The sequence below is a fragment of the Hesperophylax consimilis genome, chromosome 4, assembly GCF_061612785.1.
Source record: "Hesperophylax consimilis isolate HC1 chromosome 4, BYU_Hcon_1.0, whole genome shotgun sequence".
NCBI lineage: Eukaryota > Metazoa > Arthropoda > Insecta > Trichoptera > Limnephilidae > Hesperophylax > Hesperophylax consimilis.
Genome location: NC_142839.1, coordinates 22,670,567 through 22,721,619, shown reverse-complemented (window position 1 = coordinate 22,721,619; position 51,053 = coordinate 22,670,567). Strand labels below are relative to the sequence as shown.

The 51,053-nt window shown below is 33.3% G+C and overlaps 3 protein-coding genes across 5 annotated transcripts; all 3 read left to right on the top strand.

The window, feature by feature from the left end:
• Nucleotides 1-9,124: 9,124 nt before the first annotated feature.
• On the top strand, nt 9,125-15,062 carry LOC149424369 (alpha-tocopherol transfer protein-like). The gene is made up of 7 exons (XM_089631308.1): nt 9,125-9,292; nt 11,141-11,294; nt 11,679-11,838; nt 12,328-12,598; nt 14,176-14,286; nt 14,367-14,472; nt 14,911-15,062. The coding sequence occupies exons 2-7, from the start codon at nt 11,156-11,158 to the stop codon at nt 15,060-15,062; spliced, it is 939 nt and encodes a 312-aa protein (XP_089487434.1). The 5' UTR covers nt 9,125-9,292; nt 11,141-11,155.
• A 2,356-nt stretch (nt 15,063-17,418) lies between these two features.
• On the top strand, nt 17,419-34,625 carry LOC149424368 (alpha-tocopherol transfer protein-like). Of its 3 annotated transcripts, XM_089631306.1 has the most exons (8): nt 17,434-17,514; nt 21,523-21,606; nt 27,685-27,838; nt 28,218-28,377; nt 29,237-29,507; nt 33,325-33,435; nt 33,516-33,621; nt 34,386-34,625. In XM_089631306.1, exons 3-8 carry the CDS (start codon nt 27,700-27,702, stop codon nt 34,535-34,537), a joined length of 939 nt encoding a protein of 312 aa, XP_089487432.1. In that variant the 5' UTR covers nt 17,434-17,514; nt 21,523-21,606; nt 27,685-27,699; the 3' UTR covers nt 34,538-34,625. The 3 variants fall into 3 exon arrangements, with proteins under 3 accessions (XP_089487431.1, XP_089487432.1, XP_089487433.1); XM_089631305.1 differs by lacking the exon at nt 21,523-21,606 and having other exon boundaries at nt 17,419-17,514; XM_089631307.1 differs by lacking the exon at nt 21,523-21,606 and having other exon boundaries at nt 17,435-17,450.
• A 2,384-nt stretch (nt 34,626-37,009) lies between these two features.
• On the top strand, nt 37,010-47,959 carry LOC149424367 (retinol-binding protein pinta-like). The gene is made up of 7 exons (XM_089631304.1): nt 37,010-37,096; nt 39,777-39,932; nt 41,501-41,660; nt 43,314-43,575; nt 45,847-45,957; nt 46,652-46,757; nt 47,678-47,959. The coding sequence occupies exons 2-7, from the start codon at nt 39,791-39,793 to the stop codon at nt 47,827-47,829; spliced, it is 933 nt and encodes a 310-aa protein (XP_089487430.1). The 5' UTR covers nt 37,010-37,096; nt 39,777-39,790; the 3' UTR covers nt 47,830-47,959.
• The last annotated feature ends 3,094 nt before the right edge of the window (nt 47,960-51,053 follow it).

The window sequence follows — 51,053 nt, the reverse complement described above, 5'->3', positions numbered from 1 at the left end:
ATTGCTTCCAGCAGTATAGACGAACACACGTATCGTATTTCATGTGACTCGTGTTATAGGGCTGTGCAAATTTTTAATTAAAAATTATTATTTAAATTAAATAATTTGATTATTTAATTTGGCTATTATAGCTCTTCATGAATTGAACAAATGAAAATATAATATAATTATATAATATAATATATGTATATATATATATATATATTTTTTGTAACAGGTAAATATATGACTGTTTTAAGTGTTGACAATAATTTTTTGTCTATAACCATTATTATTATTTATGATTTGCTTAGTTAAATTAAGTTTTCTTGAAAAATTAATTAGAGGTGAAAAATATTGTTAAATTATATCTAACCCTAGTTATTCTTTGAATATATTTGTTAATTTAATTTAGAATTTGCCATTTTTGAAGAAATGAAAATTAGCTTATTAATTTTTTTTCAGTGTATAAATATGGGAAACAAATGGCATTCCAAAACTTTCCGTCAACTCAACAGAAAGAAGAAAAAGTATGATTTTTTTAATATCTTTATAACATAAATACTTTAAATATATTAAGACTACTGTTATTAATAAATACCATATCAAGACCTAATAGTCCTGTCAGTGGGGAGTTTTACCTTGCAAAAGGTTAGGTAGTTGCGATTTTGATATATGTTGTTAAGATTGGGACTCTAAAGAAAAAAAAAAGTTTTCGACCTTGGGAGGGTCGAGCTCGACCCGCCATCTTGGATTGAAGGTGCCAAAATTTGTTTTTTTCAAAATAATTGTGAAGTGGTCGTTTTTACAACCAAATTGTTCAAGGCAAACTTAAAGTCAACTAAATTACCTACATTTTTTGTAGAAAGTTTTTTTTTGTAAGTCTAATATGTAACGAGTTACAGTGGCGGAAATGTGAATATTTTTCTAAAAAATGATGAAATTCTCAACTTTGTAATTTTTTCGGGTTATTCATTACATAGTTATAATAATTTTGCTCATTTCCACACCACCATGAGGTAGAAAACACGGCGCATTTTATTGTGGTATCCCCAGTAGGTCTACTCCACAGATATACCAGCGATGGTAGATTTCGAAATTATGTTACATTACTATGAATTATGTTACAATAAATTATCTTACTTAATAACAGTCTTCGTCATCAATGTCATCATCTAACTCATTGCCTGTGATACTGAGATTCTGGGCTTCCATTGACAAAATCTCTTCTTCTTCGTCCTCGACATGGATGTGATCCTCTGGCCAATTTCGGCATGTTTGACCATTACAGCACCCACATACAATAGAACACTTCAATCCAGCTTTCCTGCAGCTACATGCAACGCTGCATCCTTTTTTACAATTGCATGAAATAAATTTTAATAAAGTCTCGGGTGCTGGTTTCTTTGTCATTCTTACTGGAACAAGCCCGTTGGTGTCACGTTTCCAGCCCCAGTTTTCTGGATTTTTTTGGATTCCATACCATTTTTGGACTTAATGGTACGTTCTAAATGCATGGTACCGTGCAGCGTCGTTCGTTGGTGGCAAAGAGGCAAGATTGAATTTGCTTTTTGCTGTCGACTTTGCGAAACGTTTGTAGCGGACTTCTTCCAAGGTATCCCTATCCATGTCACCCCCGTACAAAGCAACAAGAAAGCGTGTTCCTGCAACTGCTATGTCTTCTGGTGTTGCATCATGTTGTTTGAAGATTCCTATCATGGCATTGAGTCTTGTGTCGTTTTGCACAAGCGAACAAAATTTTGTTTTTCCTTGGTTGAAGAAGGACGATGTTGTATCGCAGCCGCTAAAGGCATGAAGAAACAGAATATTCTCAGCCGCCTCTTTGTATTTCACACTATTCGCGGAATACAGTCTTTCAAAAGTTTTGCCTCTCCCGGGTTTGCGAAGATATATACAACTTTTGGGTGGTGCTAATGCTGTCAGCAGAACTAAGAGATCAACGTCTTCACCAATAATGAAAACAGCGTCATATGATGAACACAAGGAAATCGCAGTATTGACAATCAACTCATCAGCATCTTCTTCAGCCTGCTTAACTGTAAAATCATCCTGTATAAATTGCTTTGTAAGCATCGAAATCAGACGGACTTTGTTATTTTCATTGGCTAAAAATCGTTCTTGTGAAACTTGAACTGGCATTGTTTCATCGAAAAGAACATCTGCAGACATGAGCATCCAGGCAACGTCCTGTAACCAGGACTCAATCAGTGTTGCCAAGTCAGCTGTAGACTAGGATCCCACTATAACAAATCAACGTCATCGAGCACACGGATGATGCTATATAAGTATATTGTAACGCAGAAATACGTTAAAATGATATTGTGTAATATGTTCGTACAAAATTTATCAAGAAAACTGGAGTTTTACAATTTTTTGTCAAAATTTTCTTTTTTCAACTGCTGTAACTCGTTACCTATTAGACTTACAAAAAAAAACTTTCTACAAAAAATGTAGGTAATTTAGTTGTCTTTAAGTTTGCGTTCAACAATTTGGTTGTAAAATCAACCACTTCATAATTATTTTGAAAAAACCAAATTTTGGCACCTTCAATCCAAGATGGCGGGTCGAGCTCGACCCTCCCAAGGTCGAAAACTTTTTTTTTTCTTTAGAGTCCCAATCTTAACAACATATGTGAAAATCGCTACTACCTAACCTTTTGCAAGGTGGAGCCCTTTTTTATCCCCCACTGACTGGACTATAAGACTTTACCCAGAAATTCTTGAGATTATTTTACGTTAAAAATGTAGTTTTCATTTTGCTACCCGCTGACATGTTTTCAAATAAAAAACAAAATTCTTCAACTTGAAGCCACCAGTTTCAACCGTATGCATCACGTGGTATGCGCTTAGTCTATTTAGTATATAGTGCGTACCACTTGCATCAGTTTATAACCAGTGGTAACATGTGTTTTCATTGAAAAAAAAATGTCACCGATCCAAAGTGACATCAAAATTTTTCACTCCAAATAATCTCAGTAATTGTCTTGTTGGTTATGTCTGTTAACACACTGTTTATATATTCTTAGTTTAAATTTGACTGTTTTTTGTACAGACCAATTTTTCTGAGAACTCTGGAAATGGAGGTTTTGGTGGATAACAACTTTGAAAGTTTCAGTACTGAACTAACCACGAATATAGTTGCCACGGCTGCGGCTGGTATATCTGTTTTAGCGGTAAGCAACATCAACTAGTGATTATATGGGTTTTTTTTATCTAATTGAATGTATAAGTTGTTCACATAAGATTTTTTTTTTTAGGAACAAAGTTTGGATGACATTCACGAATCTACTACAGCCGCACAATCAATGGAATCCGGCAATGGTGAAGTAAGAGATACAATGAAGCTTTTTTTTCTTAGCACGCATTATGAATTATAAATTTATATATAATTACTAACTACTTTATATTTTCAATCTAATTTAGTATCAGCTCATGGATAGTGCAGATCACGACATTCCTGCAATGGAGCCACCAGAAAAACCATTTGCCATTGATGGAAGGAGGATTGTCGATTTCCAATACATGTTTGCGGAATTGCAGAAAATTAATAATCATTGCCCACTTTTAGGATGTACTCTGTCCAATATTTATATTTATAAGGAAAATAGAAAAGGATTCCAATCAACTTTTTTTTTCCAATGTAATATGTGCCACCTCAAAATGAATATTTCATCGTATGACAAAAACATACCTCTAGATGTAAACCATGCTGCTGTGTCTGGAGTTGTAACCGTTGGGATAGGTTTCGCGAACCTGCAGCAACTTGCTGAAACCATGGAAATTCCGTCCATGACTGGAACAACATTTTGTAAAATTCAAAATAAAGTTTCTTCGTGGTATGAATCCACAGCTATCATAAAAATGAGAGAAGCAGCACAGAGAGAGGCAGAATATGCAAGAGAAATAGGAAGTGTAGATTCGAGTGGTACTCCGTTGATAACGGTTGTTGCGGATGGATGTTGGTCCAAAAGATCGTATGGAACTAACTACTCTGCCCTTTCTGGGGCTGCGGCAATCGTTGGCCAAAAATTTGGTCAAGTCCTTTTTTACAAAGTAAAAAATAAGTTTTGCGTAATATGTACCAGGGCTGACAATAAAGGCGAACCTGCCAAAGAACACACGTGTTTCAAAAACCACACCGGCAGCTCTACAAGCATGGAGTCAGACATTTTGGTAGAAGGTTTCATGTCTTCTATGAGCACACACGGCATTATATACTCCAAACTCATCGCCGATGGAGATTCCAGCACGTACAAAAAAAATTTAAAATCAAGGCCTTATAAAAACCTTACAGTGGAAAAAATTGAATGCCGCAACCATCTTTTAAGAAACTTCTGTAATAAATTACGTAAGATTACAACAGAAACATTTTATCCTCTAGCTACACGAAAAATTTTGTCAGCCAGAATTTTGCGGCTTCGCACTGCTGTGCGATGTGCCATCTCGCATAGGAAAGGAGAAATTGGAACAATGGCTGACAAAATTTTCAAATTAAATTCTGACATATTAAATGGACCCCGGCATGTGTTTGGAGATCACAAATCCTGCCACTTAGGCGGATATTTTTGCAAACGTGCTGAAAACGGTGAACCCAATTGGACACCCCTATTAGAGAAATGCAAGATGTTTGATAAAATAATGCTGCATGTAAACACTCTAGCATCACATTCTCGAAGTTTGATTTGTGATGTTGACAGCAACGTGGTTGAAAGATTTAACCAAATAATTGCAAAAATGACTGGAGGTAAGCGAATAAATTATACGTCCCGAAATTCGTACCAGAGTCGATGTGCCGCAGCAGTGGTGTCGTTTAATTCCAGGAGAATTCATTATTCCGTGCATAAAGAGGTTTTTGGAAACAGCCCAGGTACGTGGTCAAAAAGAATGGAAGCGAAGCGTGCACATATTGCAAGGAAAAAAAAATCCCCAAAAAAAAAACTTTCTTCCGGGTTTAACCATATTATCGCAGATAGCGATTATGGTCAACATTTAAACTCACCCGATATGGATGACGAGCTTTTCACGGAATCCAAAAAAATATTTTTAGAGTCTCTGAATCTCTCAGACGCCGATCGTTCGCGTATTGAAAATGAAACCGTTTTGCAATCAAAGTCAGGAGAATGGATGGAACTCCGGAGAAAGCGGCTAACAGCATCTTGGTTCGGGAAAATTTGTAAAAGACGATTAAACATCAGCTGTGGACCGTTAGTTAAAAGTATAATGTACCAAAGTCCGCTAGGGGTGCCATCAGTGCGTTTTGGTAATGACAACGAGGCCCAGGCCTTAATGCAGCTTTCCATTCAATTAGGTTTGACATTTACTAAATGCGGTTTGTTTTTAGATGAATGTCATCCTTTCCTAGGTGCCACTCCCGATAGTAAAGGAGATAATTTTATAGTCGAGATTAAATGCTGTTTTAGCGCTCGAGGTATGGAGCCGTTAGCAGCAATTAAAGAAAAAAAAATTAAGTTTTGGCATATTGACAAAGACGGTGAAGTTAAAGTAAACCAAAAACATGATTGGTATTTCCAAATTCAAGGACAACTCCACATCACCAAGTCCGATATATGTATATTTGGTGTATGGACCTCGAATAACATTCCATTAAAGGTTGAAACCATAAGAAGAGATGACTCTTTCTTTCACTTTTCAATGTTAAAACGCCTTCAAAATTTCTACTTTGATTGTTACTTGCCAGAAATCATTGACCCGAGATACGAAAGAGGCATGGATATTAGAAATCCTCCTTACATAGAGCAAGCCATAAAAAAAACGTAAGAACATCGCGTCTGTGAGGTTATTGGCTATCTGATTTTATTTTCCTTATGCTTGCTACAACCTTAACTTGCGTTTTATTGAAATTATTTTCATTGTGCTTAGATATAAATGTCTTTTACTCGTGTCTTGTACCTGAACTATGTACCATTTTGTAACATTGCGCAAAACAAATACATTTTATTCCAATTGCCCGCCATGCACATATTTTTTATATTGAAACATTCTTTAAATTATGTTGTATTATGTTCCTTATGAAAAAAACTGTTGTTTCTATTGAAATTGGAAAACCCTACAATAACTGTACACCATTTATTTCATATCTTGAGAGCTTCACTTACATTCATGCATCGTATCGTATAGTATTATTTTATTGAGTAAAGTGGGGAATTACTTAGCTATTTACATCAGTTCATCAAACACGGCTAAAGCCATTTTAAGGATCGTTTTTTTTTGTGGAAAGTACATTTCACTGTGGAAAGTACGGTAAATATACTACTGAACTGAGTTTTATGTTCATATGAAAAATGCGTGTATCTATTTGTGAAATAACACGAATTAATTCAATAAACGAAATAGCTCAAATCACTTGTACCTTAGCAATTCAGCATACACATAAATGTGAATAAAGAACATTCAATTACAAGATTTCTAGTTCTTTAAATATTTTAGCTACTGAAGTTATAAACGGAATCAACATAATTGTTGGAGACATGCTAGCTGAAAGAAATTGTTTTTATTGGTTTAAGTTCTGAAATACTACTTTATGCAATGTTTTATTGTTGTTTTTATGTTTTATTTTATATGTTTATGTAGTACAAAGTTTACTAGTACTGTAGTACAATATATGGAATATTAATATCAGATTTTTTTTAAAAAGACCCGTTAGTCAATCTGCCAAAAATTGGTTTATCGGGACGTTATAAAAATACATATATAAATATTGTAAAAAAATCGTAAATCATTTTACCGCCAAACTTTTTCACTTTTACGATCTAGGCAAAAAAAGAATAGCACAAAAGTTCTATTATTTGGAATATTCCAATATCATATACATATCCTTTAAATTAATTTTCCCACATCAGAAACACCAGATAAAGCAAACAACACTGTTTTTTTATATGCCTACTCACTGTTAAAACCAAAACTTTTAATTAAATAAATGTATTCTCAACTGTGTTTTATATTTCAATGTTGTGACAGCCTACTCACTGTAAAAACCTAAACTTTTAATTAAATAAATGTATTCTCAACTGTGTTTTAAATTTCAATGTTGTGACAGCCTACTCACTGTAAACACCTAAACATTTAATTAAATAAATGTATTCTCAACTGTGTTTTATATTTCAATGTTGTGACAGCCTACTCACTGTAAAAACCTAAACTTTTAATTAAATAAATGTATTCTCAACGGTGTTTTATATTTCAATGTTGTGACAGCCTACTCACTGTAAAAACCTAAACTTTTAATTAAATAAATGTATTCTCAACGGTGTTTTATATTTCAATGTTGTGACAGCCTACTCACTGTAAAAACCTAAACTTTTAATTAAATAAATGTATTCTTAACGGTGTTTTATATTTCAATGTTGTGACAGCCTACTCACTGTAAAAACCTAAACTTTTAATTAAATAAATGTATTCTCAACGGTGTTTTATATTTCAATGTTGTGACAGCCCTAACAGCCATAGCAGCAGTCGTAAGATTATTACTCGGTCACAAGAGAGCCGCCGTTGGCGAGTGTTTTCATCGAATTGAAATATATCCAATATTTGGGGAAAAAATATTTTTTCCTAAATTCTTACAATTTTATAGGGAATTTTAGTTTACATGTTAATTAAATCGATACCTCTCTAATAATTATATCATATGGAGAAGATGCAGATTTACATAAAACTTGGAGATCTCTTTCGACATTTATGTATTTTGAAACTAAAATAAGCATAAATAGTAGTGGTTAAACTCAGTAAAAAGCTCACAGTTTACTTATAAAATCAAATTATTTTATCGTGGATATCTGCAAGTTTTTAAAAAGCCGTTCATATAATGTTTATCAATACATTAGGGAATCTCAAGGGAAAATTCCCACATTGTAGGGAAAAACTGAAAGCCAGCTACCACATAAACGGCTAAGATAAAACACGATATTTTTAATTTGTCATCGGGAATGTTCGTTGTTGTCGATCGGGAGACCTCGGGTGTTTATGCCCGGATAGTATAAGCAAACCACTTGTTCAGTAACGTTTTGGCGGAATTGTCTACAAAATACGACGAAGGCGACACAGTTGACCAATTTTTTAACTATTTTAGTAAATTTCGACAAAATCGTTATCTCTGCTACCCTCTTAACGGTAATGTTTATAACATAACCATTCGAGTGATTTTCGGCATATTGTGCCGAGTTCGCAAAACGTCTCGAGTGATCGCACACCATAATATGCCTTTTTTGACAGAATTCGCGCCATATGCGGGAATATTTAGGATTTTATAAATCCTATAAATGTAGGATAAACGGTAAAATAAAGGTTAGTTCATTGGCTATATAGCACTAAAATCGTATTAATTGTCTCCGTATTAAAATTCAGATTTTTTTTAAATGAGGGCCAGAAATTTTCAACTTGAATCACTCAACTTATATTCTAGTTATTGACGCGAGCACTCGAGTGGTTAAGTAGACGAAGTAAGAAAGTGAAAAGTTCTAAATAGGTTGTAATAATATGATTTAAGATTTTCACGGCCAAAAGTATTTTTTTATTTGTTTTTGGGGTGTTATGCCGTGTTGCGCTAACTCTTTCTTTAGCCAACGTTTTGGACAGCATTGCAGTGTCCATCATCAGGGCAGATGTGTTATTTACAAATATTTACAGATGTGTTATTTACAAATAACACATCTGCCCTGATGATGGACACTGCAATGCTGTCCGAAACGTTGGCTAACGAAGGAGTTAGTGCAACACGGCATAACACCCCAAAAACAAATAACAAAAAAAGGTTGTAATAAAATTGTTAAACATTTATTACCAAGAGTTCGCGATCTACTTCTGTCTAAATTGTAGTCGGACATATTTAGTTCAGACGATCCTCCGCTTCCAAGCATTTAACGAGTTTCATTTTTAAGAACCAGAACACGAAATGTGTGTGGTTAAAAAAATCTTCTACTCTCCGGTGTAATTGAACGAACACTATAATATAGTAAAAAATGTTAACAGGTGAAATTGAGATGGAGGGTAATCAATTATAATTGATTATATTAAAATGGAATACTTTGTTTACACCACTGTTTATAAATTTTCATTTTAATATAATCAAAATGACGCCAAAAAGTAATTTGGCGAAAAAATCAGAAGACATTATCATTAAATTAAATTAATTTATTATCGTAAATTAAGGTAAAGAGGGGTTCACTTGAACTTGCTATCTTATAATTCAGTCAGATATCAAACGTGAGTCGCGTGGTTGACAATCTATGTAAATATTTATTATTCAAAATACGTTGTTTCATTTGACACCAGAAAAGGTAAGTCATGTTTATATTTTACATGCACAATTTTTTTCTAATTATGGTGTTTAGTTGACGTGGAAAGAACTGCATAAGTCAGTACTTCATTATCGATCTATAACCGATAGCGGAATGAGTCGTTGGCGTTCCTAGAGTATTTTTAGTTTATTATTTTGCTATCTACAGCTGCACCGGGCGTTTTTCATTAGCTTCGTCCTAAAGGTTTGAGACTCTGTGATGTACGCCAGAGATAACAATAATGCTGACTTGCATATGATTGTCTTGATAACGACGACTCTTGTCGACAGAAGTATGAGTACAGTGAAGACGATTACAGTTAAGATTGGATGATTGGATTGGACGATTTAAGATGGCTTACTAATGGTCTCTGAAAACCATATTGTTCCAATCTTACCTAAAAAACATGGAACTAATTGCTTAGGTTAGATTGGAACAATTTACACAACCTAACCTAATATTTAACTTACACCACTCAAGCAATGTGAAACGGAAAAGTGTAATAACAAAAGTAGTTATTTTCAACAAAAAATCTGTAAATAAAATTTCAAGAATACTTACACAATGCATAATAATACAATCCTCCTGAGAGTTATTATGTAAATAAGGTTTTAATTTATTTGCAATTTTCGGATTTTCCCGGCAACTTCCATTTTTATATCAAAAACCAAAAATATTTAGATTATATTTTAAAAAAAATACAGTGTGTGGCAAGCCTACGCACGACGGAAGTGAAACTTTTAGTATTCTTCTCTCTCTCTTTTCATTTCATTCTCTCTTTTTTCTGTCTATTGACATATTTATAAGTAGCATGTGATAAAAAAAATTAAAAGTTATAAAAATATGGGATTCGAACCCGGGTCCTGCATAACGAGTGTCGAACGCTCTGCCTCTAGACCGCGAGGAGAGGTATCTCGCGCGACGAGAACCACGTATACAACGTTTACTCCTCAATTGACTTGTCCCGCGTAAATTTTCGTTTTCAAACGCGGCAAATGAATAATATCACATAACGTCTCGTTAACGCTTTATATAGGGTCGAATCGAAGATATATCGGCAGTGTGAAGTCATATCTGTCGTTTTTCAAAATATTTTCGTATATTTGTCCGTTTTGGAAAAGATCTATCATGTTTTAACAGTCTCATACCCGTATGGAGTCTGAATTTGAAAATATTTCTAAATTTTGAAAAACTCACTTACGGCTGTGTTTTTTACTAAAAAAACTTGTCACGCACGTCTGCGAGGGTAATTAGTCGCGTTATCGGCCTTGATTAGTAATTTTAATCATTCAAAATAAAAATAATTAATCAAAATACCGAGCGACTCTACCGGCTCGATTTGTAAGCTATATTTCGACCAAAATATCTAAAAGTCGCAGCACGAGAGCATTTTATCACTTTTCCTCGTATTAAAAAAATCACAAAAAGAAAAAAAATATATTTAAAGCGGGGATCGAACCTCGGTTCTTCACGACGAGAGTTGGGCGCTCTGCCTCTAGACCGCGAAGCTGAGTTTGGAGAGTAACCTAAACTAGGTATATAATATTAGCTAGGCTCCTATAGCGAAATGATCACGGTTTTTCGCGACGGTCATGAGTCGGTTTTACTCCGGTCCTCGAAATTGCATGACGCGCGTAAAGAAGTTTCACTTCAAAAATTTTCTTGATCTTAATATCAATGGAAATTAAAATTATTGAATCTTCAAAATAATACCTGGAGTGACGATTAATAGAATCCTAGTGACTATTTTGCCTTATATCCCTCTACCTTTCGGTTTCAATTTACGCACGCTAAGATTTCAAACTTTTATCATATTTTGGCTTATTAGCTATTTGTTTTGCATTCTAGGAGTAAAACTACATAATGGGCATCAGGGAATTAAGTCCAGAGCTAGCGAAGGTAGCCAAGGATGAGTTGGGAGAGGAACCAGCGCGGATACCAGCAGACCTGCTGGCCATCAAGGAGTGGCTTGCAAAACAAACTCACATTGTAGCGAGAACAGGTGAGTGTTTTTCCACTATTTTACCAATCTTGCAACTATTCAATGCAAACCGTAAGCCATAATTTGGAATGTGTTTATAATTCGCAATGGAATATAAGAAAAAGGCGTCTGGGTATGGTTTTATGCATACTATTATATCTTATTGTCTACAGCTATTTTGAAAGCGCTTTTAATAAGTTTTTTGAATAAAAAATAGCTTCAATTGAATAAAAGCTAGATCCTTTTCTAAGTAATTATTTTTACAAAAATATAAGTACACATTTTCTTCACCCCCTTACCTTCTTAATTTAATTTTAGCTTCAAACTTCATTGACGACAAATCTGGCGCTGAGCCTTTACCAAAATTTAAAATATATTAAATATATAAACGTTCAATGGTTTCAGACGACCAATGGTTGGTTGCTTTTCTCCGAGGCTGCAAGTTTAGCTTGGAAAGGACGAAGGAGAAGCTGGACAACTATTACTCCATGAAGAGTTATTTCCCTGAAATAAACCTCGCATTTAACCCAATGGATGCCAAAATGCAAGCTTTGTTAAACTCAGGGTAAGAATGTTATTTATACCAAAAAACATTATCATGTTTGAGATAGTGAGTTGTTTTAGAGTTGCCAAGTTCTGACACAAAATATAAAAGATTTTTGAATAATGCTATTTGCTATCTTTGTTCAGTATCTAATTGAAAGGATCAATGTTGTCTAACAAACTAGGATGATTAATACAACTTAGCAACTTTAACTGTTTAGTAAAATAAAATTCGCACTTTATCTTGTTTCAAACTCTGTAATAATTTAGATAGAAGGAACTCATATGTTTATTTTGTAGAAAATATACTAAATATTTGCAAAATTAAAAAAGAAAAACAAAAAAACAGTTGGGTGGGCTAGATAAGTTTTCAATCTTCACAGTGCCATGGCCGCTGTTTAGATCATGATCAGCTATCGCAGATCTGGCCGAACAACCGATCCTGCATGATTGTAAAAGTTCAGATACATTTATGACGAAAGTAGGTGTTGAAAGTTTTGTCCATTTCCAGAGTCTTCTTGATTCTACCAAAGACGTGCTCACCATCAGGTCCAAGAGTACTCTTGTTACGCCCTGGTTGTATCGATAACAACGAATACACCGTCCTGGACTGCATGCTCCTCAACAACATGATCACGGACATGTTGCTGATTGATGACGACCATACCGCCGTGGCTGGTACTCGCTTGATCGTTGATATGAAGGGTTCCTCTGTATCATTTTTCTCGTATTTCACCCAGCTGAGTCCGGCGACCATGAAAAAGATGTTTACATCAGGACAGGTAACATCAGCTAATAAATAACAATTTTTTTTTGCAGTTTCGTTTGGAATTTTAGCTTTGATTATTCATAATTAAAAGTAATAATAAGAAATACACTGAAGACACTAAAACCACCATTAAGAATAGTCGTGCGTTTACTGAGAATGCTTTACATGTGTGTTCAATCTTGTTTTCTAGTATGTTTGGTTTCAATGGATCCTTGAAGCGATATAACAAGGGTCCACAACGCAACCTTAACCGGCCAAAAATATTTGTAATAAACTAAGAAACAATTTTTTTTATTGAATATGCAAATATATATAGATTTAGAAATACAGTCAGTTGAAGGCTCATTGCGAAAATGTGTATTTATTTAACGAAATTTGACCAACACAATTGAGAAATTATTTCTCTTGTCTGAATTGCGGAGTAGCTACATTAAGCTGCGTTTACACCAAAGTCTTCCATTAAGTTTTCCACAAGTTGAGACAATTTGTTGCTTTTTCTACAAAATACAGCAACTTTTTCTGTCTTCTACTTGTGGAGAGACAAATCTTCCACTAAATTTTGGTTTCCCGCGGAGTGTCGGTAAAGATCAAAGAAAGTTAATAACTAAAAGTGGAAGATTCGTTGCTGCGCGCTTTGCGCTAGCAACTTGCAGGAAACTAGTGGAGAACTGTTCCTCCTCCACGCAAATTTACAAACTTTAATAACAAACAGTGAAGTGGTGGATTTTAAGATTTTAAACAAATAATCGAGACTTGTGTACGAATCACCAGTAGCCAAAAAACGTAATGTAACTGCTAGCTTTTCTTGGACAGTTACTGCTTTCCTGTAGTTTGTGTCACGTTTCTTGATTTTATATCCGATCATTGAAATCAAATACTCAAAGTCACTACTGGTCATTCTCAGTGCAGTTTTTGACACTCCCGTCGTACCTCAGTTCACCACTCAACAGATCGACGTCATCTTCTCGGAGATAATAACTAATTCTTGACACTACTGCCTTTCGCGCCAATTCTTTGGCAACAAGTTTTTCATTTGTTGTTCTAAATTTGAGAAGAGCCACTTTTAGTTGACAACTTTGAGATTTCAACTAAAAGTTGAAAACAATGTTTTATCAACTTTTAGTTGTCAACTTTGATGTAAACGCGGCTTAATAGTTTATAAGTTGCTTAAAAAAATAATATAAATTGAAGTACATAATAATTAAGTGATCTTAATAAACACATACGATAAACTTAAATAACACAATATGATGTTAAATAATTTATAAAAAACAGAATAGACATACATTAATTTTTAAATAATCAACTTAAATAATAAATTTAACGGTAAATAACATATTATGTTGCATGGTGGTAAAACTATTTAAAAATTTAAGAAGATAATTATAAAAATAATTTTATCCAACAGGTTTGAAATCGCAATTGGATTTTCCTCTCTTATTTAATCCTATTCTATTCGAGACGAGCTTCAGCGAATACCTCCCATTCGCTCAGTACACAATTGAATTACGTTTATATAAAATAAAATCTTCAGTAATTTTTGCAATTATCGAGAAAGTAAAAAAAAACGATTAAACCTTTTGCTTTCAGGATGCTGTACCGGTAAGACAGAAGGGAGGTCACCATATTAATACTCCGCCAGGAATGGAGACCTTGTTTAATATCTTCAAATCTTTCATGAGTGAGAAAATAAAAAAAAGAGTAAGTTAACCTTCCTTCCTCAAGTCTGGCTTATTAATCAAATAAAATAATGCTATTTTCTGATTGAGGTGTTTTTTCAGATGTTTGTTCACAATCAAGACATGGAAGCCCTTTACCAATACGTTCCGAAGGACATTATGCCAGCAGAATATGGAGGGAATGGAGGTACACTTGCAGAAATCACCGGTAAAGAGCCTATTACATTTTGATTTACTAGTTCATATTGCTTCGAAAAAAAATTGTTGAAAAAAAAAAATAAACAGGAAAAACATTATTTTTACTCTTTTGCATTGAATAGGCTTGCGTAGCTGGTTGCTTTGGTATAGTTATATTATTAATTATCATGTAAACTGTCAAAAATATGTCAATTCATGGGTATTTATATATCCCCTATGCTATGTTCTAAAACCTTCTAAGACCTGATGAGTATTCAGTTGAGAACTTCGCTCAATTATCTGGTTGCCAGAGATATTCCAAAGCATCTTTGAGTATTTTGAATATCTGTAAATTAGGCTGATAATCTAATGTCATGCTTTTGAATGCCTGCAAATGGTTGTGTAGCTATTGCGTATGCTACCTGTTGTTACAATCTGTGCACTCATTCATTTTATTTTATGCCAACAGAGCAAACGAAGGAGAGGATAGAAAGGCACAGAGAATTTTTCCTTGAAAATGTCCAGTTCAAGACAGACGAGAGCAAGAGACCCGGGAAACCTCGGACCTTCGAGACCTCGGACAGTATTGAGGGATCCTTCCGACAGCTTAACGTGGATTAAGGCGAAATTTAGGTTTAAACAATCCATTATAAAAACACGATTACACCTATTCATAATTGTTTTCTTCTGTTTGTTGATGTATAGTGCATCCTGAACTATTTAATAGATTATTTGCATTTTTGGAATACATTCGTGATAGATTTTTCCCATCTTTTGTGTAATTTATCAAAATAAAAAAACAACCACAAAGCAGTTTTTTACATTAACCCCACACAGAAGGCCCTGAGGAAGATAATTTCCCTCAGGGAAATTATGTCATTGTATGTCAAGATATGTCTTCTTCGAGTATGTTGTGTGGCGGATCATTTTAAGGAAAGGAAGTCCTGGAAAGGAAAAAAAGGTATCAGGGGTGGGTAGAAATCTAGGGATTAGTGTGTCCAGGAGTGACATATAAATATATCCCACCCGCTGTGGCGCAAGGCGATGGGTCGAGAGGCCTGTTAGATAGCCAGAGAGGTCAAAGAGTCTCCCCAAACAAGCCTCTCGCGATCTGGCACTTCACGCGGCTGGTGGCCAGGCGCATCCTGAACACACCTCACTCCATGAATTCGTTCACCCCTGATAAATCAACAAACGAAGCAAACCACTTGGGGTAACTTATGGCAGAGGAGTTGGTTATCCAATAATTGGTTCTCCGGGCGGCGGTACCTAACCCGCCTCCCATATTCATTATTGTTAATATTAAATATTATAAAATGCAAAATCTCCTTTGGTTGGACATCGGTCCAATAAAAATTTCATTAATGACTAAATGGTTGATTGGCTTGGGTAGAGGCGAGACTGAAAAACTGTTAGTATTAGTATTTGGTTTCTTAGTATAGGCAATCTGCCAAGCCAAAAATTAATATCGACCTGATAAGATACTTTCAAGCTGTTACAATTTCATAAATAATTTGTTTTATACTACTCCCAAATAGGAATCGCCTACGTGGAGGTAATATAATACAATTACTGTGTAAAATATTACACATGTATTTAAAAATAACTTTAAATATATGCATTATGCAATGAACATCACGTAAATGCATTATTCCTATATACTTAATTTAACAATAATATTCAGTACCCGGAGTTGCTAACCTGCTCGCTCCCTGTGCCCTTCTGTCCTGTTCAAAGTGGATCAATGCAAAACAAATTGTAAACAATTTTTTTTGCTTGAACAAACCGTATAATAATTACAATAATTAAAGAAAAGAACTGTTTAACTAATTTTTTAAACGTATATTTAAAATACCCTAACTAGAAGCACAAACTTCGTAACAAGAGTTACAGATCGCACAATCACAACAACACAACAGATGGACTGTCTACCAAAAATGTATCTTTGAAACTTGTACAGAACTGGGCGAGCTGCGGAAATTAAATAATCACACTCACAACCCACAACTTTTGGTCGTGAACATTCGAAAGGCCGACGAAGTGAAGAAAATATACATCATCATCAAATACCAATAGTTGTAATGATGAATGAATCTCTTCTCGGAAAATTGTTTGACTGACTATTTTTCAAATTATAAGATTACTTTGCAATTTCGTAAAACAACAATTTTTGCAAGCTAGGCTACATAAGCGAATTAAAAAAATCAAAAAGCAAAAATCAACTGAATTCTAATAAAAAAAAAAATTGTGTGGAATTTTATAAAAACAAACAAAGAAAATCGTAGACTGGACATTTTTACACAGTGACGTCACCGGCTGAAAAGACGGATTTGATTATTTTATTATTAAAATCACTTCACGTTTCTAAATTTTTTTAATGACATTTTCGGAATTTTCGTAGAAAAATATCTATCCTCAAATTTTTTCCCAAGTCATTACAGAATACAAGCAATTGGCCCGAACTTTCAAAATAAATAAATGTTACATTTAGATATTTATCTTACAAGTATACACCCAATTTAATAATATGAGAAAAAAGTTATATAGAGTAAGTAAAGAAGTAACGTGCAATCCATAAATACTAAAAAGTTGTGCCTACATGTTGGACACTGCAATGCTGTCCGAAACGTTGGCTAGAGAAAGAGGTAGCGCAACACGGCATAATACTTCAAAAACAAATCACTATAATTATTTTGGCCGCGAAAATCTCAAATCATACTTAACAAGTTTCATTTTATTTTAAGACGTAGAACACCATACTTGTATGTCTGTAAAAAAATCACAAAAAACTTCTGCTGTTCGGTGTAATCGTACTCACGGTAAACAATATTCAAAAATGTTTGACCTGGCATAATTGAGATTAATTGATCTTGATAATGCAGGAAGGAATCGAAAAGACATTATCATTTAAGATAGGTCGTAAATTAAGGTAGATAGGGGATCACTTTGGACTTGCAATCTCATAATTCAGTCAGACATCAAACGTGCTTCGCGTTGTCGCGAGTCCATGTAATTATTAAGTATTAAAAATACGTAGTTATAGTTTCATTTTAGATTTTAGATTTTAGAAAAGGTAAGTGATAATTTTATCTCATATTCACAAGTTTTATCTAATTGTAGTGCTTAGCTGATATGAAAAGAACTGCACAGGTTAATATTGCTAAATCTATAACAGATAGTAGAATAAAGTCGTTATTTTCCAATATTTTTCTACGGTTTTGGCATTAAGAGGAAAACGGGCGGCGTTTTGTTCTTACAAACGTATTCCATAATTTCTTCGCTAAATTTTGACACTAGTGCAAATATTTTTTAGTATAATAATATAAATATCGACTACCAGAATATTGGTACGTTTTTTTTGTTTGTTTGATGAGTTATATCTTAGTTAGAGTTAGGACCCTCTCAAAAAATCATTAAAATTGGTAGAAGTTTTCTAAAAGCGGTTTGATTATTTGCCAGATTGAATCGTTCCTCTCATTTTCCTTTAGGACTTCACACAACGAAATATAAGTTTTTACGAAGTAAATAATTTGTAACTGATCTTTACTTAGTAAAAGTAATTGTGATTCCATTTAAATTTTAAAGAGTTGTCTTCAAATTTACTGAAATCAATTTTCTTTTGTTCGATTCCCTCTTCTGGTGACATATTTGCTGTACTTTAAAGGCATTTAACTATTTTTCCTTAGTTTTTCCCAATAAATTTTTATTCACATTCACATTTTTTAGAATAAAAATGTAAAATGTAAAAAAAAGTAAGTTAAGGGAACCCAAAAAGGCACTGTCTGTCGTGGGTAGGATAAAAAAATTGCTAATAAAATAAGAATACATTTTTTTAAACAAAATAAAATACAAAATCTAGCAAGTTGTGATGTACATTTTAAAGTTTCGGTAAACTATGAAACATAAAGTTTCAAAATATAAATTAAATTATTTATTAAAATTTTTTATTATTCTTACTATTTTTTTAAAATACAATAACAATTAGGTACATAAATAATGTAAAATGTGAAATTATGGTAATGCGGTAGTAAAAAATTTAATGTTTTAACATCTAAATCATTCTAATTCTTTCACATATATAATATTTTATTAGCCATTATTTTAATTGTTTGGTAAAAGATTAAATCTACTCTTACCAATAGAACTACAATATGTTTGCATTATTTTTTTAATTTTGTTTTAAATTATTTTGGTTTTTAAATACAGATAAAATGTCTTTTAAAAAGTATGTATTTTATTAATTAAATAAAAAATATGTCATAGATTGCATTGCGAATATTCATTATTTTTGTTTCTTTGTATAATAAATCAATCCAAAATATTATCTTTATATATAAATAGTTACCGATAAGGCCATCCAGACCTACCGCTAAAAAGTTTTTGTTTTCATCGATAAATAGTCAACATATCTGTAATTTTGTTTCTTTTGTAAATTGATCGATTGCTTGGCTTTCATTTTAATTTCCATAATTTGTGGCCATAGTTCCTTTAAATTATGATTGCAGTAACAATACTCCCGTAACTGAAAATTTATTACAAATTTTGGATGCTGTTAGCCGCTTACTCCTTTCAACTCCGTATCACCTATTTAGTATCATTTTGGCCCACCATATTCCGTTCGAGTTCTTCCTTACTCGATGACGGTAATTCTTTGAAAAATTCTTCTTTTTTTCATTTCAAACAATTCAGGCGGCATATATAATTCTAATTCCAATTGGCCATAATTTTCGTCAGGTCCTAAAACTTTTTCTTCTCTGTCGTGTTTTCGTTTTCGACAACTGTATGCATTCTCCTTCTTTGCTTTCCATGAAATGCTTCGTGTATTGCCAGGACCGTGGTTGTAATTTATTTTTTATATTCGTGTGGGTGGCTCCCGACGTGTGTGCGTGGCTCACGCCCTCTGTCTCCTGTCTGCGACAGCAACTGTTTTTAAGGCGATGACATACGTAATAATGTAAAATCATGTATTTTTGGTTTGAAAATTTTGTCGCCTAGAAATGTTTCAGATGCTTTAATTACTTACTGCGAGTAGAATACATCTTGACCTTTGAAATAATCAAGTATTTTTTAGATAAGTCTTTTTATAAACCCAGAAAAAAATAATGTATAAGGCCTATGAAAACTGCTTTAAAGTTCAAAATCTCCTACTTACGAACCCATTTTCGGTTATTATTTTATTGTATAATGTGGCAAATTAAGTTATCTACAAAATGATCAAAAATAAAATTAAATATTTATGCCTGAACATCCACAAAATAAAATAAAAGGCACTTTTTGGCCATGTTTTTTTCTTGCATAAATCAAAACAGGTGGATGGTGTTAAGCGGGAATTTAAACCTTATCGCTATCTACCTAAGAGTTGTTATTGATAGCGGCTCAATTTAAAATATTACACGACGCGGTGCATCGCCTTAAAATACCTATTGTTCAAATTTCTCGGGTTTCCTCTTAATCCGTTTCAGACAGGGCGTTTGAGTTGCCCGTTTCCCGCTCGGTTTAACCCTTCAATACCTGTCTGAAACGGCTCTTAACAGGGCTGCACCGGACATTTTACATCAGCTCCGTCGTAACCCCACGAGGCGGGCGTTCGCGGCAGCCTAGCAATGCACGCCTCGTGGCCTGAGGATGTGTCCCTGCGAGATGAAGTCCGCCAGAGATAACAATGAGTGAACATAGTGATAGTGATTTTGCAAAAAAAATAGGTAGTTTAGAAATAAATTATTAATGCTGTCATACTAATGTGCACTCTCGATAACAGAAACTCTTGTCGATAGGTTAAGTAGGAGTACATCGCTTACAGTTAAGATATTACATATATATCTTTTATATCAATACATTACATATATATCATGAAGTGCTAATAGTCTTTGAAAAACATGTTGTTACAATCTGACCTAAACAACCTGCACAACCTTACCTAGTACTTATCTTACAATCTGTTTTTCCTGGCAACTTCGTTTTTTATTTACAGAATACATAAACTAAAAACCCAAATATATAGACTGTTTTTTTCGTGATCTTAATATCTTAGTGGAAAAAATTTATAATTTATTTATATTTGTAATTCCACGCCCGGCTGGGCTTTTACGTGTTTTTTTTTATTTATTACAAATAACATCTTAATAAGCACAACAAAATCAAAACAAGATAAAAAAAAATCAAAGCTAAATTAAAAAAAAATCGAAGAAAAAATTAAAAAACAACCTCACATTCCCTTGTGTCAACTGTAATTAATAAATTTTACCTATTTTGAGTTCTTTCTATCGTGAGTGAATGACCAGCGGAACTAGGTGCCCACACTGTCTAGTTGTACTCAATTTGACTCCTAAACAATGTCAAATACAATTTTTTATAGGTTTGAATATTTTTAAATCATATTAAAAAATCCCACATTTTCCAAGCTTTATTTGATGTAATTTCAATATGATTTATAAAATTCAGTTTTGGATCAAAGTTTACGCCTAAATCATTCACCTCGGTTATAGCGGTTAGAACTACATCATTAATGAAGTAATCATAAATTATTGTATTTTTTATTCTATGAAATCTCATAATTAGACATTTGCTTATATTTAGTTGTAGATAGTTAGTTCTCTTGGCACAAAGCAAAAAGTTTTTTGACAATGTTTAACAGTCATTAATATTTCTTATTAGCTTTATTTTCATATCGTCCGCAAACATTGAATCTTCAACATCTCTTGATCCTGTTACTTAAATAACGGTTAAACCACATATATAAATACCCTGCAATTCCCAATTCATGAAGCTTTTTTAACAACAGATCATGATTAACTTTGTCGAATGCTTTGCTGAAATCAGTATAGACTGAATCAACTTGTAACTTCTTAGACATGGATTTGGACATATAGTTTTGGTAAATTAAAAGATTGGACAAAGTAGATTTTCCTGAAGTGAAAAGGTGAAATTACAGGCTTGACAAAGTGAATGATTATATTTAAAAGAAGTTTCTTAAACAATTTTCGAATAGTTAACAGAAGGCAGATCGGTCTATAATTTCTAAACTTATTTTTGTCTCCCTTTTTAAATATCGGGGTGAGAAAACTGTATTTCTATTTTTCAGGAAAGTGTCCTGTTTATAATGACTGGTTGAAAAGAAAATGTATTGGATATGCAAGAGTAGTGGGGCAATTCTTTAAGAAAACAGGTGGGATATTATCAGGACTTCCGTTCTTGCTTTGATCCAGTTGTTTTAGCTGAGTCAGTACATCATTATATTCAATTATTACATTAGTTAAACTTAAGTAATGATATCGGGAAAAACTTGGCAAGTAATCGTTGACCATTATTGAGTCATGGACACAAACACTTAGGAAGAAGTCGGCAAATAGGTGAGCTACGTTTTGGGAGTCGTTGGCTCTTTTACTTTTATTGCACATATGAAAGAGGTTATGCTAATATAATCATTTTTCATAGACTTTGTGTAATTACAATTTTTTTATGTCTCCATTAATTGAAATTTGTACCTTATGTGTGTAATTGTTGTATGTTTTTGAAATCTTTTCTTATTTTACTGAACTCAATATAATTTGGTAAGGATCTCTCTTGTTTATATTTTTTATGTAAAACTTTGTTTTAGCTATTAATTGAATTAATTCTTTGAATTCAATTAAGGGTATACACAGTCTATGATAATGGCATATATTTTGAAATAAAATGATTCTGTATAATAGACCATATAGTTTTCCTTAAAAAACGTACAATCTACCTTGCTGAGATGCTCATTAATATCATTGTAATTGGCATTTTTGATATTAAAACTAGAACTTGAGAGTTTATTACTTTTTTAACATTGTTTGGAATAATTACTGACAGCGGAGGACGGTGATTATCCATGGGAATATACTCTAATGATTTTTTTTAACTATTATGTCCTCTTTATTCGAAAAAAACAAGATCTAGGAGGCGATTATTCGAATTATGTACGTTATTAAATTGGGTGAGATTCAGAAATATTGACAAATCAATGGTTTCTCTTTCGCATAATGAAACTGATTGGGAATCAGTACAGTTGAAATCACAGTTTGGAAGTGTAACGTATGTTAACTCTACATACTCAATAATAACAATGCTTGTATTATAATATTTATTTGAAAGAAGACTATCACGGTTCTGGACTGAGAGGCTCATTCCCGCTCATACGATCTCTTATATACGTCTCGTACTCGCTGTCTCGCTCTCATGCTGTCCCCCTTACACACATACACCACACCCCCACACTTAAATCATAATTACATCTTTTTATTTTTACAAATTTATATAAGCCAAATATATTTAATTATTTCCATTATGTATTTAATTACCAATTTATATGTAATTATGTATGTTCTTGACTCTTCATTCGGTGTAGCATGGGCGTTGTCCTCGAGGGCGTAACCTCCCCTCCCATGGTGTAGGTGACCTGCAAAAATCAGAGGAATTAGGAAACTTGGTCATGTCCACGTCCGAGAGTGGACCCAGGTCCAGCAAATCATCAGACCTGTCACTCTCCCCCCACCTAACCTTCCTCTCTGAAATTTGATCATGGTGGCGTTTCCACACTTGTCCTGTAGACATAATTTTTACTAAATAAACCCTATTCCCCAATCTTTTATAAATTTCTCCTAAAATCCATTTGTTTTTATCACTTCTCAAATCCCTGGTTAAAACTTTAGATCCAACATCAAAGTACTTTTTAATTTTTTTCCTCTATAATACTTTTTTTGTTTTTGCTGACTCAATAACATCTTATCTTTAATCGTGTTATCAATCCCTTTAAAACCTTGACCTTCAACATTATCTAATATTGGAATGATTGTATTAAAAATTGATCTAATTTTCCTTCCCAAAATTAATTTACTAGGTTCAATCCCCGTAGACATAGAAGGCGTATTCCTAATATCAACCAAAAATGTTAAAAGTTTATCCTCAAAATCAGCAGGCAATTTATTATTTATCATAATTTTTTTTAAAAAATTCTTTACCGTTCTAACCCCATTTTCGGCAAGTCCGTTAGAAGCTGGATGGTTGACAGGAGATGTCAACGATTTAATATTAAAATTATGACAAAATTCCTTAAAAACTGTTGAAGTGAACGCTGTACCATTGTCACTTACTATCTGCTCCGGAATTCCGAAATTAGAAAATAATCTTTTCAAAACTTTTATTGTACAAAACGAATCTACTTTATTTACGATGTGACAGTCTATCCATTTTGTAGTTGCATCAACGATTATCAAAAAATTGTAACCACCAAAAGGTCCCATGAAATCAATATGCAATCTATTCCATATTAATCCACTGATTGGCCACGGCTGTAACTCAACTTTACATGGAGTGGGTAAACACTCCAAGCATCGAACGCACTGCTTCACAGTTGCTTCTACCTCTGAGTTCATACCTAACCAAAAAAAATAATTTCGAGCAAGATTTTTAGATTTAACAATACCTAAATGCGATTGATGTATGAAATTCAATATGATTTCCCTTAATTCCCTCGGAACCACAAATTTATTATTATAAAATAAACACGAGTCATAAGTCGATAATTTATTTCTAAAATACCAGAATTTTAACAAGTCATCCTTTAAAAACTTTTTATCCGGCCAACCATTGATTACGAACCCAGTAATGCTTGCTATGTTTACATCTTTAATCGAAAACTGCTTCATCGTTTCTTTTGAAATTGTCGTTTCCGCCTCAATTATATTTAAAAAATCCGATTCAATCTTATCAACGTTCAGACTACCAATATAATTTAAGAAATATTCGCTACCGTCGACCTCGTCGATACAATCACTTAAATTATTATTACTATTAACCGGCAATCTAGATAAGAAATCCGCTTTGTTCTCACCCGACTTGACATATTCTATATTATAGTCAAATGTTTGTAAAATCAACGCATAGCGCTGTAGCCTATTTGCCCCTAGTATTGGCACTTGTTTTTCAGTGTTCAAAATATGTACCAAAGCTTTATTATCACAAGTTAGAACGAATTTATTACCATATAAATATTGAAAGAATTTTTTTAAACCAAATATTATTGCACACGCTTCCTTATCTAGAATGGAATACCTCAATTCCGTTTTTGACAATAAACGGCTAGCGAATGCAATCGGTCTTTCCATGCCATTCTCATATACGTGACATATAATAGCAGATATACCTATATCACTCGCGTCTGTAATTAGCTTGATAGGTAATTGTGGGTCAAAATGCACCAAAATATTGTCTGACGTCAGCAGTTTCTTAACTTGCTCAAACGCAATATTGCATTCCTGAGACCATACAAATTTTATCCCTTTTTTCAACAATTGGTATAAAGGAGACAAAATACCTGACACATTCTGTATAAAAGACCTATAGTAGGAAATAACTCCCAGCAATCTTCTAAGTTCCGAAACATTTTTCGGTACACTCATTTGGGTAATAGCATATATTTTATTTTCTAAAGGCATAACTCCTTTCTGCGAAATTCTATAACCTAAATATTCTATCTCTGTTTCTAGAAAAGAACACTTATTTTCATTAATAGTTAATCCGCAATCACTTAACTTGCTAAGTACTGCTTCACAAATAGAAAATAATTCCTCTTTAGAATTCCCAAATAAAAGTAGATCATCTAAAAATACACGAACGTTCCTAAGTCCACCAACTATCGCCGTAATGACTTGCATAAAGATGGCCGGACTCGTGCTTAAGCCAAAAGGCAATACTTTATATGCAAATAAACCTATATGCGTACTAATCACACATAATTTTCTAGACTTTTCCTTCAATGAAATTTGTCCAAATGCATTTCGTAAGTCTATCTTAGCAAAATATTTTGCACCATTCAGAGATGAAATTAAATCGTCAATACGAGGTAGTGGGTATTTCAACTTCGCTAACATAGGATTCAATGTTGTTTTGAAATCAGTACAAATCCTAATTGAAGCGTCTTTCTTTTTTACAACAACAATCGGGCTTGCAATATCGCTTATTTCTACCTTTTCAATAATGTCTTCATGCAACATTCTCTGTAACTCTATCTCTACTTTCTCACGTAAACTAAAAGGTAATGGCCTCGGATTTACAAACTTTGGCCTAAAGTCCGAATTAACTTCAATGTTTGCCTCATAATTTTTAAGCCTACCCGATTTTTCTGAAAAACATGAGCATATTTCTTCTTTAAACTTTCACGAAAAACAAGATGATTATCACAATTAATCTCACTGAATTTTACAGAATTTATTCCACTTAATCCGATACCGAAAACTTGTAAAAAATCTCTACCAACTATTGTAGAATTAGCATTTTTAATTATTACGAACTGTATTTTCGCACTTTTACCTAAAAATGACACCTCTAAATTCACTTTACCTAAAACATTTAACTGCGTTCCGTCATACCCTGACAAATGAACATTATACTTTTCTAAATCGTAAGAAACAAAATATCTTAAATACACTTCATATGGTATCGCGTTTATCGCAGCTCCCGTATCTACCAACGCCGGCAATATTATGTTACCAATTAACAAATCTATATATGTGGGTTCCGGCCCCACATTATTATTAACCACGAACACCGAATTCAACCGTTTATTTTTAGTACCTACATAATTTTTATTGTATTTACACAAATTACTAGGATGACCCGATTTGTTACAATGATTACACAAAATTTTTTTCCAGCAATCTCTTTGCAAATGATTTTTTTTTCCACACAAAAAACAAGTTTTTAACGTACCATTAACCGGTGATTTACTCCGCATTGAATTTTTATTCCTGGAAGGACTATCTTTCCTGGATTTATGGAAATACTCGCTTTCCTTATGAACAACATTTAAATTCGGATTTACTTTTTTAAAAGCCACAACATGTTCCCACGTCGCCGCTAGATTAATGCAATCCGTAAAAGAAGTATTGATTGCCTCTACGAATAGCTTGTGTTTCAATTTTTCATTAAAAATCCCAATAACGAATATGTCCTTTAAACATGGTTCCAATCTCAGCTCAAAATTACAAGATAAACTTAACCCTCTCAATCTAGCCGCGTAATCTTTAACGGATTCGCTAGGAAACTGTTTACATTTATAAAATAATTCACGAGACTCAAAAATATTTTTAACTGGTTTGCAATGTGAATCAAATAATTTACATAAATCTTCAAAAGAACAAACAGAAACCTTTTTTGGAAAACATAAATCACACAATAGAGAGAAAGTTTCTTCCGTGAGGCAACTCAGCAAAAATGCTCTTTTGCGTTCTGGTGACAACAACTTATCATCATTTAAAGATCCAATCGTTCCCTGAACAATGACCAGTCTCCCGTTCTGCAACAGAACGTCCCCAAATTCTTACAAATCGCCTCCATTGGGAGAAGAACTGAAACAAGTTGAATAAAATATACGTATCTCAGCCCTTCCAGAGGTTATGCTCCGAGCCCCTGCCCTGAGCCTGTGAATCACCAACGTCTCAGCACCCTTTTCTGGCTCCGTCTCCCTTCAGCTGCGGACACGATCACCTTCCAAGGTCTTCCTTCCCGCTGTAGCGACAGAACCCCGGTCCCGGATTCCGGCCAATTCACCCTTGATGCCGATCTTGATCCTGGATCTTCTGCGTACCCCGTGTAACGGTGTACTCTCGACAAAATGTTGCAATGTCGGCTCCCACACACGTGTAAAATTGCGTTTTTACCGCGCAATTTGCCCGGCCCGATCTGCGTGCTCGCCTCGGCTGCGTGTGAATTCTCCAATTTGATAGCCTTTTATTATTCTTCTTCTTCCTTCAAAATTTAGCGATCCAACGCCCAAAAGCGCCAGACTATACTGTGATCACCAAAAATTCGAATAATCTTCTTGAATCATCTGATTCTCCGTAAACTTTTAATAATTTACGAACTACCGTGCTGCGCCACTGTAACGTATGTTAACTCTAAATACTCAATAATAACAATGCTTGTATTATAATATTTATTTGAAAGAAGACTATCACGGTTCTGAACTGAGAGGCTCATTCCCGCTCATACGATCTCTTATATACGTCTCGTACTCGCTGTCTCGCTCTCATGCTGTCCCCCTTACACACATACACCACAGGAAGGTTGTAATCTCCAACAATTCTTGAATCCTCAAAATAATTCCACGAGTGACTTTTAATTCTTAACAATTTTTTTGCCAAAGCTCTATCATTCTGTTTCAATTAACTCAATTAAAAGTTTTTAATATTTTGGCTTATCAGCGATTTGTTTCGTGTTCTAGGAGTAAAACTACATAATGGGCATCAGGGAATTAAGTCCAGAGCTAGCGAAGGTTGCTAGAGATGAACTGGGAGAAGAACCTGCGCGGATACCAGCAGACCTGCTTGCCATCAAGGAGTGGCTTGCGAAACAAAATCACATTATCGCGAGAACAGGTGCGTATTTTTCCACTATTTTACCAATCTTGCAACAAATTTCAATGCAATAGGTGAGCCATAATTTGAAATGTGTTATAATTTGCAATGCAATATAAGAAAAATGCTGCTGGGTATGGTTTTATGTATACTATTATGTCATATTGTTTATAGCTATTTTGACAGCGCTTTTAATAAGTTTTTTTTTAAATAAAAAAATAGCTTCAATTTAAGAAAAGCTAGATCCTTTTGTAAGTAATTATTTTTACATGAATATAAATACACATTTCCTTCACCCCCTTACTTTCTTCATTTCATTTTAGCTTTCAGATTCATTTCCCAAATGAGCCTTTCCCGAAATTAAAAATACATTAATAATATTTACGTTCAATGATTTCAGACGACCAATGGCTGGTTGCTTTTCTTCGAGGCTGCAAGTTTAGCTTGGAAAGAACGAAGGAGAAGCTGGACAACTATTACTCCATGAAGAGTTTTTTCCCTGAAATAAACCTCGCATTTAACCCAATGGATGCCAAAATGCAAGCTTTGTTAAACTCAGGGTAAGAATGTTATTGTACTAAAAAAATATTATTATGTTTGAGATAGTGAGTTGTTATAGAGTAGACGCAAAATTTATGAGAGTATTAAATGGCACTATTTGCCATCTTCGTTCGGTACCTATCTATTTGAAAGGATCAATATTTTCTAACTAATTCAGATACTTACTACAACTTAGATATTTTAACTATAAGCAATTTATTTTGTTCGATATACTGAAAGCACCAGAGATAGATGTTTATTTCTTTGAAATGCAATGTACATAATTAGAAAAAAAAAACATTTGGGTGAGTTGGATTGTTTAAGTTTTATACCATCCAGGGCTTCAACACTATTATTGGCAGGGTCGGCCCTGAGCCAAACGATGCATGGCGCTGGTTAACACCTCAAGAGCGCTGCGTTAGGTGTTAGGTATTATCAGCGCCTTGGCTCTTAGGATCCTTGGCGCCTTGGCAAGTCGGCGCCTTGTGCGGACTGCTCCAATTGCGTCTGCACAGGACCGGCCCTGATTATTGGTTGAGTTACCAGAAACAGTCACCATCTAGGAAATGCTCAACCATCGCGGATTTGGTGTGTGTAATTATAATTACATAGATGCCATTTATGATTTTATGGTACTTCCTGTATGATGAGTGTTGATAGTAATTTCCAGAGTCGGCTTGATTCTACCAAAGCCGTGCTCATGTTAAAAAAAAACAGTTGAGTGGGCTGGATAAGTTTTTAACCTTCACAGTTCCATAGCCATTGTCTAGTTCATGCTCAGCCGTCGCGGATTTAGCCAAATGACCGGTCATGCATGATTGTAAATTGTCAGATACCTTTATGACGAAGGTAGGTGTTGAAGATTTTGATCGTTTCCAGAGTCACCTTGATTCTACCAAAGCCGTGCTCACCATCAGGTCCAAGAGTACTCTTGTTCCGCCCCTGTTGTATCGACAACAACGAGTTCACCATCCTGGACTGCATGCTCCTCAACAACATGATCACGGACATGCTGCTGATTGATGACGACCATACCGCCGTGGCTGGTACTCAAATGGTCTGCGATATGAAGGGTTCCTCTTTATCGTTTTTCTCGTATTTCACCCAGATGAGTCCGGCCACTATGAAAAAGATGGTTGCGTCAAACCAGGTAACAATCAGCTAATTTAAAACCATGACACAATGCCACCAATATTTTTTGATTATTCATAATCCATTCTAATAAGGCCCTGTAATTCTGAAAATGTAATACCTATAGTTATTTGAATAACGTGGTCTCTAATTCTCTTCCTCTTCGCTCGCATTTCTCCTTCTGAAAATACTCACACCATCAGTTTTCTATTACATTCCGTAATTGTGCCCTATAAAGGGTTAAGAGTAAACGTGTATTTATCAAGTAAGCTTTACATGTTTCAATGGAATCTGTTCGGAAAAACTTCAGCAATACCTGTGAACCAGTTAACTAATGAACAAAGGTCCAGACCGCAACTCAGGCCAAAAATATTTATCTTTCAAATGAAAATAAACGTTCCTTAAAAATGTGCTGAAAAAGTTGAAAACATAGCAATGTCAAAAGCAAATTAATAAATAAATACGAGTCACATTAATGCATGCAATTTTTTTGCATTTTACTTGTTAAAATTTTTTTTGGGGTAATTAAACTCATTAAATGAATATTTTATCTTACAAAATAACACGTTTTCCTAAAATACGATTTTCGTCCTCCATTCAAATTTATATTCCAAGTTATTTGGCATATAACAAACAAACATATTTTGCTCTCTTACGAAAGGTTTCGGTTTTGTTAATGAAATATGAGAACATTCGAATCAAATTACTACAACAACATACGAGTATCTTCAATATCTCGTGTTTAGTTATAGAAAGCAAAACCGAAATAAAATACCTCGGCATTACAGTATTACAGTAGACCAATGCTTAAAATGGTCTATACATATACATATTCTCAAAGGCATAGTGAGGAAATTAACATACATCTTAAGATGTCTAAGACTAAATAAAGATTTACTCAGAATGACGTAATTTGCTTTCTACTAAATAGTAATACAACATGGCAATATAGTATGGGGGGACTTAAAGAACACATAACCACGTTACATACCATAAAATTAAAATCTATTTAAAGTATATACATATTCATCAGAACTTCTGTTTAACGAATTTAAAGTCAGAAAACTAGATGCATTATAATCCTACAACAAAGTTACAAAAATAATATTCTAAATAAAACTGCACCATTTAATAATACTAGAAAACTCAGATAAACGTCAATTCTTTCAACTCCAAAATATAAAAAAAAACAATGGGCAATTAAACTATAAAATATCTAGCAGTATTTTTTTTAATTCATTAGTAGGAAGTATCGGAAATATAAATAACAATAAACATTAACTTTATCTTAAAAAAATGCGGAATAGTTTCTCCTAAAAATAACTGAAAAATAATACTCTCCGATAAACACAAGCCTAGCTTTTTTATGGTGGTAAATCTCATTTATAAAATTATGTGAAATGATTACTATATTTTCTGTAAATTATGTAACATTATTTTTTGAATAAACATTTAAAAAAATCTTATTTAATAACTTTGATTAAAAAAAAATGCAATTAGTGATAGCCGCCATATTTCTGTTATGCGAGAATAGTGCCAGAAATGAAATGCTTCCGACGGACCAATTTTTTCTTATGGGTTGTTTTTATCTGGATTTCAATATAAATACTTTATTTTCTTATTATTTTATTTGTGAAGATTTTTTCTTTACTAAGGAAACTTTTGGGAACCATGTGTAGCAAAACAGACCGCGTGGTTTTGATAGATCGGTACATCCCGTATGGTTGGGGTAGAAAACTGGGAAGGGTCTCTTTGTGTCGAGAGCCTCTTGCCGTTTTCAGTGGTTTCCACGGCTTGGTCCGGACAATACCGAGGCTTCGCCGTCTGCACGTTTCTTGAAAATGGTCGTTCTTTCGCCTCCACCCAACATGCCTTCCATCTTTGTGGAGCGGTGAATAAACAAAAGTACTGGGCTGAAAATAATCGAAGGCAACTTCACGAGAGACTTTTTCACTCGAAAAAAGTGACTGTGTGGTGTGCGATTTCCAAATTTGGGGTGATTGGGCCTTATTTTTTTTAAGGATAAGGGATGAACCGTGACTTTCAACGCCCAACGATATGTTTCCATTTTGGAAAATGTATTTGAACCGCAATAGGAAGAACTAAAGGAGAAAATAGATCTGGAAGACATTTGGTTTCAACAACAAGGTGCGACGAAACTGCGACCGATGTTCCCTGCGCGCGTCGTCATCTAATTTGAATTTGCAACTTCTTGCCACGGAGATACCTGACAAAAATTTTTTTCAATCATTTGGAGAACTCAAGGATCGAATTCTGGAGGAAATCGCCATATACCCTTCGAGATGTGCCAAAATGCGGCCGAAAGCTTCAGAAATCGCTTTCATCAATGTATCGCTACTGGGGGACATCTTCTTTTTGATGTCATCTTCAAGACCTGATACATTAAACGGAATGATGTACCGAATAAAATAAAATAAACCCCATTTCTATGGTTCTAAGTTACGCCGTTTTTTAAAAGTCCTTCAAAAATGCACTGTTTGATTTGCTGCCCCCTGTATATTAGTTACACATGTGCAGAATGAAAATACATGGAAGTTTGCATAAAAATAAACCTGTTTTGTTACTAATCTTGATAACATATAGCCGTATAATGCCGGTTATACAAAACGAACGATTGTAAATAATGACAATAATACTTGCACTATTTGAATAGCATTTTTGTGAAAATTCACGTGAAGGGCGCTGTACAACTTTTTTCCAATGCTTATCCTGGTTATCCTAGTTATCCTTGTTATTGTTGGTGTAAGTAGGTTGAAAAAACTGTGTCATGTAAACATATTTAAATAAAGACTGGTTAGTTTTAAAATATCTAATTTTTTTTCTAACTGTTTTTGTTTTATTTTTGTTAAAACAAGATTTATTTCTAAGATATATTTCTTTGACAAATTTTAAAATCACTTAATATCTTACAGCTAGTAAAAGTATGCATTACTGAAATACATAACATGGAAGAAAAAAACATAACTATGTTGTATAGTAAAAAAGTGGGTGTGTCAAGCCTACGCAAGACAGAAGTGAAACTTCTAGTATTCCTCTCTCTCTATTTTCAAATTTAATTTATTCCTCTCTCTCTATTTTCAAATTAACCGTATGAACCACAATCAATTACGTATTTCACTCGTATTACACTCACGACGCAGTATACTAACCAAGCAGCTGATGCTTGGCGTGGCGCAGTTCGCTGGTGTCTGAGAGAGAGGAAAGAAGAGAAGAGAGAGAACGTTCGTGAGCGGCTCCCCCACCTCAACAAGCGCATATGGTGAGAGAGGGACAGTGAACGGTGAGCGGTGGTGGGGGTACCCGCATTTTCGTGTCGATTCTGACTCGGTTTTACTCCGTCCCCGAAAATCCATTACGCGCCTAAAGAAGTTTCACTTCAAAAAACACAAAGGAAAACGGAAAATTAAACAAAGGATTCTAGGAGAAGGGGTTATTTTTAGCTCTTTTGATTAGATGCCCAGAATCTCATTTAGTGGAATGATCGCAAAATTTAAATAAAGTGTGCAATTTGAAGAAACAACCCTTGAAGCGTTTTGCTTATTTTATCTAAAATATGAAATTAAGGCTGTTACTATTCTTGACATATGAAAGTAAACATACCAACATAACTTTTCCGCATAGTTATATAAAGCAAAGGCATAAAGTTCGTATATTTTCTTAGGTTACGTATATTTGGAGAAATGCACAAATAAACATAAAATAAAATATGTTTCATGATGTTAAAACAATTGATGGAAATTTTCATGTAGATTGAAAACATGCGATTAACCATATAACCGTGTAGATAAAATTGCAATTCGGTTTTTTGTTTTAAGGATGCTGTACCGATAAGACAAAAGGGGGGTCACCATATTAATACTCCGCCAGGAATGGAGACCTTGTTTAATATCTTTAAATCTTTCATGAGTGAGAAAATGAAAAAAAGGGTAAGTTATCCTTTTTCTCCCGAGGTTAGCATATTAATCAAATCAAAAAACGCAATTTTCTGATTGAGGAATGTTTTCAGATATTTGTTGAAAATCAGGATATGGAAGCCCTTTACAAACATGTTCCGAAGGATATTATGCCAGCAGAATATGGAGGAAACGGAGGCACACTTGCAGAAATCACTGGTAAAGAGCCTATTACATTTTCATTTACTAGTTCATATTGCTATCGAAAAAAAAATTGGTGAGAAAAAATTAATAAACGTGCTACCGTTTTTTTAACCTTTCAATCCTGTTCGTTTCGCAGAGTTTCCGTAAACGTTTTTGGAAAAATTTTTCCAAAAAAAATTATTTCCAGAAACTTTTAAAATGGATTTTATGAATGGTATATAATTGTTGCGAATGAAATCAAGCAATATTGTATGTGAATTTTGAATGTCACCTACTCATAATTTAGTGCCCCTCAAACCACTTGTTAAATATTCTAAAAATTCAATCCGATGAGAATCGAATCGAAAAGTTCACTCGTTAGTAAAAAATCAGGTTTTCAGGTCAATTACAGAAATTATTACAAAGTACCTTTGAATAATTTGAATCTCTATAAACTAGGCAATAAAAAGCCGATACTCTAATTTCATGCTTGCAAATGCGTGCAAGTGGTTAATGTGGCTATGGCATATATATGTATATATATATATTTTATTAAAATAATAAAGTAATTACATATAGAATCGTATTTACACAAGGTTTTAACATATTAAGAGATTTGAATACTACTCTTCCATAGAAGCGTTAGCTTGTGTTTGGAAGAAGAGTGCACAGTACATTATTGTAGTTATTTATAAGTAATATAATATATATTATGTATATTTGGAAAGCCGTTGTTACTAAAACCGTAGCAACCGGTTTTTGCAATTTGTACAAACACTCATTTCCTTTTATACCAACAGAGCAAACAAAGGCGAGGATGGAAAGACACAAAGAATTTTTCATAGAAAATGTCCAGTTCAAGACAGACGAGAGCAAAAGACCCGGGAAACCTCGGACCCTCGAGACCTCGGACAGTATTGAAGGATCCTTCCGACACCTTAATGTGGATTAAGGTTTAATTTCAGTAAAAAAAAATCTATTATACGAGTAAAACATAACCAATAAAAAAAACGATTTATTTTTTTGTGGTTGTTGAGATATATATTGTACCATTTCTATATATAGCCCTGAACGATTTAAATGATTTATTAAATTATTAGAATATGGGAGGTGGGTTTGTGTACCGCCACCCCGGGAACCATTTATTGGATAATCAACACTTCTGCCATATGTCAAACCAAGTGGTTCGCTACGTTTGGTGATTTAGCAGGGGTGCCCGGGTTCATCGGGTGAGGTGTGTACATGATGCGCCTGCCCACCAGTGCCAGATCGGGGTAGGCTGGTTGGGGCAGACTTTTGGATCTTTCCAACTGGTCTCTCGACCTATCGCCTTGCTACGCAGTGGGAGGGATATATTCATTACTTCTGGATACACTGATCCCTAGATTCCTACCCAACCGCTATACATTTACCCTCTAGAAACTTTAACTCCCCCCTTTCCTTAAAAAAGACCCTCCACACAGCATCCCAAAAGATGACATAGGAAATTATTTCCACCGCGGCCTCCTGTGTGGGGTTAATGTAAAAAAAATAATAAAATTATAATATCTAAGCATAGTTCCTTAATAGTTGTTTAATATTACTGGTAATACAATTGAATAGTAAATTATTCATCTTCACAAAAAAGCACATATTTTTAAAAGCTGTAGATGAAATATTTACTATTGGTTCAGAAGATTCTTTAATATAATACCCACCTACCAATAAACAACTATCAAATTCATTACTAACAATTGAATCTGCTTCACATTTCTTTAACACTCTAAATTTAAAATTTCATAAACGATAAGTGGTTATATTTTCATAATTTATAGTCGTTACTTTATTTTGCTGATTTATACTACCCATACACGTGCAGCGCCTATTTAGTTTATCATTTCACACAATTACTTTGTATAATGTTAAACTTGTATATATAAATAACATTGCAAATACACATTATACAATAAGTATAACATTAATGCATTATTCCTCTATAAGATAATATGCATTGCCCGGAGTTGCTAAATAAGTTTCAATTTCATGTAATTGCACGCTCCATACGCTCTTCCGTCCTGTTCAAAGTAGATTAATGAAAAAAAATTTAGTAAAATTCTTGATTTTCAGGCAATGTAGTGATTACATTTTAAAATTCCCTACCTATGCCAGAAGCATAAACCTCGTATGAAAAGTGGAAGATCGTACAATCGGGGGACTTTTTATCAAGAAAAGAAGAATTGTTTAAAATGTGCCTTTGAAACTTATGGGCATGTCGCACATCAAATGATTGGTGAAACTCAAACCTCATCCATTGATCGCGAATCTAATATAGAGATTATCCATATAAAAGGCTGACGAAGAGAAGAGAACATATGTATAAACTACCATTGTCAAAATAAATACTGAAAATAGATGTCAAAGGATGTCATTAAAAGGTAGAAGTTTGTGAATAAATAAAAATAAAATGTTAATATTACAGGAGGTGGAGAGGGTAGTTTAATCCCATAAGTCCCAGGTAGGTATATGTGGTGATTGTTCAATAGATATGTGAACATATTTGTAACACAAGTAGGTCTGAAGATTCATAAAAATAAACCGCATTTATAATAAAACAAATTTAAGAATTACAAGAGAATCTAAATATAGGTACAATAATTAAGTGAATTCAATGAACTTGAAACACAAGAAAATCTACAAATAAATACAAATAAGCAATTAAGAATAATTATGTATGCCGTGGTATTGAGTGAGCTTGGGTCCTGCCCTCACTCAGGAGTGGCGCTTGGTAATGGTAATGGTTGGCGGAGGCCATTAGCCGCATCCTGGCTCCAGTGACCCGGTGTCTCATCAGACCATGTATTTAATCCTAGTTCTGTAAAACTTATCGATGTACTGGTATGATTCTTTAGGCGTTATTATATTGGATTCTGGAGTCGTCCCATGAAGCAAGTTCGGAAGTGAAAGCTTGTAAAAATGCATAGATCAATGTTTGTTTTTAACATTATTGCTGCATTTGTAAAATCTGCGGTCAATCATGTTAGACATTAGCTGATACTTCTGCTTTGTCGTTCAATATCGCAATAGTCTTGATTAATAATGTGCCCAGGTATTTAACGTTCGTACATGTGTTTATTCTTGCCTCATTAAGATATACGGAGAACATCTTACTCGTGTAGGGATTCCGTGATAGTTCCGTGGTGGAACGCAATCAGTTCTATTATAAGCCAGAACTTTCTAATTTAATAAAGCACAGATTTAATGTTTGCATAATTTGGAATATGAATGATAATTATTAACTTATTTGTCGATTTTCCTGCTGTAAGCTGAGCTATCTATCTCGATTAATCTTATCAATCTCCATTGCCATTTATCTGTTCTTAACTCAGCTACAGATAAAAAATATTTTTGATAAGGTGTATAAATAATTTATAAACACGAGTACTATGAATGTTTTGCTTGTCAGTATTTTGTAGATCAGTCATCCATATCGGCTTTATAAAACAACGCTGTTATAACTGAAGCTAGTGAAAAGGTAAGATTTAAATAAATAGTTTGTTAAAAATACAATAAATTTACTTAATACAACAGTTGATTTTCAGTATTTTTCTGATCGGTTTCGAAACCTTTCAAAATGATCGTAAAGGATCTTAAGAGGAAAAACAATATAATATAAGTACCTACCTAACAATCTATAGGTATTACACTACCGGAAAAATACTGACAATAAAGTGTAATATTTTTTATATATATATATTTTTTTTACATTTGTTGAAAAGTATATTACATGATATGCACATATATGTTTGCAATATTACATGATATGTAACATATAACATGAAATTTCACTACCCTCCTAGTCCTGTTGGATTAAAACTTAAACAAAAATAAATAAATACGTCAACTCCTCAGGCTAATTTCTTCGGTATTTCCAAAGAACTCTTAAATCCGTAGAATAAATTTGTTCGCCTTTCTAAACAGCTCATATGGTCCCATAGAAATCATTGTGTCTCCCTTACTGTCGTAGTTAGAAATATAAAATAAACAGTGTTTGTAAGAAAAAACTATCAAGCTGTACATTCAAATATAGAAGTTAACCACAGAATAATTACAATGTACACCTCTATGAAACCAAAGATACCGACCGCAATTTGAGAAATTTTAATGAGTTATTTTTTATATGAAATAACTATAAAGTGAGGTGGCAGTAATGTTTATATATTATTTGCCTAATAAAATATTTTTTTTTGTTATCAGTAATTTTAGTTCAGTGTTTAGACAGTAAAAAATTAATACGAGCAATTTTTAAAACTTTTTATGTTTGTTTTCAAAAGTTTTATATTTAAAAATTACATGTTTATTTCTAATAATACAATATGAAGGCGTATTTCATCACCTTTTAAAAACAGTTATTAATTTTCGGATAAGTTCAGTAATATCCGATTTATCTGGATTTTATTGAGAAGCGGAAATACACACAGATTTTCCGATTTTCTGACGCCATCTTTAAGAAATGTAACGGTCAATATGCCAGAGGCCTGAAGGATTAAGTAAATTTCTCCAATTTTTATAATGAAAACCACAAATAATTAACTGCACACATTAGTGTAAGTGATAAAATTTAAAGTTTGAAATAAATTAGATGTTTTTTTTGTGCGTCAACACAAAATGGGCAATTTTAAGCAGTCCTTTTTTTGTATTTAAATGAAATGATAAAAAAACACATCAAAATATAATAATTGTAGAAAACATACAGTTTCCAAGAGTCTCGACAACGAATCTTTCTACACAGCTGTCAGAAAGCTTTTTGAGGTTTTTTCGTAAAAGATGAGATTAGGTTTCAAAACTACTACAAAGCTTGATCTAATCGACTAGCCTAAATCTTTGGAGGAACCTCTTTTCCTAAAATGTTTTTTTTTTACTAAGTGTTGTGATATTTTTTCCATTTATAACGGGTCTTTGTATGTCATGAAAATTAATTTTCATTGTACTTATTTCCAAAATAAACAAATATCAACAATATTTAGAAACTCCATATTCCAAAAGTTGTAAAAGAGATGGCGTAATTTTCGTTATGTTTTTAAGATTCGGATGTTTTCCGTTAAAACTCCCTGTAAAACTGAACTTTTCGTGAGCATGAGTTTATTATGTGTTCAGTTCAGTATCAATTATTACGTAGGCCATATCTGAAAAGCAATTTCGTCATTTGTGAATTGACGTGTTAATCCTACGATAATAATATTGTTGCTAATTGAGATTTAGGATAACGAAACCCACCATATGTTATTAAGAGCTCCCACATAATACTGTGACTTTATAAGCTAGGTAACATGCTGTAGTTGGTTGAAAATTAATGTTTAGAACTCAATCCTTCTAATTTTATAGCTGAATTAGTTTCAGTATAATAGATATTTTTATAATTTTTCGGTAAGGTCTATTTATTCCCTTTAATTACTATAATTTATCTCTTTTTCTACCTTTTATGTATCGTTATCACTTAGAGCCATTAATAGGCTCTTCACGCGTTAAAAACGTTTTAAAACGAAATGTGTCACTGTTGTCTCTTAGGTTAAGTAATTTGTATCGGAAATTACTATAACAAAAGTTGTATGCATGTTGCATTCTCACAGATGGCACGAACGAAATCTGGTTCGGTGTTACATATCAAAAGAATTACAGTTATTGTTATTCGTAAATGGTAAGAAGACAGATAATATAATCCTTTTCTGTCAAAGTAGAATGAGAATCAATATAATATTTTACGTTAGGAAGTTTTTATAGGATCATATGCACAACAACATGTAAATAACATGAGATTAGAAATTAATTGTGCACGTGTATATTATGTCTTAAACAATTTATCAGCACATATAAAATGCGTACGTCGCTATCTCATTACCATCCAATTAAATCTGAATCTAAGATATTGTAAAACAACACACACACACAGGTAGGAAATCCTTTAAAAGTACAGATTTTCATGATCTTTCCAAAGAAATCACGCAGCTTAATCAACGCATTACTCTTTTCCTCAACTCCTATCAACAGATTACTTAACACCTCATTTTTACCCACTGCTCCATAACACATCTTGAATTACATAACCATGTACTTATATTGATTAAGACAAGATTTAAACACTTTATATTATTTCTCATTCATTTTGATTAAATTAGTTTCGTATAATTAGTGTTATGATTGCATTATCATTTCAGTAATTCAACCCAACATGAGTACACTCAGAGAACTTACTCCAGAGTTGGCCAAGGTAGCGCAGGATGAACTGGGAGAGGTTCCTGCCAGGATACCAGCAGACCTCCTGGCTATCAAGGAATGGTTGGCTAAGCAAAGACATATTAATGCAAGAACAGGTGCCATCATTTTTTATAACTTTCCTAATTTTTCTCTTAGTTGTATTTTTAACTCGTGACGATCAAATCTAGACCTAGATAAAAAAAATTGCAAAAAACCACACATTAGGTAACAGGTATGTTTTCTTCTTCATAATGTTGTCCCCGTCTATCACAAATGATGATGACGATTATGAGCAATCTGCTCATCATCAGGTCAAACACAAATCTAGAATACCAGTAGAGTACATCTAGAGTCTAGTAGTCTAATCGTACCATACGCAAGTTGGTTATATAGCTACAGTTATGAGGGGCAAGGTCTTCCATCAATCCTCCCTCTGAATTATTTATGGTGTAACACAGATATTAGAGTTTTCGTTTTTATATCGAAACATTTTTGTTGGTCCATCGATGAAGAAATTCAAACTTCGTTATCAGTATCAGTACTATCTCTGCAGTCCTTAATCTACTACTCTCTAATGTATTTAATATAAATAAGTTTTATTATCTTCCTTTTTGTGTGGCAAATAGAGATAAAGATATCTTGGCTGGGATCTCCCGTGATGAGGATTTCATTTAAACATTAATATTTAATGGTACGAATAATATGAAGTAATAAAAAAATATGATATGGTCTTTTTTCTGAAAGAGTTATAAATGTATTATGTAGGTAATGTTTTTTAGTACACACGGAGAAAAACAAGTTTTTCAAATTTATTAAAATAATTGTTATCCGGTTAAAAAAGGAGTTTGCTGGCCGTTTCCTGATAAACTTTTAGTAAATTCCTAATATATTGGAACACGGGTTAGTGCATCTGCATTTGCTTTGATAATACCTATATAATGTCAAAAGGTGAAAATATTAGGATTTTTATGTTACATTCGTATTTTACTAAAAGTTTATCGGGAAACCTGTCAATTCGTTCGTTAAGGGCCTGCAATCTCGCTTTAACCGAATTACGAATAATTTAAAGAGATTTGTAATAAATTGGCAATACTCATTTTTCTAAGTGCATTTGTATGGTTTTGGTTTCAGTCTGTAATTGGTTTAGTATTTTCTATTTCTAATTTCCCTACGCTTTGTATCCCGATTTTTATTTGAGATTCAAATCTTATGATGTTATGGTATTTAAATCTTATTATTAGGTATCTATTAAAATTGTTTAAGACCTCAAAAGAACAACCAATAACACAATTTGTTATCTCACTGAACGTTGAGTAACCAACTGTATTGATGGATGAAGTATTTTCATGCTGAGAACTTAACCTTAAACTGTGTGAACATAATATATTCTGAACCTCACGATGGCGTATTTTTAATATTCTCTTACCTGTCATATTGTATCCATTGTCAACAATGCGAATTGAAAATAAGAAAGGAAAAGAATGAAAAAGTTTCTTCTCGATAGTTCTCATTGCAGAGTTCTAATAGACTGGGATTATTGTAGATTAAATGTGGGAAAGATCGAAGAAAGACTTAGATTTATCTCAATGGGTGGCTATTCAGAAAGACTTGATATACAAAGTAAAATGTTGCTGTAGATACAATAATAATATCTAATTATTTTTTCTCTGTTTCTTAATTTCAGACGACCAATGGCTGATTGCTTTCCTTCGAGGTTGCAAGTATAGCTTGGAAAGGACAAAGGAAAAGTTGGATAACTATCACACCATGAAGACAATGGTTCCGGAATTTTCAAGGGCAGTTGACCCCATGGACCCGAGAGTACAACAAATGATTAAGTTGGGGTAAGTCTAAATGTCTATGCATAAAATCGTTGATAACCAACACCTCTGCCATAGGTCACCCCAAGTGGTTTAGTTGTTTAGCAGGGGTTCCCGGGTTCATGGGGTGAGGTGTATTCAGGATGCACCTGCCCACCAGCTAAATGGTGTGTCAACTCGGGAAAGGCTTGTTTGAGACCAGGGTACTGACGAAAAAAATAACCCGCTCGCTCTTTGGAAGCTCATGAGCGGGTCATTCACGATCGACCCAGGATTAATAGTGAGGTATTTCGACAAACTGACCATTGAAAAGTGATGAATATGTCTATAGCTTATTATCAAGAATTCTTCAATTTCCAGGATAAATTTGATTCTCCCCAAGATCAAGTACCAACGTGACAAATGTGTGAATAACTCACAAGCAAGAATTTTTTATCTTCCATGATAAGTTTTATTCTCCCCAAGACCACACGGAGAAAACTTCCTGACACAAAAGCCAGGCCAAGGCCACTGAGAACTATTGCATTGTAGTTAAATCACCAGGGCGCGCGCACTAGCCGCGGCGGCCGCACGTATTGTGGAACTACAGCGTGATTTGTGATCATCGCGATGTCTTTCCACACGGAAAGATTTATAACCGAGATTGAGACAAAGAGGGCGTTGTGGGACATGTCCTGTGAAGACTACGCCAACCGAGACTTAAAAAGGATGATGTGGGAAGAGATCATAGAAATATTTGATAATTAATAATTTAAAATAACAGAAAAGGAAGAGAAGAAAATTCTATCCAATCACCCGAATCAGACTACTCTCAGGCCTCGCAAGATTCAGAAATAATTGAAACGTTTTTTAATAATTATTGAACAACTGTACCTTTGATTATGATAGTACAGTACTTAAATACTTTTATGTACCTACAAGTAGGTACATAAAAAAGTTTCACTTATCTACCTGCATCCTTTTTCATAAAACAGACACTGAGATAAAAAAAATAATTTGAATAAAAGTAGATAGGCATAGGCTTACCTTAAAGTTAAAATAAGTTTTTCCTTGGCAGAAATGCAGGGGCGAAATTTAGTTACAGTGCCGGTGATTGATGGACTCAATTTTCTTGACAGTTCTTCAAACGAAGACTTGCTCATCCGCAAATAATTAAAGAACTTGTCATCATATTGCAGAAGGTCGGTGAAATAAGTATGAAATAATCCCTTTGTTCGCCTTTCACGTAGCAAGGGATGAACCCAATATTTTTTCCTTTTCTTTTTCCGCTTCTTACTTATAAGATACAAAAGCACTGCTATTTCCTCAACGTTCATTTTGAAGCGCGCTGTATGTGCAACTAACGATCGTAGCCGCGGTTTTGGCCGCGTTGCAAATCGCAACCCCTGCGGCCAGGCCCGCGTCGTGGCCGCGCTGCCAGGTCGCTAGTGCGCGTTGGCCCTTAATCAGAAAGCGGCTTGCAGTCACATTTTTAGCAGAATTACTAATAATTTGAGGAGATTTTTAATAAATTAGCATTACTCATTTTTATCCGTGCCATTACTAACGTGACGAATGTGTGAATAACTCAACAACCAGAATTCTTTAATTTGCAGTATAATTTTGACTCTCCCCAAGATTAAGTACCAACGTGATGAATATGTGAATAACTCACCAACAAGAATTAATAATTTCCAGGATAAGTTTGATCCTCCCCGAAACCGCTGGTCCAGCCGGCCCCAGGGTCATCATCATTCGCTCCGGAGTCTACGACGCCAGCCAGTTTAGCATGCTGGACACCATGGGCCTGAATAACATGATCTCCGCCATGCTCATGCTGACTGATGACAACTCCGTCATTGCCGGACAGAGGTTCATCATCGACCTGCGGAATGTCACCATGGCTCATTTCGCGCAGATGACACCTGCCACTGTCAAGAAGATGGTCATGACTGGGCAGGTAAACAAATTAATGGAGAGTGGGCGAAAATTTAAGGGACCTGAGCCAACCCCTTAATATTATTAAGTCAATCGTATTAGTTGAAATGATACCATTAGACAGATTTTAAAAGTAAAACGTTCTGTGTTATACTCTCTTGAAAGTGACCTTAATGTAATACCTAATGTTGTTTGAAGATCACTTTCAAGACCGTATAACTCAGAACGAATATAATATATTAAATTTGAGATAAGCCGTAATAGTTGACTGAGAATAGCGAAGTTCTATTTTAACTAGATCATTTGGCATTTCATCTGTCTGTAATTTTTTTATTTTGTTCAAAGATTCTAGACACTGTATTTTTATTCCCCAGAGTTTGCATGAGCGTGGATCCTTCTACGAGCTGTCAAATCGGAATAATCAATTGTGTAATACCTAACCCACCCGAAGAAAGTTTGAAAAAAGAATTGAAATTGACATATTGTATAATTCTTTATTTGAAATAAAACTAGTTAGTTACATAAAACATAATTTATGTTTTGTAATTAATACCTACTTATAAGTCTTCATGATTTCAGGGGAAATTTTGGTTTTGGAAAAGTGAGGTCTATTATTCAAAGTACTAGGTACTAGAAATCGGAAAAAAATGATAAAATTTAAAATCTCCACCACAAATTTGAAAACCGTAATTGTAGCTTGTGTTTAATTAGTTTATTTAGTTTTATGGTTACAAACGGTTTGGACCCCTTGTCCACAAACCAATAAACGATGGTTTTGTAAAATGAAATGTATGTTTATAATCAAGTTAGTTCATTTCTAAATCTTATCATCAAGCTGGCGATAGTAAATTTCTCCTCTGGCTTATCAAAATATAGTAGCTATTATTATTTTGTTTGTATTTATGTATGTAAAAATATCTTATTGTAATATATATCGTAGGTATTACAAAAATCAAGTGGAGCCCGATATTCAATTGTATAATATGTAATTATTGTGTTACTTAAGGGTGAACTTAAAATAATTCATAAGCTGCTCTTTCATAGATGACGCTAATTAAATTATTTATCTTAAATACACGTTTTGCAAGTAATGATTTAAGTATTAAAACGATTTATATGTTTGCGCCGTACATACATATAATGAAAATGAATAAATTGTTTTGTCCCTATCAAACTCAATTCTTTCAAGAAAAGTATATAAATACAATATTGGATTGAATCATCGGTACAATATTGTATTTGTATGCCTTTCTTAAAAGAATTGAGTTTTTAAACAGACAAAACTATTAATTAATATTCATATTGCGTACAAATAATTCGTCTTAATATTTTTAGCATTACTAGCGAAAAGTTTATTTTACCAAAATAAATAAATTACCGAGATCGATGAATGTGTACATTATAACAACTCTTGCGTTTAACCGTTTTTTTTTCAATTTCATTAATTTAAAATTAAAATTAATTGATCACGCCTAAAAAAACTATTTATATATATATTTTTTGATGGATTGAAATATTAATTCGTTTTTCGTAATGTTATAAGTTATAACAGGTCTAATTTTTAATTTTACATTTTTTTGCGCCGCGCTGATCAGGTTTCATCGAAACTGTAAACACCTACCTAGTACCTACCTACTCTAAAATAATATTGTAAAATGTAGTAGTGGTAGTAGTATAAACAAGGAATGTGAATTGATTGTAATACAATCATTAAGAAAAAACCAAGCAAAAACCCAGTGTTGATATCGATGTCTATACAATAATAATGAAAAATGATTTATAATCTTCTTTTTTAAGTAACAAATACAGATAATGAAATCCTCACTGGGATCGAGTGCTGAGGATTTTATTTACATTTTATTAAAATTCAGTAGCATGGATAATATGAAGTATTTATAAATATGATATGGTGTTTTTACTGCAGTTGAATTGTTTCAGTTTCAGTTTGTATTTAGTGTCGGCATATTTTTTGTGCTGATCTCCCATGTTTTGTATCTAGTATTTTATTTGAGATTTTAATGTTATAATATTTTTATGAGTTTGAATGAAAGCAAAATTTGCTGTAGAGTTAGTACCACAGTTTAGGATGCTTTTTTTTGCCTAATTGTCGTGTTTGTTGTATTAATGTTGGATATGTTTTTGACCCTGAGATCTAGTGTTTCTAATATACGTGTTAGTTGTTATTTCTTGTGTTTTGTATTTATGAATTTAAAGGAGTACTGAATACTAAAACACGTTTATCCCTCACCTATCTATTATATTTGCTGATATAAATTGTATTGAATTTTTCCAGGAAAGTCTACCCATCAGAGAAAAGGGAACTCATCTGATTAATACCCCGATAGGGGTTGAAACCATCTTTAATCTTTTCAAATCGTTTATGAACGACAAAGGAAAGAGCAGAGTTAGTAAAAAAACACTAATTAATACATTAAAAAAATATATATATGTTTTCAACATGATTTCAACTAAATTAAAAAGATTCCATGACGAAACAGAACAGTGAAAAAAAAGTAATTGTAGTAAAATTATAGAAAAGTGACGTAAAGAACACAATAAACCTTACCTAACATAACCTAACCTAACTTAACTTAACCATCCTAACTTAACCTAAGATAACTTAACCTTATATAACTTAACCTAACCTAAAGTAAATATAAAATAACCTAACATCTTATTTCATCATGTTCTGTTTTGTCACTATTCTGTTTTACCCGGTTAGCTAATAATGGACATGGAAATGTTAATTATTATAAGAATATAATGTCCCACCATGACCGCTAAAAGATCGTAACTGACATCAAAGAATTTTGTTGTTTAAGTCACTAGTTTTAAGTCAGTAGTTCTAGTAGTAATTATTAAAGAAATATATTTGTACAGCGCCCTTGGGGTGATTTTTCACGAAAATGGCGCTATTTAAATTAACCAAATATAAGATTAAAATTTTCTTCTCATTTTCTAAGGAATATTCCTCACAATATAAAGATAATTATTATTTAAAAGAAGAAACAGCATTAATTGTTTCTGAGTATATCTATAAATTTTCTTGCTTTGGCGTGGATACAATTTATATTTTATGGCGTTATTATAATTTCTAGGTTTTTCTGCACAATGAAGATATGGATGCTCTACACAAATTCGTCCCGAAGGAAATTTTACCAACGGAATATGGAGGAGATGGCGGATCCGTACAGGAAATTATTGGTAATACAGAAGACACCTTATAAATTAATAAATTACACTTTGACTTCTGAAAATCACTTATTCGTAATTAACAAAAAGAAGATAAATTATACAGCACATTGTTATGCAATAGCGTACAGTCCATAAAGCCGGAACAACTCTGGCTAGATTAAGAAAAATGAATTATAAAAGATAGTGAAAAAACACGATTTAAAAAAAAATCTAAATGTAATTTTTATATAACTTGTTTTTGCTAATATATTTGTTGGCTACAACATCAGCAGATAAGATAATTACTAATGACATAGCCATTTTGAAAATAGGTATTCAATGCACCATTCATAAAGGAAATTCAAAAACTCCACAGCCTACCGTTGGTAATGGAGCAATGCACGCCACTGTTATTAGTTATGTAATAATTAAACTATGTTTATGCTTCCTTCAAAGTGTTGGTTTCATTCGTTTAATTCATCAAATTTCAATCTTCAATCAATTTTGTGAAATTTCTATTGAAGTTCTGTTATTATAATAACAAAACTTGAATGTAACAGTCACAGAACTTGAAATAAACTTTGAAAATTGATGCATTGTTCAAATTCTGTGAAACAACCCGTCCTTAGGATTATATATAAAGCTTAACCATTTAAAGCAGAAAAGTGTGATTTTCGTGATCAGAAAAAAATCTCAAACGATAAATGCTGAACTATTTCTGATTGAAATTCTGTCTGAAATTTAAAGATCAACATAACTGCTTTAAGCTCACAACATAATTTCCATCATCAGCTATGGAGCTTTGAAATATTTTCATTAAGTGCGAAAAATATTACATTTTTTCAAATTTTTCGGTTAAGAAAAATTTGCCCGTCGAGGGTAAACAATTGTTTACTCAGCAAAAACATATTTATAATATTAGTACTTCATGGTTTTTGTTTTTGTAACAGATCACTGGAAGGCGAAAATGGAAAGCCAAAGGGACTGGTTCATAGAGAATGGTGCACACAAAACCGATGAGAGCAAGAGACCTGGCAAACCTAAGACGGTCGAGACTATGTTTGGTATTGAGGGATCTTTCCGAAAGCTCAACGTTGATTAAAATAACAATTAATTATTGTTATTTTAACAAAATTGTTCTTAATTAAAACTGATACAGTACGTCTATGATTATTAGTGATGTTATAAATATATATTATTGATATGGTTTTAATTATTCTGTACCCTAAACACGTTCCTACCCTTTTAAATAAATTAATTTAAATTTTTGTTTTTTGAATGAATTGGAAATTAACCCACTTCCCGACATCCGATCTTTCCGATCGACTAGTTGTCGATGAAAATGCATTACACCAAATTGCAAATTTGGTAGTAATCACGCATACATACGAGGACAGCTGTGAATATATCAAATAAATAACGGTCATGGGAATCGGCAGTGGGACGGGGGGATGGATGGAAGGGGGGAATGGGTGGGGGGTGGCAGCTGCCCACCCTAGACAATTTGGTAAAATGATATACATTGAGGACACAGAAATAGAAACTCATATATTTATGTAAGCTGAAAATGTTGCTTGTGCAATGATGTGGACTTAGCGGTGGTTTGAACTCGCGACGCCTTGGTGGGAATTCGACGCCACTCGGCTACTGGCCGGTTAAGATATATGTTTTAAAGAGTTCTGTTTTACACAATTCTAAAATATTTTCGCTCAAGAAAATACAAAAGGATTTTCATCTAAATATTGCAGGGATGCCTACTCTCCGAAAAATAGAAATCCAATGCATTTCTTGGTTTGCCCGTCGACCTAGATTTTTTTTTGCCTTTGGTGATTTTTCCATGTGTTTATGAATGCAATAATTCATATTCCACTTGCAAACTATTAAATGTGTTCTTAAATCTTTAATTTACGATTAACGGCTTCAGGCGGCCCAGTTCATAACTCCGCGCTACGCAGGGTAAACGTCAGCTTGTATGAAAACCTTTCTAGTTTATTGCTTCATTGTTCTTTCCCTGTAAACTCTATAAAATTTAAGCTGCCCCCCCTAACTTACTTGGAAGCTATTTGGAATTTGGCTCAGAGGAAGGTTCAATCCTCAGTAAAACCATTTTTTTTAAATATACTTTTAAATTCATCTGTTTATTAAAATCCCCCTCACACAATTTGTACATGTTCACAGGCGCTTTCTTAAAATATATATTTAAATAAATTATCAAATGGATTTACTATTTTAATGCAAATGGTTTTTATAGTAAAAACAATAGAAATTCGTAAATCAACATTTAAATTACAATTTTAGTTGTCGAATATTGGGACAGAGTTTTCCTCAATTTGGTTTGGAACTCGGAAAACTGTTTTGGTTTCAGCTGCTTTTAACAGATGGTGTTTTTCAAACGTTACAATATCATGTAAATAATATTGAAGACTCTTTTCAATATACTTCTGGAAGGTTCTTAAGTGAGTGGTTTATTTATGATTCGTAACTTTAAAAATATGGGAACTTTAGATTCAAATTAACATCTACAAATCACTAGTATAGTTACATTTTACTTTTTTTTTTTTTTATTTAAAGAAAGCAAGACAAAAAAAATACATATTACAGTAAATAATAAAGTAAAAATACAGAAAAAATAGAAAAGTTCCAATAAACTACTTTTCAGTAGTTTGTCGATGGCAACTTTTCACATAAAAAATATTAAAAAAAGTTAAAAACTTATTTTACTTAATGACAACAGTGATAACAATAAAAATAACAATTTGTTTTAAAAATATAAAAACATATACACAACAGTGATAGTATCTACCTATAGTTTGTATTAGACTCTAATACAAACTATTTCTTTCAGCGAGCCAATTTTTCAACATAATATTTGTTTTTACATTTGTACATTTTTTTATTTCAGCAGGTAACATATTTAAGCACCTAGGTATCATGTAGTCCAGTGTTCTTTGTCCATATTTGTTTAAATGCTTAGGTACAATTAGTCCTTCATTTAACGTAAAACGAGTATTGTAAGTGTGGTCCAGTCTATTTATGTATATAGGGCTATTCATATGCTGAAATATAATTTTATACCACAGAATTGATCTTACTGAGAAAATTTTAAGATTCTGATAAAGGTATGGAACATTATGCCTTTGTTCGTATAAACTTTTATGAGCTAATAATTTAACTAGTGAATTTTGAACTGATTGAACATGGTTTATATTTGTTTTACATGAAAGCCCCCAAGCTGTGATTCCATACCTTATAATAGTAACTATGTAAAAATTCCTAAAATAACAGAATGAGGTTTACTATTCACAGAAGTAATAGTATTATAATATAATACTATTACTTCTGTGAATAGTAAACCTCATACTTCGCCTGATACTGATTATTCCGATATGATAGCAGTATGGCAAGAGTGCTCTTTTGGAATAAAAAGGTAATATAAAACATCTTGATGGGATTTTTATTTATGGGATGACTGAACCCGGGACAGAAAACAAAAATTACAGACGGACGAAATGCAAAGTGGTTGATTTGAAAGAGGATGTTAATTAAGTAGTAACTTTAATTATTATGCATTTTGAACGGTGTTCTCCAAACTCACAAAGAAAGTGAGCTATACTTTATTATATTAGTTGTTCAGTGAGTTACACAATTCACATGCCACTATTTACTTACATAGCTACTATACCATTACACTTTTGACTCGTCTACAAGATGTACATATATGTTATTACATATATGCACTATAAACAAACAAAAAATGATCACTTCGGATGACCACTTTTCGAATGCAGTTAATTATTCTTTACATGTTTTTTAAATCTTTCTCAGTGGTAAATAAAAATTCACATAAAAAGGCTACTTTGAAATTACCTACAGTCAAAATCCACTCGATTTTGCAGTATTAAATTATATTGGGAGTACAAATTTAAAATAAATATTACTTATACGAGCTACCAAGCCACCAGTCATTTGAAGACCAATGAGGAGAGATTTGGTAGGGGATTGTCATATAATTCTTGATAAAATCTCTTCCGACGGAAATTGATAAAAATTACTTCTTAATTACCTATTACTTAGTAAATAAATCAATCTACCGTACATTAGACATTTATTTATTTTAGAAATGACATAATTTTACTTGTAGGGTATTGAATGCTCACAGACATAGGAATTAATAGACGAGAAGATAATGGCGAGGGGTAAAATCAACTGTTGAAGAACGAAGGGGGTCAAGCTGACTGTGATTCGTCAATAAATCAATCTGACAGTAAATAGGCATCTCGCATTATAATATCACCATTTAGTTCTTAAAAGTAAAATCTGCTTTTT

What these genes read in the sequence shown, in the direction of transcription:
- LOC149424368 (XM_089631305.1), top strand. Translation starts at nt 27,700, where the DNA reads ATGGGCATCAGGGAATTAAGTCCAGAGCTAGCGAAGGTTGCTAGAGAT. An exon ending in TCACATTATCGCGAGAACAG is followed by an intron (nt 27,839 to 28,217) that starts GTGCGTATTTTT and finishes CAATGATTTCAG; the next exon opens with ACGACCAATGGCTGGTTGCT. An exon ending in CACACTTGCAGAAATCACTG is followed by an intron (nt 33,622 to 34,385) that starts GTAAAGAGCCTA and finishes TTATACCAACAG; the next exon opens with AGCAAACAAAGGCGAGGATG.
- LOC149424369 (XM_089631308.1), top strand. Translation starts at nt 11,156, where the DNA reads ATGGGCATCAGGGAATTAAGTCCAGAGCTAGCGAAGGTAGCCAAGGAT. An exon ending in GTGAGAAAATAAAAAAAAGA is followed by an intron (nt 14,287 to 14,366) that starts GTAAGTTAACCT and finishes GTGTTTTTTCAG; the next exon opens with ATGTTTGTTCACAATCAAGA. An exon ending in TACACTTGCAGAAATCACCG is followed by an intron (nt 14,473 to 14,910) that starts GTAAAGAGCCTA and finishes TTATGCCAACAG; the next exon opens with AGCAAACGAAGGAGAGGATA.
- LOC149424367 (XM_089631304.1), top strand. Translation starts at nt 39,791, where the DNA reads ATGAGTACACTCAGAGAACTTACTCCAGAGTTGGCCAAGGTAGCGCAG. An exon ending in CAACAAATGATTAAGTTGGG is followed by an intron (nt 41,661 to 43,313) that starts GTAAGTCTAAAT and finishes AATAATTTCCAG; the next exon opens with GATAAGTTTGATCCTCCCCG. An exon ending in ACGACAAAGGAAAGAGCAGA is followed by an intron (nt 45,958 to 46,651) that starts GTTAGTAAAAAA and finishes TATAATTTCTAG; the next exon opens with GTTTTTCTGCACAATGAAGA.